Source organism: Eretmochelys imbricata, chromosome 7, assembly GCF_965152235.1.
Source record: "Eretmochelys imbricata isolate rEreImb1 chromosome 7, rEreImb1.hap1, whole genome shotgun sequence".
Taxonomy (NCBI): Eukaryota; Metazoa; Chordata; order Testudines; family Cheloniidae; genus Eretmochelys; species Eretmochelys imbricata.
Genome location: NC_135578.1, coordinates 49,039,831 through 49,110,053, shown reverse-complemented (window position 1 = coordinate 49,110,053; position 70,223 = coordinate 49,039,831). Strand labels below are relative to the sequence as shown.

At 57.3% G+C, this 70,223-nt stretch overlaps 1 protein-coding gene across 1 annotated transcript; it reads left to right on the top strand.

The window, feature by feature from the left end:
* Positions 1-30,565: 30,565 nt before the first annotated feature.
* On the top strand, positions 30,566-67,394 carry SEMA3F (semaphorin 3F). Its single transcript, XM_077821323.1, has 17 exons — positions 30,566-30,649; positions 34,110-34,172; positions 36,050-36,169; positions 39,266-39,355; positions 49,360-49,453; positions 52,287-52,406; positions 57,773-57,912; positions 58,468-58,582; positions 59,308-59,377; positions 60,898-61,042; positions 62,419-62,641; positions 64,550-64,638; positions 65,229-65,270; positions 65,788-65,945; positions 66,298-66,365; positions 66,563-66,696; positions 66,936-67,394. Exons 1-17 carry the CDS (start codon positions 30,581-30,583, stop codon positions 67,392-67,394), a joined length of 2,199 nt encoding a protein of 732 aa, XP_077677449.1. The 5' UTR covers positions 30,566-30,580.
* Positions 67,395-70,223: the final 2,829 nt, after the last annotated feature.

Here is a 70,223-nt window from a genome sequence, read left to right as displayed (position 1 = left end):
CCTCTCCATTTCCCCTCCCCCCATTTGTTTCTTTTGATTGTAAACTCATTGGGATGGAGGCTGTTACTATGTGTCTGTGCAGCAACCAGCACAAGGAGGCCCTGACCTCGCTCCGGTCCTCTCGGTTCTAGTGCAATACAAATATTAAGGAAGTAGGTAGCTCAGGCATGTCGCTGGGCACCAGCCAGCGCTGGTGCAGCACCGCCAAAATGTCCGGCGGACCGCATCTGTGCAGGCACGGCACGTGATCCAGCTCCGCACCCATGTGGCGATGCCACACCAGGCCAGCAGCAGCGTGGGGCCCGGCTCCAGCCCGCCCTGCACGATGCGCAGTGGCAGCAGCTCCCCACCCCAGCGACCCACCCATTGACTGTTCTGCCCTGGGGCCCGGAATTGCTGTCAGTGAGCCTGAGGTAGCTAGAGCCAATGTATTTACTTACTTAGTGGCTAGGCTGGTATCACTAACCAGCTGGCATTAGGGCTTATTCAGCAGCCTAGCAATTTGCTCTTTTGATGATGGTCATTTTCACAGCACCTCGGTCACTTTTCTTGGAGTCCCGACCCCAGGCGAGTTCTTTGGACAGAGGTTTTATGGGGCCTGCTCCCAACTTGAAAGGTATTTCAGACTATGGGTTTCCACTTGAATTAATTAGCTATAACTGTTCAGAAACGGTACCGGCATGCTGTATTATTATGCTGCTTCCATTCTGAAGCGCTGCTCTCACCCCCGGCTGCACATTGTCCTAAATAACCTCTGGCATTCTGGGCAGACTTCCCATGGTGCAGCGCTCTATGGCTCCGGGGATTTCTCTGGCGGTGCATTGTGGGATGCCACTGGCGTACGTGGGTGGTGACGGGCTGCTGTGTCCGGTGGCATCTGTCTCACTGTCAGTAGGGCTTGGTGCCCCACAGCACATTTTTTCCGGGGAGATGTAAAGTGAGACTCTCATTGGAGGATGGGGCGGATGCAGTGTGAGTAGGTTGGCCCTGGGCTCCATGCAGCTGCTGCAGTCCATTCAACCTGAGAAGGAACCCAGGTATCCCTGGAGCAGCTGCTCGCTCCTTCTCTCCATGTTGCCCCCCACTGACATCATATTCTCAGCCCGGGGCTAGTCAATGTCTTTATCAGTGATCTAGAAGATAATATAAAATCATTGCAGGTGAATCAAACGTTGGTGGAGCAGTAAATAGTGACGGGGGGCAACAGGTCAGCTAGACAGAGCGAGCCAGGTCGCTTGGTCAGGTGGACTCAGTCGAACAACAGGGTTTTGAGTGTGTCAAGTGCAATCCCATCCATCTAGGACCAAATAATGCAGGTTGCCCTTACAAGATGGGGGACTGTGCTCTGGAACACAGTGACATTGGAAAGGACTTAGGGGGCATGCTCAGGAAACAATTGAACACGAGCTCCCAGTGGGATGTTGTAGCTAAGAGGCAAACACAGTCCTTGGCTGTATAAGTCACAGAACATCAAGCAGAAGTTGAGAGGTGGTGTTACCTCTGTACATAGCATTAGTGGGTACTGTGTCCAGGTTATACACTTGGAAAAGGACATTGAAGAATTGGGGATGGGTCAGAGAAGAGTCACGAGAATGACTGAAGGGTTGGGAAACCTGCCTAAGAGTGAGACACTTAAAGAGCTCAAGCTGGGTAGTTTATCCAAGAAGTGACTTGAGCATGGTGTACAAAAACCTACATGATATTAGCTGGTGCCATAATCTAGTAGGCAAAGGCATAACAGGATCCAAGGTCTGGCAACTGAAGCGAGACAACTTCAGATTAGAAATAAGGCGCCCATGTGCAACAGTGGAGGTAATTATCCCTGGGAATGCTAGAGCCAGGGGCATGGTGGGTTCTCCCTCTGAATCTTTAAATCAACCCTGGTGGTCTCTTTAAAACCCATGTTCTAGCTCAAGCTGTTGTTAGAAGCTGGAGGAAGGGATCCCTGAGTGAGACCCTCTGGGTTGGGTTGGGTTGGGCAGGTCAGGCTGGATGATCAGAAAGGTCCCTTCTGGCTGTACAATCTGTGAATCCTGCTACTTCAGTGGAACTGCAAAGGAAGACGACTTTCTTTCTTTCTTTCTTTCTTTCTTTCTTTCTTTCTTTCTTTCTTTCTCCCCATCCACCCCCTCTATCTGTCTGTCTGTCTATCTCCTGCCCCGTGCAGTCTCTTTGCTGTCACATTGTATCTGTTTACACAGAGCGCTCCCTGGAGGTTGCAGTCTCTGGAGAAGAGAGTCATTTTGCTGTAACTGTTCTGCACCCAGCCCCATGACTCCCCTTCCCTCCCCGCACAGAGCTGAGCCCGCCTGAGCCTCCTGGGCAGGTTTGGATGTCCTCCGTCTTCCCCTCGCAACCTACTCCACACCAGGGGAAGGATTTTCACAAGGGCTAACTGCCACCAAGAACAAGGGACACTCCTCCCCTCTCCCACCCCATTGAAAACAATGGAGACCCCCACCTTCTCCCTCCCAACAAGAACAACGGACACTCCCCCTTCCCAACGAGAACAATGGAGTCCCCACCACCACATTGAGAACAGTGGAGACCCCCCTCAGGTGTAATGGGAGCTGCTCAGTGCTGAGCTCATGAGAATTGGACCCGGTGTGAGGTGGGCAGCGTGGCATGGAATGGGCTGGCACTTCACAGCCAGTCTGTGGCTGGGTTATCAGTGGGGAGGATGGACCCACCTAGTAAGTTCAGAGCCAGGTATTCGGGGTGGGGGGCACTGAGGAAGGAGGAGTCCCTACCGTGCTCCCTGGGAGGGTGCTGGCAAAGGAGGGGGTCCATGCCCTTGGAAGGAGCAGTGGCTGCTGTCATGGGCCAGCCCCACTGCAAGGGGGTGGCAGGACAGAGGCTGCTGTGCCCCTCTGGCCTGGCGGAGGTAGCTGATGGAGGTTGCTTTCCTTGGTAGAAAGGCTCTGCAGGGCTCCCAGCTGAAAGATGTTGGCATACCAACCGCAGGGGCCGCACTGCTCATGTGGCGACCCCTGGCCCTACGCGGTGGGACTGCGCTGGCTCCATTGGCACAGGCTGGTGCAGGGCGAGCCCCTTGGGGCAGCAAGCTAGACGCAAGGTGGCTCGGTAGGATTTGGATCAGAGTGGAAATATAGACGGAGGAGCCGGGCATGCGATCAGATGCAGAATACATGGCCAGTGCGTTTACTGATTTGTCCAAAGTGGTGCTGCACCCCACACCACTCCAACCTCTCTCTCCCTTCGCCCCATTGCTAGCCCCCTGGCAGGACACTGTTCCGGCCCCACAGATGCTGGTTCCAGGGTGAGCCTTTTGGCTCAGCCAGCTGCTCGGGGGATGAGCCCAGAGATGAGTATGGGGCATGGCTCCCCCTTCCCAGGGCAGCGCAGGGCAGGACTGTCTGAGGCTGGGGGTAGGCAGGGGGACCAAACGCGCAGAGAAGGAGGTTGTTCATGGGAGGGGGGCCATGAGAGAACTGAGGCGATTGGAGCAGTTCGTGGCAGGGTAAGGGGTTCAAATCCAGCCCCAGAGCAGAAGCAACCAGCAGCCTGTGAGCTCAGGTCCATACCCAGGTGGACAGCCATCCACTGGCACCCAGCGCCCATTCGCTGGTGGGCTCAGCTGCTTGGGCAAGTGGCGTAGGTTCCTCTCTGTCTGTGGGGAGAAACATGGTACGCTGGTGCCTATGCTGTGACTGCCCGGAGCATCTTTCATGGAGTCTGCACAGCCGCGGCTGGGCGAGCACACTGGGAAGCAGGGCTGGACATACACTGGCCTGTCTCTCGGACAGGGGCTAGTGGAACGCCCAGCCCTAGGGAGAGAGTGGGGCTGCTTCCCAGCCCCCGCTTGTGGCCCCGGTGGGTGTGCTGCACAGGCGGGAGAGCATTCCCAGCCCAGGCACAGGCTGTGACGTGTTTGGGAAGGGCAAGGAGCCCTCAGCCAGGCAGCGCCGGGTGACATCAGTTTCATTGGTACCCAACCCCCCACGCACTGCGCCCCCAGCACACCGGAGACATGGCCCTTGGCTGGCATCTAGCAAGTGGACTCCTAGCGCTTCCATCTCCGCTCCCACACTGGCATACAGAGCCACTGCCACCCTGGTGCACAGTGACTCCATGGCTGGCAACACCCAGCCTGCCTGACCACCACCCTCCTCCCCCAGATTTACCCCAGCCTGCTGGTCCTCAGAACCTGCATACAGCCCTCCCCCAATCTACCCCAGCCTGCCTGATCTCATACCCCCCTGAAAACTCCTCCCCAATCTACCCCAGCCTGCCTGACCTCATACCCCCCCGTATACCCCTCCCCAATCTACCCCAGCCTGCCTGACCTCAAAGCCCCCATAGAGCCCTCAGCCAATCTACCCCAGCCTGCCTGACCTCAAAGCCCCCATACAGCCCTCCCCTGAGCTACCCCAGCTACCCTGACCTCAGACCCCCCCATACACCCTGTCATGGAGTGTGGGGGAGTCAGGGCCCTGCACCCCCCACTTCCTGCAGTTCACTGTGACTCTCAGCCAGCTAGTAAAACAGAAGGTTTATTAGATGATAGGAACAAAGTCTAAAACAGAGCTTGTAGGTACATCAACCTGCATTAACACCACGCCCAGCCCCATGTCTGAGGTGTCGGTGAACACCATAAAGGGCTTGTCAAAGTCTGAGTTTATCAGAACTGGGTCACTGATCAGAGCCTCATTCAGCGCATAGAGAGCCTTCTGGCACTGCTCAGTCCAGACCACCTTGTCTGGCTTACCCTTCTTGCATAGCTCAGTGATGGAGGCGGCTATAGAGCTAAAGTGTGGCACAAATCTTCGATAATACCCCGCCATCCCAATAAAGGCCTGGACCTGCTTTTTGGTTTGGGGAGTGGGCCAGTCCCTGATCGCCTCCACTTTGGTTGGTTCTGGCTTTAGGCAGCCGCTCCCCACCCAGTGGCCCAGGTAAGATACTTCAGCCATCCCCACCTTGCACTTCTCAGCTTTTATGGTCAGCCCAGCCTCCTGGAGTCGGTCGAGCACTTTTTTAACCTGGGACACATGGTCCTCCCAGGTCTGGCTAAAGACACAGATGTCATCAATGTACGCCACGGCAAAACTCTCCATTCCCCTCAGTAGCTGATCCACCAAGTGCGGGAAGGTAGCAGGTGCCCCCTTGAGGCCGAAAGGCAGGACCAGGAACTCATAGAGCCCCAGAGGGGTGATAAAGGCAGGTTTCAGCCTGGCATCTGCATCCAGCGGCACTTGCCAGTAGCCCTTTGTAAGATCCATAGTGGTAAGGTAGCGAGCTCCTCCCAGCTTGTCTAGGAGCTCGTCAGTCCTGGGCATGGGGTAGGCATCAGACACAGTGATGGCATTAAGCTTCCGATAGTCTACACAGAACCGGATCGACCCATCCTTTTTGGGGACCAACACCACAGGAGAGGCCCAAGGGCTGGAAGATGGCTGGATCACCCCCAAAGCCAGCATGTCACTGACCTCTCTTTCCAGGTCCTGAGCAGTTTCCCCTGTGACTTGGAAGAGGGACCATCTTATAGGAGGATGTGATCCTGTCTCCACCCGGTGGACAGTCAGATTAGTGAGTCCAGGCTGGCTGGAAAACAGCCGTCGGTACAAATGCAGCACCCCTCTGATCTCAGCTTGCTGGGCTGGTGTTAGCTGATCAGAGAGGGGAATTGTTTCCAGGGAGGAGCCAGCCCCTGTCTCAGGGACTAGATCTACTAAAGGGTCATCTCCCTGCTCCTCTCAATGCCTACACATGGCCAACACCACATTCCCCCTGTCATAATCTTGCTTTATCATATTAACATGGTACACCCGGTGGCGGTGTGCCCATTTAAACAGTTCCACCACATAATTTACCTCATTTAGTTGCTTGAGAACCTTGAAAGGACCTTCCCAGGTGGATTGTAGTTTGTTTTTTCTCATGGGGATGAGAACCATCACCTGGTCCCCGGTGGTGTAGGCGCGGGCCCACGCTGTGCGGTCATACCAGACCTTCTGCTTCTTTTGGGCTCTGGCCAGATTCTCCTTGGCCAAGCCCAGGAGCTCAGCAAGTCTTTCTCGGAAGGTGAAGACATATTCCACTGCTGATTCTCCATCGGGAGTGGCCTTCCCCTCCCATTCGTCTCTCATCAGGTCCAGGGGCCCCCTTATCCTTCTTCCATATAACAGTTCAAAAGGCGAAAACCGGGTAGACTCCTTGGGCACTTCCCTGTACGCGAACAGCAGATGAGGTTAATACTTGTCCCAATCCTGCAGGTGCTGCTTCATAAAGGTTTTCAGCATCATCTTTAGGGTTCCATTGAACGTCTCCACCAGCCCACTGGACTGGGGGTGATATGCTGAGGTCCAGATATGCTGGACCCCACATTTCTCCCACAAGCACCGGAGCAGGGCTGACATGAAGTTGGATCCCTAGTCTGTCAAGACTTCCTTGGGGAACCCCACTCGGCTGAAAATGGTCAGCAGCACATCTGCCACTGTGTCTGCTTCGATAGAAGACAAGGCCACTGCCTAGGGGTAACAGGTAGTGAAATCTACCGCCACCAGAATGTATTTCTTCCCCGACCTGGTCATGTTGCTGAGAGGCCCCACTATGTCCACAGCCACCTTCTGAAAAGGCTCCTCTATGATGGGCAAAGGTCTCAAAGCTGCTTTCCCCTTGTCCCAGCCTTCCCCACCCTCTGACAGGGGTCACAGGATCTTCAGTACTGTTGGACAGTATTAAAGACTCCAGGCCAGTAAACATTCTGTAGCAGCCTCTGCCTGGTATGCCGGATTCCCTGGTGTCCTGAGAGAGAGATGTCATGGGCCAGATACAGTAGCTTGAGGCAGTACTTCTGGGGGACCACCAGCTGCCTGTGGATTCCCCATGACTCCACTTCCCCTGGGGGAGCCCATTCTCGGTACAGGAATCCCTTCTCCCACAGGAACCTCTCCTGGCAGCCTTTTCCCATGGTCTGTGCTGCACTGAGGCCAGCCAGGTCCTTAGCTTCTTCAAGGAAGGATCTTTCTGCAACTTGGCTGGAACTCAGTGGTTGGGGAAGGGATGGGGGCCTGCTCCCTCTCGCTGGCTGGGTCTGAAGCCGCAGCCCCTCTGAGCCTTGTCCTTGGGCACTCCCTCCCCACGAGGGTAAGGTCTTGTGCCTCTGGAGTGGTACTCTCCCCGATGTCAGGGCATAGTGCCCCTCGTCGGCTCTGGCTACGGGTCACAAGTAGGGCATTCTGGGGGTTGCCTGGCCAATCCTCTAGGTCACTCCCCATCAACACTTCAGTGGGTAAATGATGGTGCACCCCCATGTCCTTGGCCCCCCATTTCAGATGTATCCTCGCCATGGGCACCTGGAATGGGGTCCCGCTCATGCCCATCAGGGTCAAGTAGGTATCAGGCACCACCCGATCTGGGGCCACCACCTCAGGCCGGGCCAGCGTCACCTTCTCCCAGTATCCATTGACCTTCCTCCCATCCACTTCCAGGGGAACAAGGCAGTCTCTCTACAGGGACAGCCCTGCGCCCACCCGTTAAACTGAGAACCTTGAGTCCAGAGCATCAAGCCCCACAGAGGTGCTGGTCTGGGAAACTCCTCCCTCCTGAGCAGTTGGTAAGCTGCCAGTCCCTCCTGCCTGGGAAGCCTGCCCCTCCTCCGGCTGGGTCCCTACCCAGTTAACCCTGTGAGAGTTTGATTTGCTCAGTTTGTCCTTGAGCATGGGGCAATGGGTCTGTTTGTGGCCTCTCTGCCCAAAATAATAACAATTCACATTCCGTTGGTCGCCTCAAGCTGGTCGGTTGGTCCTGGTGCTGGTTGTTCCCCTGGAGAGGGGGCTCTCCACATTCCCCCTTTTGGGGATCCCAGGGTGACTCTCTCTCTGCACCTTGGTGGGCTTATTCTTCTGGGACTCCTCCGTTCCATCCCCTGACTGGCTGTCCACAAATTCGTCGGCCAGCTGCCCTGCGCTCTGCAGGTCCTCTGGCTTTTTGTCCACCAACCATATCCTCAAGTTGGATGGGCAATGTTCATACAGGTGCTCCAGTACAACCAGTTTAACCATGTCCTCCTTAGTCTGGACCTCATCTGCCCACTTGACATATCCCTCCATTCAGAGGATCAGTTCCAGATATGTGTCCTCAGGGGTTTTACGCTGACTTCAGAACTTTTTCCAGTATGCCTCGGGAGTCATCCCAAACTTGCATAACAGGGCCTTTTTGAACAGTTCATAGTCCCCTGCCTCCACCCCTTCCATTCGGCTGTACATTCCTATGGCTTTGGGGTCCAGTAAGGGGGTGAGAAACCGGAGCCTGTCTGCAGGGTCAACTCTGTGCAGCCCGCAGGTCTTCTCAAAGGCCATCAGGCATTCATCTATGTCCTCCCCTTCCTTAAACTGGGACAGGATGTGCTTATCAAAGTTCCATGTAGTCCTGGGTCTACCCAACTCACCGCAGCAGGGATCAGCTCCTCCAACTGATCCTCCTCCTCCAGCTGGACAATCAGCTGTGCTTTGGTGGCCTTCCCTCTGCGAAGCCCCCTCTCCTTGCACAGCTCTACAAGGTCCCTCTTGAGGAGATGGTTATAGATCTCCCCGCTGTTCCCAAGGTGTTGTGGACTCGCAGGCCTGTGTGCTCTCAGCTCCCCACGGTTTCCAGGAAGAACCCCTACTGTGCCAGCCCTTCTCTATGACAGCACCTCTCACCCAGGGTCAAGCCTCAGACTCCTCTGCCCCTGGAACTGCTCACTGCAGTCCCCAGGGGGACCCTGTTACTGCAACAATCCTTCTCGCTGGTCCCACACTCCCAGGGATTACGTGTAGCTCCTCCATCTCCTGAAACTGCTCCACTCTGAGCCTTCAGCACTCCTGGTTCTCGTTAATCCCACTTCGTTTTACTGCTCCCCAGTCATTTACTTCAGGAAGCGCCATCCATGCAGTGCAGTACATCCCACCGCTGCCAGCAGTTGTCACAGAGTGTGGGGGAGTCAGGGCCCTGCACCCTCCACTTCCTGCAATTCACTGTGACTCTCAGCCAGCCAGTAAAACAGAAGGTTTATTAGACGACAGGAACACAGTCTAAAACAGAGCTTGTAGGTACAGAAAACAGGACCCTTCAGTCAGGTCCCTCTTGGGGGGTCGGGAGCCCAGATCCAGGTTCTGGGCCTCCCCCCGTCTCCCCAGCCAGCTCCAAACTGAAACCTCTTCCTACTGCCTCACCCAGCCACACCCCCGGCCCATCCTCCAGCCTTTGTCCAGTTTCCTGGGCAGGTGGTGTCACCTGGCCCCAACCCCATCCTGGGCTCAGGTTACGAAGGTCAAGTATCATCCCTCAGTGAAGTCCCACCCTTATTTCCCATCACCATCTAGTATTGGTGCAGTACCCCAGGGAAACGGAGGCACGCCCCGCGTTAGCAGAAGACAGTAAACTAGTAAAACTCCCAAGCAACATTACCAGGTTAATACTCCCTACTCCATCACACACCCCTCCCCAATCTACCCCAGCCTGTCTGACCACCACCCTCCTCCCCCTGGTCTACCCCAGCCTGGATGACCTCACACACACCCTATACACCCCTCCCCCTGATCTACCCCAGCCTGCCTGTCCTCAGACCCCCTTACCCGCTCATCACGGCCCCTTCTGTCCTCACCCCACCTGTCTCTGCCCACACACCCCTTCATCCACTTGTTCTCTTCTCCAATCCCAGCCTCCCTGGCCCTCTCCCGCCTCGCAGAGGGTAACTGTGCCCTGCCCCCCCGAGAGTTGCTGAGTTGCCCCTCACTGGCTCTCGGCCCTTGGCTCCAGATGCTGGTTGTGATGCCGGGGATGGTGCTGTCACATGGACAGGCCGTGCATCGGAGGGCACCCATGGACAAGCAGCAGCAGCAGTGCCTGGCTGCAGAACTATGGGGGAGCGGGCGGCCTACTGGGTCCTTGCATGTTCTGCATCTGCAGGCATGGCAAGAGGTGCCAGCGGGCAGAGCTGAGCAGTAGCAGCAGAGACCAGGTTGGCTCAGGGATGGCTGGTCAGTCTAGGCTCTGGGGTGGCCCTGGAGGTTGTGTCCTCACAGCACCATGCTCTTATCCCCATTGCATCAAGGGAAACGGAGGCCCAGCGAGACTGAGGGTCCATCTGCGCTGCAACTGGGAGCCGTGACTGCAGCCTACGTAGCCATGCCTGAGCGAGCTCACATGACAACAGCAGCGAAGGCATGGCAGCACGGGCTAGCCTCCCTCACCCTGGGCCCTGGGCACACACACCAGGGGCCCCCCGCCCAGCTGCAACGGCTTCACTGCTATTGTTACTCAAGAGAGCTTTGATCTCACTAGAGCAGGGCTTGGTTGGGTGTGTCTACCCGGGCTGCAGCCAAACGTCCAGGGCACAGTGCAGGCAGACCTTCAGTCTCACGGGGCCTCAGTTTCCCTCTGAGTTCAAGGATGGGTATTAGCCTGGACTAGCCCATGGTCCTTCAGGAGGCTTCATGCAGCTCCCACAGCTTGGATGGAGGCTCCGCCAGCTCTGTCTAGCCTCCCCTGAGCATCAGAAGCATCTGCCCTATGCTGTGGCATGGTACCCACAAGCACAGAGCGGATGCAGCCGAGCTGCTGACACTTGTCATCCTCTGGGCAGGGCAGTGGGTTGGGGAAAGCAGGGGAGCCCGTGAGTCCATGGAAAGCCGTGGGGGTGTTTGCACCATAGTGCTGTGTGGCTGCGCGGTCTTGTGATGCAGTGCCAGGGCATCTCTTTGTGGCTCCCTGCTAGGGACCCAGGGTTTGCAGTCTTCTGGCTGGACTCCCCCGGTACTGGGATTTGCTGGCTGGTGTGGATGCAAATCTGCAGGGCCAGGTTCAGTGCTCTGGAGTTTACCCACTAGCCAGCATCTTCTCTCTGAAAAGCAAAGCAGTGTGAGAAGCTGCGGCAGAGCCCATCCCGGTCCCTCCTGCCAGCCTCTCTCCTGGCCCAAGGCTGCAGGAAATGCTCAGCTGGCAGCGTCCCCGAGACTGGGAGCACCGTGTTCGCTCACCGCGGGGCCAGGAGGCTAAATTTAGCTCTTGAGGAGAGACCTTGGGCAGGGTGGCCCCGGTTCCCTTTCCTGCCCTGCAGGACGTGGGAGAGAGTGGCCCAGCCATGCCTGGAACAAGAGGGGATTTCGGCCTCATCTGTCCTGGAGCAACCCTACCTCTGCTGGCCTGAGCCAGGGGACGCCCCTCGGCTGCCATCTTGTTTTGCAGGGATGCGATGGGCCCGGCCGGGCCAACAACATTTCCTCCTTTACCAGACTCGGTGGCCACGGACGGGCATTTCCATCCCGGGTGGAGAGAGCAGCCCAGTTTGCATCTGGGGTGCTGTGGCACACAGCGGGCAGGACATTCCACACAGCACTGTTTTGGCACCCAGAGCAGGTCTGTGTTCCGGGGCCATTCAGGGGCCCCTGAGTTGGGGTAGGGGTCCTGGCGCTGGGGGAGCCAGAGTCTGCGGGGGGAGGACTGAGCCCCCACTTTTACAGCCCTGGTGCCTCATGGCAGTCCATAGGTGGGTGTCTGTGCCCACATGAAACCAGCCCCAGAGTGCCCCTGCCAGAGGGGTACGGCCCAGCCTTCATCGGGCTGCTGGATGCCCGTCTGCACAAGCGAGGCTACGGAGGAGAAACGCTCCCTGACAGTTCAGTTGGGTGCGTGCTGCCCCCTGTCACCCACTGGCATCGGGGCTGGTGGTATCCTACAGATGAGCCGTTTGACTTGGGGTATGGGTCTGAGTGTGTGTAGCCCCCAGCTCCTTGGGCCGTCACAGAGCACCACTCAGGGGTGAGAGATCCCCAACAGGCAGGACTGGCACACACATAGCTGGCCCCGCCCCGCCAGCCCCACACACAGAGGGCACACTGTGGACAGAGAGGATCACCCTGAGGGAGAGGAGGGGCAGATGCAAACTCTGATGTTCCTCACACTTCTGCTGCCAAAGGCGAAATGCCAGGGAGCCAGGCCCAGGCCAAAGATTTTAAAATGCCTCTGGTTGGAGTTCAGACTCCAGGCCTTGGGATAGAGGGACCCTGTCCTCTGGTGGCCCCTCCTGCTGGATCCCCCTCTCCAGGCAGTGGGGAACAGCACCTTCCAGAGCCCGAGCACAGCTGCCTTGGGCCCCCTGCTTTTCCCTGCCCTCCCAGGGAGGATCCCGTGAGCTCCAAAACAATGTCAACAAACCTGCCACCCACAAACAATCCATCACCCCAGGGCTGCAGCTTATTGAAAACAGATCCGACAGCCATAAACAATCCAGGCCCCGGCCCTGTCTTTGCTGTGCTTTTGTTTGCTGTCACAGGTTGGGTTTCCTTGGCCAGCTGTATTGAATAAACCCAACTCGAGTTCATCAATTATCCAGACATGCATCTGCGGGTCCCCCGGGGAGCATACCAGCCCCACGAGCCGGCCTGCCAGAGGTCAGGAAAGGCACTCGTCCGCCTGAGCCCTTGGGAAAGCAAACAGGGAAGCCAACCGTCACGGCCAAAGGAGGCTGGTGAGCTCACATCCTGTGCCCGTGTTTCCTGCAGCGGAGGTGACCGTGGCACGGCCCAGAGAGGAAACGGCTGATGACTGCCCGAATCACAAAGGGAAGCGGCCAGCTGCTCCCCTGACTGTTCCTACCCATTTTCCAGCTTGCAGTGACTCACTTGGGCATGCATGTCAGCCAAAGAGGCAAAAATCTGCCACTCCCTGCTTTGGGCGGACTATGGTCCCTGGGCTCCACATCACCCACCCGATCCTGCCTGCCCTTTGCTGGAGGAAGAAGGGATGAGTCATTGGGAAGACGATGGACATGCTGCCAGCTGCTGTGTCTCCCTGGGCTGCACTCGGATGCTGAGCAGTGTCCAGGCTGGGCTGGGAGACGCCCAAGGAAACCCAGGGGCTTCAGGAAGTGGTGTTGGCAGTTCAGTTGGGTGCGTGCTGCCCCCTGCCACCCACTGGCATCCGGGCTGATGGTGTCTTACAGATGAGCCGTTTGACTTGGGGCAGGGGTCTGAGTGTGTGTAGCCCCCAGCTCCTTGGGCTGCTAGGCACTCCGGGAGTAGGCACAAGAAATAATGATTGTTAATTACAAACCGCCTGGCACTTTTCAGCAGTGCCACTGGCTTTCCTGGTAACCACACTCTGACTCCCGAAATTTCCCCCACGATTGCAGCTACATTCGATCCTCTCCCTGCCTTTATGTCCCAAAACGGGTTGCTGGGGTACGTGTGTACCCCTTTGAGTCCAAACCAGACTGGACCGTGCGCGGTCACACCCTCAGAACCTGCTTGGCACCCCCTCGGCATACCCCCGTTGTCTCCCTCAGCATCGGGTCCACTGGAGCACCAGGTGGGGGTTCTTTTACGCCCCTCCCGTGGCAGCATTAGCTCCTGGCCCCACATGCCTAGCTTTAAGGGCAGGGAACTGGACATTGAGAGCTGTAGATTTCCTTCCCAGACCCCACAAAGGCTGAGCTCAGTGGGGAGTGCCTAGAGCAGGTTGCTGCCCCAGCACAGTGCAGCCAGAGAGCAAGGAGGGTAGAATTTGGGCCCCAGGGAGGGCTGGATAGGCTGGTCAGAGGGGCAGGAGAGCTGCCTTGGCCTCCCGCCAAGGGGAGACCTCAACCCCTCATAGTGGTGCGGGTCTTTGGGAACCTCCGCCTGGAGGCCTCGGGGGGAGCCATTTTGAACCCTGGCACTTGGGCATGGACACAGTCTTCTGGCCATGGGGTGCAGGACCCTGGGGGAGCTGTCACTGTTGGCTCCCTCAGTCATCTCCTCCTCATCTCCTGCACCTGTCCTGTGGGGGAGGTCACAGGAACTGGGGGGAGTCTCTGGATTCAGAACCTCTTCCTGTCCTGGCAGCAGGAAGAGCAAAAGGAGCAGGTCTGAGAAGGCGGTGAGGGGCTCTCCAGGGGATTGGTGGAGAGACCAGCAGTAGCTGGAGCATCAGTGGGGATTTAGTGGGTGGTTATGAGTGGGTCAGGCTTGGCCGGCTGAGCAGGTACATCCCCGAGCTGCTCCACGCCAACCCTGACTGCCAGCCCCAGTCGGGGCACCACCAGCTGGACCTACTGCTGGCCCCAGCCACCTGTAATTGGCTCCCAGCAGGACGCTGGAGGGGCTGCAGCCCCGCAGCCCTTCCCCAGGCCCCAGGGAAAACTGCCTCTTGGCTCTGTGGTTGGCGCAAATCCCATGGGCATCTGGAGAGGGGGTGCGCAGGCTGACAGCCCAGGGAGCAGGCCCTGTGTCAGGATGGCATGTTTGTGGGGGCTGAGGGACGTCCGGTGATTCTGTGCGACCTTGGAGGGGTCACCTGAAGCGGCTGGGGCGCAGCTTCCTCCAGACAGGGCTGATAGTCCTGCGCTGCCCCGCCCCGGGGTGTGTGGGGAAAGGGCCTGGCATCACAGTCCCTATGCTGGCTCTGAGGCTCTTGCCTTGGGATCAACAGGCAGCGGGTTTCTATCCCAGTCCCGGGTGGGGACACCATGCCCGGGGCTGGCCCTGCGGGATAGCATGTGGCCAGCTAAGGGGCAGCACTAACCCCAGGCTCCTGGCCAAGGCGCCCCCAGTGGAAGGTCACAGGCTGTGTGTGGGGCGCTGTGAATGCAGATGGCATTGCAGGCTAGCCCAGGAAACCAGACTCCAGCCCGAGCATGAGCAGCGCCGGCACCTGTGTGGGTCAAACAAGCCTGTTCGCGAGGTGTGCTGTGAGTTCTGAGCCCAGCCTAGTCCCCAGCCTGGCACCCCACTGCGGCGTGGGCCCAGTGATGCCGGGTCCGCAGGGGAGAGGCTAAGGAACCTGGGTGCAGTGGGGGGTCACTGGCAGGTCAGCGCCTGTCCCAGGGCAGGGAGGGAGCGAGGGGGGCTGGGCCGGGACAATAGCTTTGGTGGCAGGCGGTTCCCTGCCGGTGTGCAGAACTCTGGCCATCCCGCTTGGCTGAGTGGGCCAGGGACTGGCAGAGCCAGCGGGTCAGGCTCACAGGCCCCATGGCTTGTGTTGGCAGCAACGCACTGGGTGCGCGAGTGCCTTGCAGTGAATCCCCCTGCGATTTGTCCCATTTCTGTTTGGTTTTGTTGTCGAAAGCTTGGAAAGTTGCTGTCTGTTGAATGAACGTAATGATGCAATAATTTCAGCCAGCTCTGGTGTGTGGGTAGGTCCCTGATCGGGGTCGTGGAAAGGGAAGCAGAGAGGGAGGAAGAGCAGGTGCTCAGAGGTGAGGACAGGTCTCCACAAACCACACTAGCGAGGGGCATTTTGCACCCCTCTGACATTGGTGTGGGAAAATTTGCAAGTGCTCACGGAAAAAGGGTCACAAATACTCTTGCGTCTCCCCCATCGGCCAGGAGCCCTGGATCCCGCCCTGTGAGCCAGCACAGATCCATCCCACCCACACGTGGATTATCCCCAGGACCCCGCCATGGGTCTGCCAGCCCGCTGAGAGCCGAAAGCACTGGCTAGCCTGGAAGGCTTGGCGCGGCTTCTGTCTCTGCCTGTTGCTAACCACAGACATGATCGCAGGTGGGACATCTCCACACATTCCTCACCCAGGTCTCCAGAGCTGCCCTGCTCCCTAAGGCGAGCTGTGCCCCTCGTCTGCTGACACAGCACCGTCCTGCCTGCCTGTGCCCAGTTCACACGCATCACCCAGCTGGGACACCCAAGTTAATGAAAACCTGCCGCAGCCTTTGCCTAGGCCATTAGCACAGTGATAGGGGTGGCCCCCCATGCCTGTTACTTTCACGATGGCTTTGCTAATTTAAAGGGACAGTGCCCCTCATTTGAGCTGTCAGCCCCGGTGCCTGGGGAGAGTATCGCCAGGGCTACCCGGATGAGGTGGAACAGGCTAATTCACTCTAATTGGTTCTCGTCTAGAGCTAAGAGGTGGTTGCAGGGCGGGTGCCCCGGCCTCATGGAGTCAAATGGACACTTGAGTATTTCCTTGTAGCTTTGATTATTGTTTATGTGCAAGCTGATTGCACCAGTCTGGTCTCGGTCCAGGACCCCACTGTGCCAGGCGCTGGACAGACACAGAGCAGAGCAGTCCCTGCCCTGGGGCCGGGGGGGGAGGGGGGGTTAAATCAGCTCTTGGAAGGTCCTTTTCTGTTTGACTCACAAACATACACAGTCTCTTTTCCTGCAAACACAAAACCACACATTTTCCCTACACACGCACACTCTGTTCCTACATGCACACTCACAAACACACTGTTCCTATGCGCGCACACACACACATTGTTCTTACACACCCACACCCACACCCCCCCACTGTTTCTATGCGTCTCAAGCTTTGGTGTCAACCGTCTACTGGGAGAAGGACGTCAGCCCGGCTTCCCCTCAGCCCTTCCCCAGGCTGCCCCAGTGTGAGAATCGCCCTTTGCAGACCCAGTGGGAGTTTTGCCCTGTGCCAGAAATGCTGCGGAAAGAGTTAATTGGTAAGCTACGCCCTGTTGCCTGTACTGTCTGAGGCCCAGGGGAGCAGTTCCCAACCTGGCCTGGGGGGCACCACCGAGGTATGGTAGCTGGGAGAGCGGAGCTAGCTGCAGAGAGCACAACAGGCTGGACTCAGCAAAGCTGCTCGTTCTTCACCTTAGTACCCAGTCCCACGGTCAGACCATCCAAGGCATTCTGGTGCCTAGCTGCCCTAGGAATCAGCTCCTTTGCAGACCTGGCCTTAGTACGTTCAGTGGCCCCAGAAGGAGCTGGGTGGCAGCATGGGTCAGGTCCTGCTGTGCCCCGTGTGGCAGAGAAGGGCCAGGCTGCAGAGGGGAAAAGCAGAATTTGTTTTATGGCTGCGGGACACAGACAGACCCTGTGGTTCCCTCTGGTTTTTCAGCTCGCAGACTGGGGGTCCAGGGCTCCCCATGGACTAGCCTGGACTTGGCAGTCACGGAAGGGACAGTGCACTAGGACAGGGCAGAGGGCATGCCTTCTGGGAGCCAAGGGTGGCGGTGAGCGACTGATTGAGGAGTCACTCACTTCCCCTAACCACTGTCATTTGGGAGCACACCGGAGAATTGCTTTGCTTCCTTTCCTGCGGCTGGGGGAAGAGCAAAGTAGACACATCCCTGGGCTGGTTTGACTTCCCGTATGCGTGTGTGTATGTGTGTGCATGTCTGCACATGTGCACATCTTTGCGTGCATTTGTATTTGTGAGTGTTCACGTATGAGCATGCGTGTGCACAGGGACCCTGCTCTCAAACGCTGTACCACAAGAGCAGGTTTCAGACACTCCCTAGGGCAGAAGATCTCGAAACAGAGGGTGTCTGGTCTGTTATGCCCAGCTACGGAGCTGGGCCCCACATCCCGTCTCAGGGGACGGCTAAGCTGAGAGTGTCTTTTATAGGCTGACTTTTCTAGAGTCTTGTACAGTCTGTGTTGTCTGGGCTGTGGAAGGGTGCAGGGTGCTGGGGCTGGCAGAGAGAGGGAGATGGAGGGATGGTACCAGAAAATATGTCCCAACTCCTACGACATTAGTGCACTATGCTTTTAAGAGATCTGGAGGTGGTGCATGCATGCACACATACACACAGACTGGGAACACACACGCGCACGCACTGGGAACATGCACAGGCTGGGAACACACACACGCAGAGGGTGGGAACACACCCACACCCGCACCCACACTGAGGCTGGGAACACACACGCACACACACGCAGAGGGTGGGAACACACCCACACCCGCACCCACACTGAGGCTGGGAACACACACGCACACACACGCAGAGGGTGGGAACACACCCACACCCGCACCCACACTGAGGCTGGGAACACACGCGCACACACACAGAGAGTGGGAACGCACCCACACCCGCACCCACACTGAGGCTGGGAACACACACGCACACACACGCAGAGGGTGGGAACGCACCCACACCCGCACCCACACTGAGGCTGGGAACACACACGCACACACACGCAGAGGGTGGGAACGCACCCACACCCACACCCACACTGAGGCTGGGAACACACACACGCACACACACGCAGAGGGTGGGAACGCACCCACACCCGCACCCACACTGAGGCTGGGAACACACACACGCACACACACGCAGAGGGTGGGAACGCACCCACACCCGCACCCACACTGAGGCTGGGAACACACACGCGCACACACACGCAGAGGGTGGGAACGCACCCACACCCGCACCCACACTGAGGCTGGGAACACACGCGCACACACGCAGAGAGTGGGAACGCACCCACACCCGCACCCACACTGAGGCTGGGAACACACACGCGCAGAGGGTGGGAACGCACCCACACCCGCACCCACACTGAGGCTGGGAACACACACGCGCACACATGCAGAGGGTGGGAACGCACCCACACCCGCACCCACACTGAGGCTGGGAACACACACGCACACACGCAGAGGGTGGGAACGCACCCACACCCACACCCACACTGAGGCTGGGAACACACGCGCGCACACATGCAGAGGGTGGGAACGCACCCACACCCACACCCACACTGAGGCTGGGAACACACACGCACACACACGCAGAGGGTGGGAACGCACCCACACCCGCACCCACACTGAGGCTGGGAACACACACGCACACACGCAGAGGGTGGGAACGCACCCACACCCGCACCCACACTGAGGCTGGGAACACACGCGCACACACGCAGAGGCTGGGAACGCACCCACACCCGCACCCACACTGAGGCTGGGAACACACACGCGCACACACGCAGAGAGTGGGAACGCACCCACACCCACACCCACACTGAGGCTGGGAACACACGCGCGCACACATGCAGAGGGTGGGAACGCACCCACACCCACACCGAGGCTGGGAACACACACGCACACACACGCAGAGGGTGGGAACGCACCCACACCCACACCCACACTGAGGCTGGGAACACACACGCACACACACGCAGAGGGTGGGAACGCACCCACACCCGCACCCACACTGAGGCTGGGAACACACACGCGCACACACAGAGGGTGGGAACGCACCCACACCCGCACCCACACTGAGGCTGGGAACACACACGCACACACACGCAGAGGGTGGGAACGCACCCACACCCGCACCCACACTGAGGCTGGGAACACACACGCGCACACACGCAGAGAGTGGGAACGCACCCACACCCGCACCCACACTGAGGCTGGGAACACACGCGCGCACACACGCAGAGAGTGGGAACGCACCCACACCCGCACCCACACTGAGGCTGGGAACACACGCGCACACACGCAGAGGGTGGGAACGCACCCACACCCGCACCCACACTGAGGCTGGGAACACACGCGCACACACGCAGAGGGTGGGAACGCACCCACACCCGCACCCACACTGAGGCTGGGAACACACACGCGCACACACGCAGAGAGTGGGAACGCACCCACACCCGCACCCACACTGAGGCTGGGAACACACACGCAGAGGGTGGGAACGCACCCACACCCGCACCCACACTGAGGCTGGGAACACACACGCGCACACACGCAGAGGGTGGGAACGCACCCACACCCGCACCCACACTGAGGCTGGGAACACACACGCAGAAGGTGGGAACGCACCCACACCCGCACCCACACTGAGGCTGGGAACACACACGCAGAAGGTGGGAACGCACCCACACCCGCACCCACACTGAGGCTGGGAACACACGCGCACACACGCAGAGGGTGGGAACACACCCACACCCGCACCCACACTGAGGCTGGGAACACACACGCGCACACACACACAGAGTGGGAACGCTCATGCGCGTGCGCACTGAGGCTGGGAACATGCATGTGCACACACGCACGCACACCGAGGGTGGGAACACACAAGCACCCACATGTGGGCACACAGGCTGGGCGGGTGAGAGGCTGCCTGGAAATGGGGTGTGGGCAGAGTGGCTCCGAGAGGCTGCAATGTGCTTTGAACCGTCCTGGTCTCCAGGCCCAGGGATGTTAGTTGTGCTGAAGGCTCTGCTCTGCCCTGCCGCCCAGCCCCAGTGGGTCTCTGGATCCTCATGGGATGTCACTGCTCAGGGCCCCCTTCCAATCCTGTGCCATGCACCTAGTCTGCACCGAATTCTGGGGAGCGGCTCTGACAGTCAGGTGGTGCCGTGCCAGGCTCTGGATATCCCAGGCCCGCCATGAAGCTGCGAGCCGTGGGGCTGTGGCGGAGGGCACTGCTTGGACAATGGGGAACGCAGACAGGGCTGGGAGCAGGGGGCGCTGCAGGAGCGTGCGGGGGCAGCCGGGCCCCGTTCGCCTGTGGGGTAGCAGCAGCTGGGGAGGATGTTGGAGCAGCAAGCGCCATGCAACATAAACAGAGCTGGCCAAGGCCACCGGCCCCCCTTCCCGCGTCTCCTACTTGGGCGATCGCTCAGCCCAGCTGGGAACCAGATGTGGGAGCCACCCACCAGCTCCCCTGCCAGATGTTTGTTTGGGAAGAGTGAGGGCAAAGGCATCTGCTCCCAGCAAGGGACGTGCTGGGATATCGCAGCGGGCAGGGTGCCAGCCCCCTGCCATGGCCCCCCCTGCACCCATCCCACCAGGCATGGCCTGCTGTGGCAGCTGGGCAGGCAGCTCCCTGCAGATCCCAGGTAGTGCACGAGGGCACCAGGGTCAGTGTGGGGAGAGAGCTGGGGTCATAGCACAGGGCTCCCAAGGTGCAGCTAGGCCTGGGGGCTGGGGCTGGGGCTGGGCCTGGAACAGAGATGAACTGGGAGTCTGGTGGGGAGAGCCCCCGATACAGATTTGTTGCTCTCCTTAGGTTCTGCTACCCACCCCAACTCCCCCAGTCCCCTACCCCTCCCAACTCCCCTCAGCCCCCCTGCCCCTCCCAACTCCCCCTCCCAATGCCCCCACCCCTACCTACTGCCCCCAGCCCCACTGCCCCCTCCCAACTCCCCCCTTCCCCCTCCCAACTTCCCCCAGCCCCCCTGCCCCTTCCCAACTCCCCTCTGCCCCCTCCCTATTCACCACAGCTCCCCAACTCTCCCACCCAAGTCCTCCACCCCCTCCCAACTCCTCCTGCCCCCTTTGCCCCCCCCCCACATTAGACAGGGCAGGGATCTATTCTCCCCACCACCACCATTACATGTCTGCCATTCCCAGGGACTCATGCCACTGACTTCCCCCTCAGCCCCCGAAACCTTTGCCACCCCACCAGACCCTCCCCAAATTTCTCCCCCCTTCCCCCCCCCCCCCCCGGTCTGTGTCTAACATCCATTGGCACAGGCCCACCCTGGATTTCCCGAGGGGTCTGGGGTGAATGGCCTTAGGGCTGGTCCGGAGCCCGTTGCCCTCCTACATCCCCCTTGTGCCCTTTCACAGCTCAGCCTGTGTAGCTATATAGGTATAGTCAGTGCATTCATCAACCACTTAAGGATCTCCTGCCCCACTCCCCACAGCGCCTCCTGCTGAGAGAGGCTGGGGCCGGCGTAGCTAGGAGCTGCCCCCCCAACCAGTGCTCCTGTACTACTCCCCACAGCGCCCTCTGCTGGGAGAGGCTGGGACCAGAGTAGAGAAGACATCTGTCAAAAGAGTTTCCCTTTCTGGAGAGGCTTCGGAGGCATCCCTTGCACGTGGACATCCTTGGATGATCTTGAAAGGATTTGTTATTTCAGCCGTATCTGGCAGAGCTGGGATTGCAGCGACGCGGAGGAGAAATCCAAAGGGCGCAGCTGGTCGTAGGCCTGCGACTGTGCTCCTGGATTCAGTGTTTGCAGGGAAGAGGGGACCTGGCTGGGAGGCAGGGGATCGAATCAAAACTCTTGGGATGCCTTTCCCACTTGTGTGAGGCCAGTGCAGGGACCTGGGGGATTTCAGTGAGTGACGCAAAGAGCTGGCTGGGATGGGAGCCGAGCGGGTGCCTGGCAGTGCCGTACGCCATCCCAGAACAGTCCCAGGAGCTGGGTTACTAAGACCTTGCAGAAGATGCACTCTGGTCAGTGCATAAAGGGAACCGAGGTCCAGACCCTGTGCGAGCCCCATGCTATTTTGGGGTATGGGCAGAGCCGGGTTTGTGGTGGAGCGTCAGGGCTGGGACTTGGCAGAACCAAGCAGTGACAGAGCAGAACGAAGCACAAGTGTCCCTGTGACACAGGTTGGGTGTCCAACACTGACTCTGCCCTTCATGCCATGGGCACTGCCAGGGTATGGCTGTGAGGGACCTTGCATGCCCAAATCCTGGCTGGCACTGGAGAGGCACTGCCAGAAGGAATTAGAGTAGCCAGGAGCTCCCACACAGCCAGGGCTCCTGCCCCCTCCCCATAGCACCCCCTGCTGGGCGAGGCTGGGGCTGGAGGGAGGGAGCTCACTCCATTCGCATCTTGGTTAGTGTTGATGAGGCACTGCTGGGAGGAATCCCCCATCTCCTGTGGAGTGTCAGGTGCCCTTGGTGAGTGGAAGCATACGCCTTGTACTGATGAGCCAGCTGCAGTCTGCTCATGCTGCCCGGCTCCTGATGGGCATCCTGGGACATGTCCTGAGAGGTGGCATCACTCTGTGCCCCCAGCCAACGATCCAGGTGGCATCATTTCAGTGCCTGTCTAAGCACACCCCGCATGCAGGTCTTTCCTAGCCCGGTGCTGTTGCTTTTGGCCCATGGATGTAATCTGGCCTGGGACTCTGCCATTCCCAGCTGCTCCCTCCTGGGTGTGCCATGGCAGGAGGGGTGGGCTGGCTGGCTGGAAGGGAAAGAAGATAGGAAAGTCTGAGGGATGGACGAGAGGATGAACGGGCCTGTGGACAGACAGCTGGCTGACCGACTGACTGGATGGATGGACGGAGGGATGGATGGAGGGACAGACGGATGGAGGGACAGATGGATGGAGGGAGGGATGGACAGATGGACAGAAGGAGGGATGGACAGAGGGACAGATAATGTAACCAGACTGAGCCCTGCTGTAGCGCCAGTGACACTGTGTGCTTACAAAAACCTGGCTCTTGCCCAAAGCATCTGTAGCACTCCTGACTTCCATCTGTCTGCCTCATTTAGCACGTGAATATTCATGACCCTCATTATACTCTCCGTCGTTTCTCCCACACTCAGGCTAAAAATAATTTCCCAAGGGGGAATATTTCCTTCCTAGAATATACAGCGCCTGCGCCCCTGGTTCACCGGTTCACAACATTGCATGCGGGGCCCATTAGACGCCAAGAGAAGCTCCCAGAATGAGAGACCACCTACCCCATGGGGACATTACAGACCTACCTAGGTCGGCTCTTTGTCCTTTCAACCACTCACTCTCTTCTCATCCTTCTGGGCTTTCCTTCCCCTGGACCGGTTCCAGGTCCCCCCCGCAGAGCTCAGTGCCAGGTGGATCAAGAGAGTTCGTCAGTTTCAAGAGCCTGTGATTTCAGTGTGTTGGTGCTGATCAGCGATAAAAGGGCATGAGGGTCATTGCTGGGTCCCTCGAGGAAACCATCTCCAGAGAGAGAGGGAAAGAAAGAAAAAGAAAGAACAAATGAACTAGCAAGCAGCATTCAGCCTAAATGGCCAAGGGTTGGAGCCATCTCTGGTGTCACTCCATTGAGGGCAGGAGATCTCAGGTGTGGCCTGGCTTTGGGAAGAGCTCTCTGCCTATGAGGCACCTGAGTAAGGGCCAGATTTCCTCACACACTCCACACCTAGTAGCTCCTGCCGAGGCACCTCAGGGCAGGTTCTCAGGGTGCACCCAGCATGCTGAGCTCTCGGTCAGATCTGGTCAGATCTGGTCCCTCTGTGCAGTTTGGACCCAGTACCTCCTTCCGGGTCACTGCATTCCTGGCATTCGTCCTAGAAGGCCCTGCTCAGGTGGGGGGGAAGTACAGAGGTGTGCACCTGGGAAGCTTCTGAACTATGAGGAGGAAGTGAGAATGGCAGGATGGATGGGCTTTGCCAGCTCAGGCATTGGAGCAATTCTTGGCATGCAGCTTGTGGGACGACTGTGGGGGGGCTCTTCCCAGGGACCCTCCATCCTGAGTGCAGTCAGCCAGCACCCAGGGAGGGGGTCTCCCAGGCACTGATCAGCTGGGAAGGTAGCATCACTGCTGCATTTAGAATTGCCCATCCCCAGCAGCCAGCTGGGTAGGACTGGCACTCGTGCATGGTGCTCAGCCCCTGGAGCGAGGAGTCCAGCTTAGTCCTGGCCAGCACCCATTGGCATGGAGCCATGGTTGCTGGCCCAGCAGGCCTGGGGGGTTGATCTGCTGGCTGACGTATGAGTACACCTTGGCAAGATTCCTGGGGTATGGCCCACTCAGCGTTGTGTGGGTGGCATTGCTGGGGGATGGAGCTCTATGAGGAGTGCCGTGACGGTCAGGAGGCAGAGGAGTGCAAATCCCCTGTTAATATCTGTGCTGGCTCAATACGGGGAAGGGCAGCGCGTGGTGGCCATGTGGGAGCTGGTGCCAGCAGGGCTTGGGGGTAACACGTGGCTCCAGGGTGCAGGCGTCATTAAAGAGCCCATCAAGCCACACCCCATAGGGGGTTTAATGCCTCTGTGGGGAAGGAGGGGGCGGGGGGCTCGGTGCTGCTCGTCCAGGGTGAGCGGAGGTGGCTGCCGTGGTGTGAGGGTTTGCAGCCCTGGTGCCCACATGGAGCAGGCAGGTGGGTGCTCTGGTGTCTGGGCAGTGGGTGTAACCCTGGTGCCAGGCTCTGGGGCTTGTTTCCCTTGCAGGGTAGTTGGGGCAGCTCCTGGCAGAATGCAGAGTCCTGCTGCAGCCAATGGTGCACCTGGGCCTGCCTGGCACGGGAGCCCAGCCGGAGGGGGCCTTGGGTCTGGTCTGACCTGGAAAGTGGGCACAGATCTGCCCTTTGGGGGAATCCTGCACCAGTAGACTGGGCAGGAGCTAGCTGATTCCCTTGCATCCAGCGAGGCAGGTGTTGGGCAACCCTCCCACCCCCCACAGCACGAGCAGCTTGGCTATTAACATGGCAAAAATAGCTGTGTCCTTTGCAGTGCTAGGGCATGGGGGAGGGAGGTGTTCAGCGGCAAACCAGGGGCTCCCAACAGGCCCCAATCCTGCACTCCCTGGGAGACACCTGCTGCTGACAGTGTCCTGAGCTGTGGTTCTTCAATGAGTTTTTGCTGTGCCATCCAGCCCTGCCCCCTTGTGCCACCCAGCCCTATGCCACCCAGCCCTGCCCCTTCGTGCCACCCAGCCCTATGCCACCCAGCCCTGCCTCACTGTGTCACCCAGGCTCTGCCATCACTGGTGGATGGATGGATGGGTGGGTGTGTATGTACAGGGAGGGAGGGATGGATGGATGCATGCATGAGAGGTGGGTGGATGGATGATAATATTCTACATTTCCACGGGGCTGACGAGAGTATTTGACTGCTTTGCTTTCTGGCATGAGGGGCCGGAGCCTTATTCTGAGCCCAGGGCCTCACTGCGCCGGGCGCTACACGTACACATGGCGAGAGAGTCCCTACCCCCACGGGCTGCCAGTCTTAAATACTCACAGGCTGGGAGGCGGCACAGAGGGGGAAGGCAATTGCTGACGGTGCCAGGCACAGTTGGGCATAGACCCTGATTCTCGGTCCGCTCTGCCTTACGACCCAGCTCCCCAGGGGGCACAGAATCCGCTTTCCCTGCATCCCCCCTTCACTGACTGGCAGCTGTGGGCACAGATGCCCGTTGCATGCCCACTTCCTGGCACAGCTCAGCCAGCCTGTCGTGATGGGATCTCCAGTATGACTGGACTCCCAAAGTGATGACGCGACCTGGGCTGGATGGACCTTTGGTCTGACCCAGTATGGTCATTCTTATGACCTGGGTGTCTATAAGCATGACCGAAAGGGCTGTGGGCTGGGATCTCTTGATGTGAAAGGCACCATCAGCGTGTCCAGTGTTAGCCTTCAGGAGAGCGAACAGAGGTGGGGGAAGGGGGGATGGAGGTGCAAAGAGGGATGGGACAGGGAAGGGGTGGGGGTGTCCAGATCTGTCCTATAGGATGGTGGCCAGCCTGAGTTTAAGGATGGTCGGACTGAGGAGCGTGTTAAACACAGGCCACATGGTGCCATGGCCTAGGTCATTGTAATCCCCTGCCAGCCCCATCCCTGCCCAGCCCATGGGTACCTGGGCCTGGGTCATTGTAATCCCCTGCCAGCCCCGTGCCTGCCAGATGCAGGGGTACCCAGGCCTAGGTCATTGTTATCCCCTGCCAGCCCTGTCCCTGCCTGGCCCAGTGATATCTGGGCTTGGGTCATTGTAACCCACTGCCAGCCCTCTCCTTGCCTGACCTAGGGGTGCCCGGGCCTGAGTAGAAGGGCTGCTTCATGCCCCTGGGTTGATTGGTGGAAGATCAGTCCAGGCGTGAGGAGGGAATGCTGGAGGGTCCTGGCGTGTGGGTCAGGTGCTCACAGCCTGGCAGGGCCCTGGCCTGTGGGTCGGGCGCTCACAGCCTGGCAGGGCCCTGGCCTGTGGGTCGGGCGCTCAGAGGCATGTAGATATTAATATTGTCCATAGTATAGAAATCTTGGCATTTAGCCATGAAAGCAATATGGTAGTGTGCCTCAGTCTTCCTTTTTATACAGCACATTATGTTTGGAATGTCTTTTCCCCTGTGAAAAGTTCCAGTATTGTTTACAGGCACTAACTGTGCAACATCCATATAACAAGGCCTTTTAACATAAAGTGTGTTCTCATGTAATCCTTTTAACACGTTCAAGGGTTTTTCCAAAAGATTAGGCACATTGTACATTTTTACAATTCTTGGTAACAGCAACACATTCGTTACAAAAATCACCATTCGCAATAACAACAAATTCATTGCAAGTGTCCATCTACAATCATGTTTGTCATGCCACACCTTTGGCTCAATACCATTGGTGTTTTGGCATTTTTGGGTTAGCCTTTGGCTTTCCTTTGCAAAATTAAGGTCTCTTTTTCCTCCATGTCCTGAAGGATTAAACCCTGATTTTTCTTGCTGAACAGAATTCACTGGCTGATTGGGTGTGCTCTCTGTGCTACCAGCTATTAGCAAGTCTTTCCTCCAGTCAGTCAAGTAATTTGCAACAACACAAACACTAGCTTTTAAATTCTCAGCCATTACCAATTTTAAGGCTGGACTCTGTCTGAAAGAGATACCATCCATTTTTACCAGCAAGTTAGACTCAAAGTTTTGTGGTCCTACCATTACCAACCTCTGCTTCCACAACATGGAATCAGATGTTAAGTCCCCTGAGAGACTACAAGTCATATCCAAAGTGTCTAGAGATGAGAGTATACCTGCCCTCCCCTGCATCCTCCAGAGATTAACTGCACAGCTGTCCTGCTCTGCAGACTCAGCTACCCAGTCTTCCCTCTGAACCCAAGACACAGACTGTTCACTTACAGAATCAGCATGGAGACATTCCTCTCTCAGCAACCTTGACTCCCCAACAAGCTGGCGACTTGGTTATAGGGCTGTTTAAATTCCTTAACAGTTTTACTCCATCTGAGACCTTCTTAAAGCTATCCACACTGGATCTTTCAAAAGGAAAGTCAGTGGATCCATTCACAACAGAAAATGTCTGGCTGTTAGGAACTGAAACTTCCACATTCTTCAGCTACAGCAAACTGCTTGCACACATTACCATGAGGTTTCCTTTCCATAGGAGCTTCTCTAAGCAGCAGTTCACCCCTCACAGAAATTCTGCCCTTACCCTCTTCACCTAGGGCTTGCTCTAAAGCCGTGGTTCCCAAACTGGGGTCCGTGAACCCCTGGGGGTTCATGAAATGTCACGGGGTTCTCGGGAAAAAAATTCACTAATGGCTGTCCCTAGGAACCCCTGGACTTCCAAAAGCTAAGCAGATCAAAGCAAGCATATCTATCACACAGAGGAGATTTAAAGTTCAAGACTCCTTATAAGAAATGGAAAGGGAGGTGGATATCTTTTGCTGTTTTTAAAATTAAATGGGCAGATAGTATTGTTTTTAAAATTATGAAGAATAAGTTTAAGCTTTGTTGTAACGTGTGTTGTTTGCCTGGACTGCTCAAGACCTGAATGCTTGTATAGGAGGAACTCTTTGAGTTGGTTTCTTAAATACCTTCATGCTGTTTCACATCTGATGCTCCTTGATGAAACATAGGAGCCTTGTCTTATAACTGGCTTATTCAAAGTGATACAAGCTACAAAAGTGAGATCTTGGAAGAGTGTTGCGGTTTTCATAATGTAATAAAAATACGGTAATGATAAATCATAATTAATAATAAATAGTGTGTAATAAGCATGTCATAAAAACAAATTTTATATTTCCAAGATCACTGCTTTTATAATTTATACTCAGGTAAAGGAGAAAATCCCTGGAAATATTCATTTTTAGGAGGGGGTTTGCGAGCCTTGACATTTTAGTGAAAGGGGTTTGCAGGTTGTTAAAGTTTGGGAACCACTGCTCTAAAGGAACATGTTCCTGAGCAACAACAGACTCTTTCTGGATCTTACACCCAGGATCACCTCTGGCTCATCAGACGGATTTCTACACAATTCCCTTTCAGGCAAACTGCTAGATTTCATAGTTAAAGGTCAGAAGCATTCTCCTTCCCTTTGCCACACACAAGCTCAGGAATTTTTTCCTTCTTGTTACAAGTTTTCAAACTGTCAGTGTGTAACACAATTAAATCATCTTTATGCTCTCCTTGTGCCCTGGCTAGGATATCACCCTGATTAGACAAGTTGCTACAACCTTTTTCAGCCACACATTAAGCAACAGGCAAAATACAAGCACCAGAATTGTCTGGTCTCTGGGATTTTGCTAAAACACTACTGGCTTGTCTACACTTACATTTTATAGCGCTCTAACTTGCTGGCTCGGGTGTGAAAAATCACCCGCATGAGCGCAGCAAGTCTGAGCACTTTAAAGCGCTAATATAGACAGGCTCCGAGCGCTGGGAGCTAATTCCCTCGTGGATATGGATTACCAGGAGCGCAGGAGCGTTCCCGCAGCAGCGCTTTTAAGTTTCCAGTGTATACATACCCTAACTGGATGCAACCTAGTTACAGTGCCATTCTCCCTAGCAGACACAAACTTAGGACCATTCCCTTCCTGGGCTTTAGTTGAATTCAGAACCAACTCTGAGACAACTGCAGTATTCTCAACCATCACAGGTTGAAAGGCACCTTCTGTCTGCTTCACAGACAAAGAACTGGAGACACATTCTCCTTCACCAGACACACAGCTTGGGATCTTATTTCCCTTGTCCCAGCACACAGGGCTGTTCACAGACAACTGCTTGGAGACCGGGGTAGCTCCACTTCTTATGTGGATTGGAGTCTACCAAGATCTATTGTCAGTTAAGTGTTTCTTGGTTGGGCACTTAACTTGCAAATTCCTTTCTCAAGAAGCTGTCCAAATGCTTTGGCTTGGCTACACTTGCAAGTTAGAGCACATTAAAGCAGCCCCGGGAGCCCTAGCTCCTGAGGTGTCCACACTTGCAAGGCAGGTAGACCACCTGGACTCTGCAGCTGGAGCACTCCTGGTAATCCACCTCCACGAGAAGCATAAAGCTTGCTGCACCCCAGCTGAAATGCCCGGGTGTCAGTGTGGAGGACGTGTTGCATTACTGCACTGTGATTGGCCTCTGGAAATGTCCCATAATCCCCTGAAGTCAAGTGGCCACTCTTCTCATTGTTTTGAAATCGGCTGTAGGAATGCAGATATCCCCTTTCAAAGCTCCGTTTCTGACAGCCGGAATGCTTATCAGCCCCGGGACAAAGCAAACCATTAGTATGGAATGCTGCTGTTGTGAGTGTGTGTGAGAGAGGGGGAGGAGATGGGAGGGGGGTCTGCTGCTGTCTGAATTTACCAGGCAGCATGCTGACATGCTCTCAGCCCCCCAAAACACACTGTCTCTCCCCCCACATACACACAACACACTCCCTGTCACACTCCACTAGCCCACATTTGAAAAGCACCCATTGCAGCCACTTGGACACTGGGATAGCTACCACAATGCACTGCTCTTTGTGGCGTTGCAAGAGCTGCTAATTTGGCCACACCAGTGTGCTTGCAGCTGACAGTGTAAACACACGGCAGCGTTTTCCCTGCTGCAGTCTCCGAAGGCTGGTTTAACTCCCAGCGCTCTTCACCCAAGTGTAGCCAAGCAAGGCTACTTCAGAATTATAACACATTGAGGTACAAGTACATAGCCAATATTCATAACTTCAGGTACAAAAATGATGCATGCATACAGATAGCATAATCATAATCAACAAACCATAATCTTTCCATAGATACCTTACACGACAACCTTTGTACAATATTTGCTGCAAATATATTACCGTGGTTGCAACAATGATTTATATTGTCCCAGGTTATGTCAGCAATGTCACAGGCTGGCAGAGCCCTGGCATGTGAGTTGGGTGCTCAGAGCCTGGCAGGGGAGACCCTGGCACATGTGCCACAGTCCTATTGCACCCCAAAGCTGTGGGGGTTTGAACCTTGCAGCTGCTGAGGCTGTGGTGGACATCGTGGCCCTGTGTTGCAGGCTGGCTGATTCCAAGCTGTGGGGTCATTGCTCTCTTGGGTCCTGCTGCATGCAGAGCCCTGCCAGGAGGAGCCTGACCCCCCTGTCTGTGTTTGCCCGCAGAGCTGAAGGCCACTGGCACTGCTCACTTCTTCAACTTCCTGCTCAACTCCACGGACTACCGCATCCTGCTGAAGGACGAGGACCATGACCGCATGTACGTGGGCAGCAAGGACTACATCCTCTCGCTGGACCTGCACGACATCAACCGGGAGCCCCTCATTGTAAGAGCCCGTCTGACCTGCCTCCGCCTGGGGGGCCCGCTAGGGATGCAGGGCTGGAGAAGTGGGGCAGGAGGGGGAAGAATGCTAGGCCCCTGGGCTGGAGTGAAATGAGTTGGTAGCCACCATCCATCCCCTGCTTTGCCTGGCTCCACCTTGTATTGAGTCATTGCCGGGGGGAGACCAGGGCCCCAGGACGTGAGACCCTTGCTGGGGATTGTTCAGTTCTAGTTTGCACTTCCCCCAGGAACTTGGCAGGCTGGGAAGCCGAGAGCCAGTCAGGGCCCTTTGCTGACCGATTTAGGAAGTTCCAGCTGTTTAATTGATCCCAGAGAAGGTTGATCCTGGGTGATGGGAGCCTGAGCGGGGAGGACAGATCCGGTAGCAGAGGGTCTTGGGCCTAGCAGACAAAGGCAGAACCCGCCCAATGGCTGGGAGTTGAAGCCAGAGAAACACATGCTAGGAATAAGTACAAATTTCTCTAGGTTGGGGTTCAAAGCTGGCCCATGCCAGTGGTGACCGTCTCAATCCTACGGCCCTTCCTGGCTCTTTGGGGACAGGGAAATGGGCTCCTGTCTCAGTCTGGGTCTCCCTAAAGCCCCCTGACCCAGTGCTTTCTGGTGTCTCAGCAGAGAAGCTGAAGGTTAAATGGAGACTTGCCCCGTGGGCTGGCTCTGCAGGAGCTCTCTGAAGATTCCCTGTTGGCGCTAGCGAGAGAGGAAGCACTAGAGCAGACGGGGCTCCGGTGCCTGTGTTTCTGCACTGGCGAATCTTTCTCTGAGAGCAGATGAGCCACCCAGTAAAAACATCAGCCTCCATAGGCAGCCTGAGTACTCCAGTGCGGCGGTGGGACATGGGCAGGAAAACCTCCGAACTGAGGAGGCCCCCATGGGGATGCTCTCACTGGCTGCCAGCCAGACGCCTCTGACCAGCAGCAGCGTCACCCCCAGCACGCCCACGCACAGCCATTAGGGTTGCCAACTTTCTAATTGCACAAAACCGAACACCCTTGCCCCTGCCCCTGCCCCTTCCCCAAGGCCTTCTCTGAGGCCCTGCCCCCACTCATTCCAGCCCCCTTCTTGCCCCCCATCGCTCGCTCTCCTCCATCCTCACTCACTTTCACTGAGCTGAGGCAGGGTACGGGAGGGGGCTCAGGGCTGGGGTAGGTGGTGGGGTGCGGGAGGGGGTGTGGGCTCTGGGAGGGACTTTGGGTGTGAGAGAGAGTTCCAACCTGGGGCAGGAGGTTGGGGTGCAGGTGGGGGTATGGAGTCTGGGAGGAAGTTTGGGTGTGGGAAGGGGTTCTGACCAGGTGCAGTGATTGGGGTGCAGGACGGGGATCACTCCGTCTGGGCAGCGCTTACCTCAGGTGGCTGCCGGTCGGTGGCACAGCGGGACTAAAGCAGGCTCCCTACCTGCCTGCCCGCCCTGGCTCCGTGCGACTGCCAGCATGTCCGGATGCTAGGCAGAGGCATGGCCCGGCAGCTCTGCGTGGTGCACGCTCCCCAGGCCCCTGCAGCTCCCATTGGCTGTGGTTCCCGGCCAATGGGAGCTGTGGAACCAGTGTTGGAGACAGGGGCAGAACTTGGAGCTTCCCTGATCGCTCCTGCACCTAGGGGCCACAGGTACATGGAGACCGCTGCTGGGAGACACGCAGAGCCAGGGTAGGTGGGGAGCCTGCCTTAGATCTGCGGCACCGCTGACTGGACTTTTAATGGCCCAGTCAGCGGTGCTGACTGCAGCCATCAGGGTCCCTTTACAACCAGGCGTTCTGGTCGAAAACCGGATGCCTGGCAACCCTAATGGCCGTGTGGTGATGGAGCTGTGGGGGAGGGGAGCATGAGCTTGCCCAGACCCTGCCTCCTCTCTTCTTAGCTCTTACTACTGCATGTGGGATGTCACGTGGCAAAGCCACCCCCAGAGCATTCCCAGGTCTCTCACAGGTGCCCTGCTGGCCCATCAGACTGGGCTCAGCTGGGCCCTCTCTGGAGGAGCTTTCCCCAGCCCATGGCTCCTGGGGCCTGCCCAATGGGGAGCCATGGAGCAGCAGCAGCAGATCGTGGGTTCATGCCTGAGGCTGGACAGGGGCTAAAGGGCAGGATAAGCTGAGCGGGAAGGGTGCCAGCCCCGCTTGGGCCCTTTATCTGCCCCTGAGCCGCCTCCCCCATCTGGCGCCTGAGCTGCCGGGGAGGAGACCAGGAGCAGATTTACCATGAAACAAACCATGCAGTGGCATGGGGCCCCCAACAGCAGGGGGTTCCCCAAAATGCAGGACAAATATCTGACAATCTGCCCCCGAGTCTCAGCCAGCAGCTCAGCAGAGCTCAGGCAGGCAGGCTGCTTGCATGCCATGGCCAGTGGCCCCACGCCACTCCCAAAAGTGGCCAGCTGCTGGCATGGCTCTGCACGCCCCTGGTGGGGGGAGACAGCGCACGGAGCCCCATTGCTCCTCTCCTCCCAAGGGACACAGAGACGTGCCAGCAGCAGTGCAGCAGGGCTAAGGTGGCTCCCTGCTCGCTCTGCCTCCCTCCCTCCATGCCGCTTTGCTCCTGGAAGCAGCTGGCATGTCCCTGTGGCCCCTGTGTTGCCCCCACCCTGAGCACCGACTCTGCAGCTCCTACTGGCTGCAGTTCCCAGCCAATGGGAGCTATGGAGGCGGTGCCTGCGGGCAGTTGCATGCGGAGACCCCCTGGCCTACCACCCCCACTGCCTAGGAGCCACTGCCGGGGGGGGTGTGCCGGTCACTTTGGGAGCCAGGCCACCCAAGGTATGCGCCCACCCCCGTCTCCCTCCTGCATCCAATCCCCCTGCCCCAGCCCAGAGCCCGCACCCTGCACCCAAACTTCCTCCCAGAGCCTGCACCCCTACCCCTCCTCCTACACCCCAACTCCCTGCCCCACCCCAGAACCCACCCCCAGCACCCAAACTTCCTCCCAGAGCCCACCCCCCGCACCTCCTCCTGCACCCCAACCCCCTGCCCCAATCAAGGTACCTCACTTTATTTTCATTTACTTCCCATTACTTAGAGGAGAAGGAGGAATGAAAACCCGGGGGTGGTGGGAAGATAAGAGAGAATGTTCTTTTTCTTGGCTGGGTTCCAAGTGGAGGGGGGGGGCAAAAATGAGGCTGCGCACAGTGCCCCACTAGCTTTAAATCCGCCACTGTAGGAGATGCCTTCTCCGTGGGCCGAAGTGGAGCCACCCTTGGGGAGAAGGGAATTCAACCTCCCCGTCTGTCAGTCCAAGGCAGCTTCTCCCGGCCCCCGGAGCACGGTGAGATGCAGGGCCCTGGTTCAGTCCCCGTGTGCTGGCCAAGCTGTTGGCTGTTCCTGCCAGGAAGCCAGTAGCAGACCCTGGCGTGGAGCTTTCTGAGGGGCCCAGGCCTCGGCTGCGTGGGTTCAGCCAGATCTAAATTTAGCCCCGGTGGAAAACCCCAGGTGACAATCGAGCGCCTGTTGTTTTGTCAGATTCACTGGCCCGCGTCCCAGCAGCGGATCGAAGAATGCATCTTGTCGGGGAAGAACAACAATGTGAGTCCTTCTGGGGGCGTGTGCCTGGGGGCTGGGCAAAGGAGAGCCGGCCTGAGCACTCCTTCAGGGGTTGGCTCTTTGAGATCCACACTCCCCGGGTCAGCTGACAGACTACCGGCTCTAATGACAACAGGGAATCTCCACCCAGGTGCCTTGCATCCCAGCCGTGTGATACTGGCACGTGGTTCAAGAGGCCGTTGGCTCACCAGGGGAACGTACGTGTGACCTTCCCCGACGTGTTGCTATGGTAACCAATCGACCATGGGGAGAGGATCCAGGTTGCCCGGGCCTGGTGATCGTTCCGTCATTCAACCCACGGGAGGGTCTGAGTTCAGTCCTTGCTGTGCTGGGAGGCTAAGTGATCGCGGCAGGACACTGAGAGCTGGGGACGTCCTCCCGTTCCAATGGACATCTCAGGGCCGGAACTGGAGAGGATGTGGGCGTGGGGGGCAGAGGCACCTCCCAGAAATCTTGCCTATGGGACACACCTGTGGAGCCATTCCCCCTGCAGCTGCTGCCCCCAGCACCTCGCCCCCTCAGCCCATGCTAGGCTCAGGCCCCACCTGCCAGCCTGGCCCACCCAGGTACAGCGTCACTCCCCGTCCCTAAGAGTGGAAGTGGGGCACCTGGGGGGAATGCCTGGTGCAGGAGCCAGCCCCATGGCAGCAGCGATAAGCAGCACTGGCTGCCCCCTGCCCAAGCAGGTTTGGCCCTGTGGCCCCTCTGTCAGGGGTATAGGGCCAGGAGGGGGCGGGGGGGCAGCCAGCACTGCTGCTCCTCACCATGCCCGGCGGTACACACCGTGCGTGCCGTGCGGTCATTGCTGCTTGGGGCACAGCCAGGCTTAGGCTGGGTTCCTGCTGGTACCAGCCAGGCTCCACCCGAAATCCCCAATCCACATGTCCCACAGTTCCCATCTGGCCATCGAGCAACTGTGCCTGGTTCTGAGGAAGCGAGGGGTTGGCGGTCACTGAGATGCCTCCACCGGAGCCAAGCCCCACATGCCTGGCAGTCGCTTGACCCCCAGTCCTTTTCTCCACTGGTCGCTCAGCTGCTGTCGGTACTGTCCTGTTCCCCCGATGACGAACGTGCCTGAGTCCCCACTCGGCCCCCCAGTTTGCCATGGCTCCTTCGCCGGCTTCCCGTGCTGCACTCCCAGGCTCCCTTCCCCCGATGCGGAGGAAACAGGAGCTGCAAACAGGATGCCTGGCCCTGACCCTGGGTCGTTAACTAATAAGCCGGGCCCAGCAGGACACCCAGTTATAATTGCTGTACTGCTGCCTCTCACCCGTTGGTAATACAGCCTGACTGGCCCCGGAACGCAGCCCCAACAAGAACAGTCCAGCATCCCCTGCCTGCCCCCTTGGAGCAGAAAGGGGTGGGGCACCCACTGGCCTCCTGCACCCTGGGGCAGAGGAGGTGCGGTGCCCGCTGGCCTGTGCCCCAGAGCAGAGGGGTTGGGGTGCCCGGAGCAGGGCAGGAAGCGCTGGCTTGGGGGGAGCTCATGGCTACGCCAGCCCCATCCGCTCCCAGTGGGACTCCATGTGGGGAGAAAGTTCCTTCACTGAGTCCTCGGGGCTGGATAAGCTACAGGCCACGCAGCGGGGGTCAGTCCTGGCCGTACCTACTGACCCCCACCATCCCTGGGCTATTTGAATCCCTGTGCTCTGAGGAGCTCCAGGCTTGGGATCAGGCTACACCACCCCTCTGGCACCAGGACACCCTCCTGGCTACATGCCAGTCTCCAGCAGCCCTGACACCTGAGGCCTGAGCATGCACCATGCAAGCAGAACTGGGGTGGGCATAGGGGTGCCGAGGATCCTGCGCATGCTGCCCCAAGCCCCCATAACCCCTCTCATTCTCCTCCTGCTTCACAGGGCGAATGTGGCAACTTCATCCGCCTGATCCAGCCCTGGAACCGGACCCACCTGTACGTCTGTGGCACTGGTGCCTACAACCCCGTCTGCACCTTCGTCAACAGGGGGCGCAAAGCACAGGTGAGGCGTCGGAGGGCCATTGCTCAGCCACACACCCCCAGCCGGAGTGGTGGCATCCTCTCTGCCCCAGGGAGCTGGCCTAGGCATGGCATGTCCTGGCAGGGCTCCCTGGGTGGTGCAATATTTGCTCCAAGAGGCCATCACCCTGGCTCAGCCTGTGGCTTGCAGCCGCTCTCAACCCAATGGACCCTGCTGGAGGCCCGTAAGAGGCCTGGCTAAGGTCTCCAGCACAAGGCCAGGCAGCTGCTCCTCTCAGTCTGGAACCTGGGGCCATTGTAGCCAGCTCAAAAGGGGGCACTCATGGAATAGAGCAGCTGTCTGGCCATCCCGGTGTCTCTGAACTGTGTGTGGGGTTCGCTTTATGGATTTCCTTGCCAGGGGGCAGTTTTCAGCTACTGGGCTGTGAATCCCCTTTTGACAGGATCCTCGGGCAGGGAAGGGCTCCATCTGGAAAGCAGCTGGGGAGCCCCTGCACTGCGCTGAGATATGCCAAGCCCCTGGCTCTTGCTGAAGATCTGCCGGGAGCTTTGCACACTCCTTGAGGTGGGAGAATCTCTGCTTTGGGCCTGGCTGCCTGCAGAGTCGTTGGCGCTGCTCGGTGGCCTAGCTTGGGGTAGCAAGTGATCCCATTGGGGGCTGGAACGTCTCTCTCCCGTTGGAGGCTGATGAGTTTTGGCAGCATGGGGCACATGGGAAATGCAGAAATTTTTGCATGGCAGGTGCTCAGGTAGCTATGGGGAGGGAGGGGTAAATGAGGTTTGGTACATTTAACTTCAGTTTACACTAGTGAATTCTTTGTATCTGTATCTAAGATGGGCTCATGCCCCCAGAGTCAAGGATGGGGACACATATTAAACAGTGAAAAATGAAGTCATCAGGTGCTGCTCCTCAGCTCGGCTCCACCAGGGCTCTGCTAGCGCTCGGCTCTAGGTTATTCTATCATGTGCATACAGTGAGGTGTGGAACAGGGAATCTCTTTTTTTGCGTCGCAGCTGGTTGGGGTTGCCAGCGTCCTGTGTTACTGGAGAGCTGATCCCACCCACAGGTCAGCTCCTCGGTCCCATTACTAAGCCTGCCTGTGTCTGCGAATGGCTTCATTAATACTGCTGCCCCTCTGCCCCTGCAGAGCTCTCTGCAGAGAGCCCTCTGCAGAGCTCGGGGCCTGTAGGCCAGCCTGCCAGTGGAGGAGAAAGCAGTGTATCCACCGGGCCTGGAACTGAGGTGGGCCCAAACCGCCCTTCATCCGAGAATCTCGCCCATGCACCAATGCTCAGTTCTTCAGCAGCAACTCGCCCTCCGGACTTGACTCTAGTTAGAGTGGATGGGGCGGCGAGCAAACTGCCCTGCTGCTTGCCACAGCTCCCTCCTACAGAACGTGCATCACAGCACCCAGCCGCCCCGGCATTTCTTCCAGCTGGCCAACTTGTAAGTCTGGGGAACAGCATCACCCAATGAGGCCCTCTGTGTCGTGGACTGTGCCTGGCTAACACCTGCCTTGTTCTAATTGTGTGATTTGGGTTCATCACTCACAGCCAAACAGGCATGCATTTTTGCGCACTCTGTGCAAGAAATGGACGCACATCTTCCTGGCTTTCTATTGGCTGCTTGCCCTAGAGGATGGGGGCTGGGACAGAGGGGCTCCCCCACATCCATTCCAATCCAGCTGTGATCCCTGACAAGCAGAGGCTGTTCTGTCCCCTCCTTAAGGCTGTTTGGGGGCTCATGGGGATCTCAGTGCATTTCTTCTGGGGCTGCATCCCCTAATCGCCGTGAGCATCAGGGGCCCTAATTGACCTCGGGCCCTTGCTGTCAGTCTCCTCCGAGAGGCCAAGGCAGGAGGGGGTCACCCCCCAGCTGGGGGGGGAATCTAGTCCCACTCTTGCCCATATAGTGGGAGTGGGCTTTTCTTTTGGAGAGGCTCCGCCCACCACCTCCCAGGATTCAAATAGGCTATGGCTGTCACTGGAGGGGGAGGGGCCTGTTGTTTGCCATGGGCTCTGCCCACCGGTCCTGGGGTCCTGGAGGGGTGGTACCTCCTAGCACCGCAGTCCATTGGAAAAAAGCCAGATGGTGAAGCTGTGCATAAAGTGAGTAGAGAGGGAGGAGCTGGCCCCCCACAGCAGCTTTGTGGGATTGGGGTTAATCCTGGAGTTCCTCATTATCCTCATGCTTCAGGGCAAGAGGTGGGGTCAGGAAGGGATTTCCCAGCTGTGTTATGGAACTGTGGGCTCCACACTATTCCCGGCTGAGAATATAAACTTAAGTTTGGGGTTGTTGTTATTTTTTTTTAATTTAAAGTTGATACACCATGACTAGTGAACCATGTGCCTTGAGTCCATCAGCCAGGGTGGCACCTCCTGTATAGCACCCATGGGCACCGCTGGGCAAGCTTGGTTGAGTGTGGGGTAAGGACTGGGAAGCATTGAGGCTCCTCAAACCGCAGGCCGCATCAGGGCATTTGCCACTGTCCTGGCCTCTCAGCAGCCTGGGGTTCTCAGTCTGGGTGTCATGAGGATGCGGCAGGCAGAGCAAAGGGCACGGTTATGAGTACTGTGTGGCAGGCCTGAGCCAGGCATTTGGTCACATGCAGTCCCAGAGCGGGGCCAGGACCCAGCCCTGCTGGAGCCAGGATTCCCTGAGGTTTAACCAAGGGTCTTGGTCCCTTCCTCTGTCCCCGGGCGGGGGGAGGGGGCTTGTCACAATGTTCCACATCTGCTGTCAGTGTCAGTACGGGGCAGGAGGAGGCCCATCCAGTGCGTGCCACACACATACATGTGCCACGCATGCTGGCACACACCATGCCCACACATGCCATCACAAGCATGCCACCACACTAGCACACGGTGGGCACAATTGCATGCGGCACACACAAGAGCCTGGGCATGCTCACAATGCCCTGGGCTCAAGAGCGCTGGCTCTGCCCACGGGGGCGCTCTAGGAACAGGGGCAGGTGTGCTGGCTGGGGGCAGGGGGAGTTTCTAGCCCTTCCAGGTGGGCATGACCCCCTCCCGCTGCCCTAGTGACCATCCCCGCCCACCCCCTGGGTGGCCTCTGTCCCCGCCAGCTCTAACTCTCTGCACTGCTCCTTCTCCTCAGGCCTTTGCGCTGACCCAAAGTGTCCAGCCGGGAGGACGGGGAAGCCGAGCCGCCGACTCCTCCCACAGCCCGACACCAGCAGAACGCAAGGTGGGACTCGCGCTCAGATCCCCCCCAAGGGCAGGAGCCGGCTCCCTTCCCAGGGCATGCCTGGGCTTCCTAACCCTCCTCCCCCATGGCATGCACCTAACCGCTAACCCCCAGCTGGGCACGTCCCTTGCAATGGCTAAGCTGTCTGTGGCACCGCCTGGCACAGGGCAGCTGGTCCTCGCATCTCCTCTCGGACTAACACCTTTTTCCCCCAGGCCTTGCTCCAGACGCTGCGGGGAGGAGGGACACTGTCAGGGGCCCTGTGCCAGGAACGGAGCCACGGGCTCTTGATTCCTTTCAGAACACTGGCCGCTTGCAGGGGTGGGGGAACGGTGGACCTACGAAAACACTCCCCCAGCTGGCTTTTTAAGCACAGCAGTGCCCACCACCCTGGCAGGAAAGTTGACAACACTCCAGCTGGAGACGGATCGTGTTGTTTAATTGGGAACGGGCCAGATCAGGCGAGGGAATGGGATGCACAGCTCTGAGGCCCTGCCCCTGACAGTATCTCTTCGACGAGATCATCTTCCCACCGGGCTAGCGGCCAGGTTGGCTCACTGCATGGAGATAGGTTTAGCCCAGGTTCACGTCGCTGATGCCATAAGCAGCTCAGGGTGCCGGGAGGAATCAGGAGCTCATGGTCTCAGGGGGAAGTTCAGCTTCTTCCAAGATTTGATTTTCCCTGTGCCATGAGCGACACACTCAAGGCTCCTGTTCGAGGGCATCTGCTCTGCCCTCCTGACTCCAGCTGCCTCCAGAGCATGTTCCAGGAGCTCAGAAACCCAGGTCTGGTCCTTACGTCCCCCCACAGGAGCAGCCAGCAGGGGGCTCTGCCAGTCCATGGGCACGTCCCATGCCCCAGCACCTTCTCCACTGGACAGTTTGCTTTGGGGAGGTTATTCGCTGAGAGCCTAGAGACCAAAGCCCCCCACAGAGCTGGTGGGCAGGGCCCAGCGAGATCCAGCAGTGCCCGTTACACACACATGCTCCTCCTGGGCTCAGAGCACCCCAACTGCCCACGCTCAGCTACCGTCTCTCGGCTGTGACCCAATGCCAAGGGTTGTGGATGCCTGTCCCTGTGCAGGTTTCAGACCGGCCACCTCCCCCACCCGCCAGAGGGGTCCAAAGCATGGGGGGCATAGAAAGCTGCCTGGCAGGAGGCACCATCTGCCACCCAGCAAGGGGCCGAGACACTGACATGGGGACTGTTCCCTAAAGCAGCCGTGGGGCGGGAGGGGGGGTGTCATACAGACCTGGGCACCTGCCTCCCACGGCAGCCCTCTGGGGTGGGGCCTGGTGTCCTGCTCTCCTTCTGCCATCCCAGGGCAGGGTGGGGGTGGCAGCTCCCCCATTCCTGGGTCTTCTTAGCCCCTCTCTCTCCCCCCCATGAGTATCTCCTCCCCCAGCCTGGCTGCAGTCCAGCTCTCCTCCCTGGCTCCCATGTGGGAGCTGGCTCCTCATGTGATTGTGCGAGGCCCCCCATGGCACATGGTTCTCCTCCAGGCACCTGCCTGCCGCAGCTCCAGTCCCTCAGCATCGCTGCACCCCACCAGAGAGGAGCTGTGTATCCCCATCAGGACAACAGCATGCTCCCTGCTGGCCCAGGGGCAGCCTGGGCTGGGCTCGGGGCAGGAGCCCCCGTGACAGGCAGACAGCAGTCCCTGGGAGGTGCCCCCTCTGCGCCAGCCCCTCTCGGGCCAGAAAGGAAGAACTCCCTTTGATGTCTCACTACACGCCCGCTGCTGTGCCTGGGTCACCGTCGTCAGAGAATGGAGGAAAAGCCTCAGTGCCCTTCCCCTGGGCTGAGAGGCGAATGTCTCGGGCGGGGGGGGGTGTCACCAGGGCCCTCCTGGACAGGACCCCCCCAGCAAGAGGATGAGGAGTTGCAAGGCAGAGAGAGAACATCATGAGGAAGAAACAGGAGCCTCTGGTCAAGCTCTACTCAGCACGGAACTGGGGCAGGGGGCCACTGAGCTTGCTGGATGCCATATCTGTGCCCCTGGGCTCTTGGGCAGCCCGGAGCTTTAATCTATGCCAGTTTGTAGCAGCCCCAGCGCGCCCACGACTAAGCCAGGAGAACCCTCTCCAGTGGGAGAACCCCGGCCTGCCTGGCCACGAGCAGAGAGACTATCGTTGGGCTGGCCCCTGGATATCTCACGTTACCACATTCCCCACTAGCACCTGGCGAAGCCTGCAAACCAGTGTTTGCCGATGGACCTTGGGATTCCAAATGGCTCAATTCTCGTAAGATTTCAGGAGGGGCGGTTCTCAAAGTGCCAGTACCTGGAGTCGGGTTTATGGGAGGAACTCAGCTTGCATCTTTGGGCAATTTTCTAGCCCTCACTGATGTGCTTGGAAGCATGGAGGCCAAAGGCTCCAAGCCCAGAAGGCAATGAGTTTGAAGCTGGGATTTTTTTTTTTTAACTGCTGGTTATTCATGAGTAGGTTTTACTTGGTTTGAATATTCGGGGGATGGTGCCCTTTATCATGCTCTTCATCACGCAGTCTCCCGCTTAAAAAGTTTAAGTCGTCCAATCAGGGAGCAGAAAAAATATCATGCGGCTTAGGGGACCAATCACGCACTTGAGAAACAGTGGTGGTGAAGTTTTCTGAAGCCATTGTCTGAAAGCGTCTGGCCCAAATGACTGGTCTCACCATTGCAAATAGGCACTCAATTTGGGAAGATCAAAGTCTGCTTCAGAAGGAAAAAGGGTTTAAATTTGCTGGATGAATTATCCACAATAAATGAGTTGCCCAGTGCTGGGTCAGTCTCCAGTAACCTTTAGTGCAGCTCACCTGCACCACTGAATTGCAGCTGCCGTTCATGCTAGGAGAAAGTGCCATAGTGCTGCATTTGCAGATGGGGAGCCATGTGTTTGTATTCAGTGCGGGTGTGGCGATAGCTGTTGGATTGGGATGGTTGGATATACACCAGGGTGGGGGTCATACATACCCAGTTTTACCTCAGTCACATTGATGTGCATGCTCCCAGTGAAGCTAGTCGTTTGCATTACCCATTTTCACTGCGCTAAATGCTCTTTTTCATCCCATCCATTCATCCCAACTAGGGCTGGATTAAGACCTTTAGAGGCCCTAAGCACTGAAAAGATTATGGTGCCCCCCCATATGTAATTCAAAATAAAAACAATACTATACCGTAAAATAAAATTTTATTTTTCAAAATGACACAAAAAACTTACGTTTGCTGAAATTAAAATAGCTTCTTTCTAGATTTTCTGATTGCAAAATTCTGGATAAGTTCATCGAAGCTGACTCGACGAAGCATGTCCGCTTCCATACACAATAGGGAAAATGAATCATGTCTGTCCTGACACATTGTTGTTCTCTGAAGGTTTTTTATTCTTTTCAGCTGAGAAAAAGAGCGTTCTGCGGAGCAGTTAGTAATCATCAATGTTAGAAAAATACGTAGTGCGATCTCTACATTTGGAAATACACATTGTATTCCGTCTTTCAATATTGTGTCATGAAGATCAATGTGACTGAATTTCATTTTTCCTGTTTCATTAAACTTTGCGCACATATAACAGTGGAACTGCTGTACTTTTCCACAGAGATTCATGTTCAAGTCAACAGGGTATGAGTCAACTAGCTTTTGGGAACCTTGGGAATATTGTTCATCAGATAAGTCCATATCATTTAGAAAAGAAAATCTACTTGATACTTCTTTGTACACGTCACCTCTCCTCTTCATATGAGCTTCAAGTGTATCAATTATAGCGTAGTAAGTAGATACGCGAAATTTGTCTCTAGGATTCAATGCTGTTTCTGTTGCACTGGTATCATTTGCTTGTTTTTTCCTGATTTGCTCGTGGGACTGAGCTTCTTTGTAGTTAGTATCAGGGAAGATATCTTTTGATATGCCTTCAAATCTTTCGAAATCATTCCTCAACGTGTGTACGTGGTCTGCTAATGATTGACAGAGGTCTGCACATGTTTTCAAATCCAATTCTTTTTCTTGGAGAGCTTGACTTGTGTAGTAAAAGTGTTGTAAAATTCATTCCACATGGTCAACATGAATACAAACTCTAGTTCTTGCATCTTGTTTGCAATGTTTTTTGCCTCTCTTATAGTTTCTCCCTTTTGTGATTGGTCTTCAGCTATACTTTCTAATGCATCCACAATCTTTGAGTAGGACTCCAGAATTGCACTTGTTGCCACTGCATGTGCTTCCCAGTGAGTATTAGAAAGAGATTTCAACACACGATCATTGCCCAAATATGTTTTAAGAACTGTCCATCGGTGTGTTGAGGCAGAGAAAAATGTATAAAGTAACTGGACTGTTGAGAAAAAACTTACTGCCACCGGACAACAATCAACAGCACTGCGGCCAACAAGACTGAGAGAGTGTGCAGCACATGGTATGAATATGGCATATTTGTTCTGTTCTAAAAGCTTCTTCTGCATTCCTTGATAACGCCCTGACATGTTGGCAGCGTTGTCGTAAGATTGACCTCTGCACTTTGAGAAATCTCTTTTGCAAACTTGGCACAGATAATGCAGTATTTGATTTGCCATTTCTTCACCAGTGTGGCTTTTCAGATTGAGGAATGTTATAAATCGTTGAACTGGTTTTCCATCTGTGGGAGACACATATCTTAGTACAATACTCAATTGATCAATATGTGAAAGATCAGGTGTAGAGTCAACAGATAAACTGAAGTACCCAGCAGTACTTATTTCATCCACAATAGCTGAACACACTTTGTCACGCATTAGATCAATGAGTTCATCACATATTGTCTTGGATAAGTATGATGGGTTACCTTTGCCAGCATTCCCATCTTTTGAGATATGGCTGCTAAAAATGGGTCAAACTGAGCCACAAGCTCCAACAATCCCAAGAAATTTCCATTCTGAAATGATCCAAATGTCCAAATGTCCCATTAGTAGGACGCCCCCCTGGTTTAGGTGGGGATAAGTAGTAAAAAGAGAACAGAAAAATGGCGGGAAGAGTGTGTAGTGGAGTGTAAGGAAGTCTAACAAAGTTCTGATTTTTCCCATGATGACTACTTTGATGCTTTTTTTGAAATATCAAATATCAATTTTTTTTTAATCTCATTTTTTTTTATGCCCCCTGCTTTGCTGGGGCCCTAATCACATGCTTAGTCTGCCTATTGGGTAATCCAGCCCTGAAAATGCCCCTATATGACTCCATGTTATAAGAGCACCTCCTGCCCTGACTCAGCCCATTCCACGGAAAGGACTTGACATGAGCAAGTCCTCAGGTAAAAGAGGGGTCAAGGGAGGGAGATTAATTCTGTCTGATCCAATCCATCTTGAAGACAACTTCAGCACAGCTCAGCAGAGCTCGTTTGTGTGACTCTCTGAGACAGGGATGAGCTCAGCAGTTAGCTATCTGAATCCTGTGTCTTTCACTTCCAGCCCTTCAAATCCAGCCACTTCCAAAACAGTTACCATGCTCTGAAGCCCATAACCGACCCTCCTTTTCATCCCCTTGTTAGACAAGTATTCGCGGAACATTCCAACAATCAACAGCAATTATGTTACCAACAGCTTAGATGCAAGCGGAACATCTGGACTAGATACGGTTGAAATGTTCCAATGGAAAGTTTTTCTATTAAAAAGTAGGATTTTTTCATAAATGCCCCTTTTTTCTTTTGGTCACACACCCCATCACCAGTGTTATTTTTGGTTTCCAGCAAATATTTTTTTATCAGAAAGGTGATCAAAGTGTCAATTGCATTTTTTGTTTCCCAACTTTCAGGCAATGAAAAATTGCAATGACCGTTTGGATAAGGATTTCAATTTAAAAAAAAACAATTGTATAACAATTTGCAAAGAAAGAAAAAAATGGGTCAATTTCAAACCATTCAAAATGAAAACAACTTCAGCGGTTTTCACTCCACTGGTTTTTCAACAGCTTTACGCAGGACTGGCTCTTGGATTTCAGACAAAAAGGCAGAAGACACCTTGTCAGGTTCTAGAAATGGGTGCATGACTTTTCCTCGAAACACCGAAACTGATACCCATGGCTCTCTACTCACAAGTGCTGGAGTGGCACGAAAGCAGCTGGCTTAGGGCAGTTGGGCTGGTATGACTTTTCATTCAAGGATGGTTTGTACCATGCTGCCATACAAAATATCACTAGCCAGGGATGAGATACCTTGGACTGCCCAGATACACGGGAACATGGGCATTGCCAGGCTGTATCAGAACCAAAGTCCATCCAGCCCAGTGTCCCATCTCTGATTGACACTGGCACCAGCTGCTGCAGGGGAAGGTGTAAAAGCCCTGCAGCGGTCGAAGTCGGGTCTTCTCCCCACATAGGTCTCTAGTAGCCAGCAACTGGCTCATGCCCTATGTACAAGATGGAATATCCCTACCAAAAGTTATTGTGGGCATAAGGTGGCAATAGCATTGCTAGGGCGGACAAACAAAGCAAGCCCATTGCTGGTTTAGGGATAATACAAGGTGCTATAGCAGATCGCATGGTGGTAGGCTGGCTGCCATGGAGATTGCCTGGGAACTTGGAGCGAGTTCAAAGGGCCGCCACCCATTTGAAATCTAGCCCGTTTCAATCATGAGTGAAATGTCTCTCCCGGCCCTGCCCCTGTCAGTTCTGTGGTATTACACTCACACTTCCTTCTCTGTGATGCTTTTCTCTGCCGTCACTGTATGGGGACCCACTCAGACTGCAGGAGAAGCTGGCTAATGCCTGGGCTGAATGGAGGATGTCACCCTGGTGTAGCGACCCCTGCTGTACACAAGGGAAACGACAGCTGGCACAGAAGCAGCCAACCCAAATGGCAAGCAGGGGTGGGCTCAATCCGTGCAAATAGCTATTTAGCCCTGCGTACACTAGGAGTTGCACTGGTTCAGCTACAGTGGTGGCTGGCTGGACTCAGGGGAAATCGCTAGTACAGACCAGACCTAATTAAATATGGGCCCCATTCAGCAAAGCACTTAAGCACATACTTGAACTTTATGGTTAAAAGTTAATACTGCTGCCAACTCTCACGGTTTGATTGTGAGTCCGGCAGTTTCTGGAGTATTTGTTTAAAGCTCCGGCTGGTGGCATCAAGAGATCACAGGAGAGTCTCGGCTTTCATTCAAAGTCAAAGGCAGTTTCTAGCCCTCCTGGTTGCAGAGGAAAGCTTGAAAACATGACATACATGTGCCCCAAAAACTTGGAAACTAAAAATCTAAGAAAAACAATCCCACAATTATTATTAGGTTGTTTTTGTTTTCAAATCTCATGGTTTTTAAGACAATCTCATGATTTTGGCAGGCCAGATTAAGGATTGTTCTGCATTTAAAGTTGGCAACACCTGAGTTCAGCAAAGCACTTAAGCATGTGTTTAACAGGGATGGTTTGCTGACTTGGGACCTACTTTATGGGGAAACCAGGGACTATTTCCCAAGTAAGGTCAAATGTACAAAGTAAATAAATTGCCACGCTACCTGGAATGCCATCCTAAGGGGCGGTACTTCCTGGATTGCACTACTGGTGCGTGGAACTTCCTGGAAGGAAATCACCCAGTACTGGTGGTATGATGTAGTGTGAGGGTAGGACGTGTAGCCTGATCTCACCATTTGATCTTCTAACACCCATTTACATAGAGACACTTGCCGTCCCACTTCCTGTGCTTCCTACTCAATGGAGTTTAATTAGCAGACAATAATCGTGGTATCACATGCAAAGGATGAAGGTGGATGGGAACCTGGGAGGCAGTGACCATGATATGATTGAGTTCAGGATCCTGACACAAGGAAGAAAGGAGAGCAGCAGAATACGGACCCCGGACTTCAGAAAAGCAGACTTTGACTCCCTCAGGGAACTGATGGGCAGGATTCCCTGGGAGAATAACATGATGGGGAAAGGAGTCCAGGAGAACTGGCTGTATTTTAAAGAATCCTTTTTGTGGTTGCAGGAACAAACCATCCCAATGTGTAGAAAGAATAGTAAATATGGCAGGTGACCAGCTTGACTTAACAGTGAAATCCTTGCTGATCTTAAACACAAAAAAGAAGCTTACAAGAAGTGGAAGATTGGACAAATGACCAGGGATGAGTATAAAAATATTGCTCAGGCATGCAGGAGTGAAATCAGGAAGGCCAAATCACACTTGGAGTTGCAGCTAGCAAGAGATGTTAAGAGTATCAAGAAGGGTTTCTTCAGGTATGTTAGCAACAAGAAGAAAGTCAAGGGAAGTATGGGCCCCTTACTGAATGAGGGAGGCAACCTAGTGACAGAGGAAGTGGAAAAAGCTAATGTACTCAGTGCTTTTTTTGCCTGTCTTCACGAGCAAGGTCAGCTCCCAGACTACTGCACTGGGCAACACAGCATGGGGAGGAGGTGACCAGCCCTCTGTGAAGAAAGAAGTGGTTCGGGACTATTTAGAAAAGCTGGACGAGCACAAGTCCATGGGGCTGGATGCACTGCATCCGAGAGTGCTAAAGCAGTTGGCGGATGTGATTGCAGAGCCATTAACCCTTATCTTTGAAAACTCATGGCAATTGTGGGAGGTCCCGGATGACTGGAAAAAGGCTAATGTAGTGCCCATCTTTAAAAAAGGGAAGGAGGAGGATTCGGGGAACAACAGGACAGTCAGCCTCACCTCAGCTCCATGAAAAATCATGGAGCAGGGCCTCCGAGATAACTGGCTCTGTGGATGAGGGGAAAGCAGTGGACGTGTTGGATCTAGAATGTTCTCAGTGGTAGCTGATGACAGAACAAGGAGTAATGGTCTCAAGTTACAGTGGGGGAGGTTTAGGTTGGATATTAGGAAAAACTTTTTCACTAGGAGGGTGGTGAAACATTGGAATGCGTTACCTAGGGAGGTGGTGGAATCTCCTTCCTTAGATATTTTTAAGGTCAGGCTTGACAAAGCCCTGGCTGGGATGATTGAGTTGGGGATTGGTCCTGCTTTGAGCAGGGGGTTGGACTAGATGACCTCCTGAGGTCCCTTCAAACCCTGATATTCTATGATTCTGTGACTGTGGAGACTTTAAACTCATTGCTGCTTGTATTGGAAGGTCATTTCCTTAGCAGCCACTCAGACGGGCCCTAGCTGTGGTTGCTTCTGTTTTTGTTCTAACCCAGGCTGCCATCAAAAGGCTTGTGACTGATGACCAGCAGCATTCCTGCAAATCAGTCACTCTGTAGCTGTAATAAAATGCCGGGGCACTGACTGTCTCTGCTCTCACACGCTAAGCAGGGCCAGGCCTGGTTGATATTTGGATGGCAGATTGCCCATTAAAAATGAATGATTAGGCCCTTTTAACTTTGGGTCAGCGCCCCCAGCGTGGCTGAGGTGCCGTTGCTTAGGCGAGATGACAGAGTTGTCAGCTTGTGGCTCTTACTACTGTAATAACCCTGCATGCAATGCTACTCTCCATGGAAAGCCAGGACAAAGGTGTGGCCAGACGGGGGCCGCTCTACCACAGATGCCCAGCCACTGACTCCAGCGAGATTAATGGTAGAGACAGAAGGACAGGTGCTGTGACGGGGCGATCGCTGAGCAACCTGGGGCTTGTGCCATTGAGAGCTTTGTCTAGGCTCAGCTGGGAAGGGAACTGGGCACTCGCAGCAGCACTGGAGTAACAGCCCCTCACCGTTCCACCGTACGAACACATTGTGTTTCAGCTGGTGCTCCCAGGTTGCCTCCGGGATGCGCCCCAGCTGGAGTTTGGTGCCATGACAAAATTCCTCAGAGGAGAAGTGATAACCGCCGTGTCCCACTCAGATTTCTCCTCGGCAATGGGTAATTCCTTTCTGCCTCTTAACTTTGCCTCTGCAGTTCCAGTGGACCCAGCATTCTCCTTCATTGCCTACCATTCGGTATGTGCAGCATGACTGTGGGCTGCTAACAGCTGCCATGCTCCCCAGAGGGGGCTGCATTTCGCTTCTGGGTAAGGTGAGGCTTGTGAGCGCTGTGGAGTTATGAAAGCGCTTTGGGTTCCTCTGTCCTATGGAAATGGAAGGGGCGGGTGTAATGGGCTCCCTCCTATCTCTGTTCCAGGATTATATCTTCTACCTGGAGCCGGAGAAGCTGGAATCAGGGAAAGGGAAGTGTTCCTATGACCCCAAGGTGGACAGCGTCTCAGCCTTGATAAGTGAGTCCTTCTCTCTTGCGACTGCAGCACTGCAAGGTGGCCAAGGGAACCAGGGCTGCTCTGGCTGGGCCCTGCGGTGCTCCAGAGGGACACCCAGCTGGTTCTTGGCACTGATTCCAGGACCATAGATGGTGCTAGACCAAGAGGGGCAAAGGGATATAGTGGTGTCAGCCATTGCCAAGGCACAAGACCAGGAAAGGGCCAGAGCAGCAAAGGGGAAATGCAGACAGGGCTGTTGCCTAGTCTCCATATGGGGAGATGTCTGCAGGGGTGAAGGTGGAGTAGCCAAGGCCCGGGGGGCACCAGAGCCCAAAGATCTAAGCTCGGCTGCTCGCCAGAACAGCCAGGGCAGGAAGGTACCTGAGCCCTCCACCAAGGGACCAGGAGACTGGGAAGGTGCCCAGGCATGTCAGAACCCAGTTGTGGCCTTTAATTCATAAGCTCCGGCCCGGAGCCAGGAGGGACCTGGCTGGTTGGCTCACAGGGAATGCAGCCGCTGCAGATAACGTGTCAGTCTTGTTGAGCTACTCTGTCCTCCCTGCTGCCACCAGTTGAACCCTGGGTCACACTCTCCAGTGGTGCCACGCGACCACTCTCGCTGCCCAGGGAACCTCCAGGGGAACTCAACAGCCACAGAATGCCTGCTGCCTGCTCTGGTCTCGGCTGCTGGCGAGCCCTGCCTTGTGCAGACACTGCTGCACTGCAACCCATTCGAACTTGCCACTCCAGCGAGAAGCAGCCACTTGCAGGTTAAGGGGAGCTGAAACCAGGAAGTGCATGGGCTGGGGTCCAGGTTGAGGAGGAAGCTCCAGAACTCTTGTCCAGGCTTTGCCTGGGACAAGCCAGAGAGCAGAGCCCTGGGGAGCCGGCTGTTCTCTTCCTGGCCCCGGCACACACGGTTCCCCTTGCATGAACCTGGCATGGCACTCACCTGAAACAGATGCTGCTGGCCTAACACAAGGCTCCACCATGACTCCCCATTGCTCAAGGCTGGGGAAGTCTCTCCCCACGAGCTCCCATTTTGTGCCTCCCCTAGGCTGTCCCCCACCCCCTTGAACTAGCCAGCGCCACAACTGCGTGGGGGTGGCTCACAGACCCCTGCTCTCCCTCCCAGCCGCATCAGAGCAGAGCAGTGGGCCTGGGAGGGACCTGCACCAATCTGAGTTGAGTGCCAGGGCTGGTTGCATGCCAGGGAAATATTAGGTGGTTTGAGACCAACGTTAAAATGAGAGGCGATGAGAAGCTGTTTAGGACTGCAGGGCGGGTGGCTGCTGGGGGGCTGCTCCCCCCTCCCCAGAGACATTAGCCTGGCGGTGTTCTGCAGCTCTGCTGAAGGTGGCTGCCCCCAAGAAAGCCAAGCAGGGATCTGAGTCCAGGGCCCAGCGGCTGTGGGGCCAGCAAACCCAGTCCGGGTGTGTGGGAGGGAAGGCAGCAGGTCGAGACACACGCAGACGGGGCACTTTGGCCCGATGTGAGGACTTGGAGGGCTGTGGCATGGCAAGAGGCCCCCGGATGCCACGGTGTTGGGTGTGGGACGAACCTAGGTAGAACAGAGTGGAAATGGGGTAGGAGAGGCTCCGAAAGCCACCGACAGATGATGGAAAAATCCCCAGGGCGTCTCTTTCCTCAACAAGGTCAGATCCAACCCCGGCGTAGGAATGGCCACAGTGAGTCAGCCCCATGTGCTAGGAGCATCTCCACCCCAACTTCCTGTCCTATTTCTGTCCCTATTCTCCCCATTCACTTCCCATTTCCTATTCCCCTCCCCCCCCCCCCCCCCCAGCTGATCAGGAGCAGCCCCGGGCACTGCTGGCGCCCTCCTGAAAGGTGCCAGGCCACAGCGCATGGCAGCCCTGGTGTCCATGGTGCTTTGCCCCTGGGGTGGCGAGGGGCAGGGATGGCTGGGATGGGGTTGCAAAGGGCGGGAGACCGAGTCGGAGCAGTGAAATAATGCGGGTCGGTATCGATGTCCTGCCGTCCCCGGGCCTGTCTGGGCAACAGCTGTGCCGGGCTCCCCCAGGAGCACTAGCCAAAGCTCTCACTTACTGCTAATCCCCCCCCTCCCCCCGCCCCTAGGCCTTGCAGGGCCTCGGCTGCCTTTGATCCTCTCCAGGCACAGGTATTGCCTTACACGCCAGCCCCAGCACTGCTTCGTTCATTGGGGAGCAGCTGTGAAGCAGGGGGATGGCAGCCAGACCTGGGACCGTGCCCCCGCCACAGTGCCAACCAGGCACCATGTGGGAGATGGAGACCTGTCTAGGAGCTGACAAGGAGCTGGGGTCCCTCTCCCCAGAGGGGAGATGGAGTGCTCTCAGGGCTGCCCCAGGCTCTCTCCCCTGGGCTTTCTCCTCACACCCAGGGGCCCCGCGCCAGCCCATACACTCTGGGCTGAAAGGCCATTGCTCCTGGACAGCCTTTGAGACAGCTCATGAGTGGCACAAGTTGGTGACCCCGGTGTTGCAGGAGCAGCAGGTTGTGACTCCCTGTCTTTGTCCCATGGCGTGTGCCGCTCGCAGTGGACGTGGGCAGCGAGGACCTGCCAGCTCCTGGGGTGTTGTGGGCACCAGTCGTCTCCTCACTGGCTCCCATGGTGGTGTCCTGCATTCCACCCCCAGCCCCAGGATGTCCTGGCGGAGAGAGGGCATCAGCCAGCCCCCCATGCCAATCAGCACCACCACCGCCCGCAAGCTCCCCATTTGGGCAGGGCTTGGGGGCAGGACAAAGGGTCTACATGAAGAGGGGCTGGGGGGTCCTCAGGCCCCACACGCTCCCCCTTCAGGAACTGCTCCCCCACACACCCCAGTCTCTGCTGACCTCTGCCTCCCACCTACAGATGAGGAGCTATATGCTGGCGTCTACATTGACTTCATGGGCACGGACGCAGCCATCTTCCGCACCATGGGCAAGCAGACGGCCATGAGGACTGACCAGTACAACTCCCGCTGGCTGAACGGTGAGTCTGGGGGAGCTGCGGGTGGGGACGGGCCGGCATCGTGCGTCTCCAGGACATGGGATGCTGCCCAGGGGCCTCGCGGTCTGTATAAAGCCCAGTGCCTGGCTGCCCTCTGGCCTGCCATTCCTGGAGCTTCTCTGGGGCTCATATAGCATGAGCACTGCATCCAGGATGGGGCCCACATCCCACAAGTGCCCTGGAGATCCCCACCCCCTGCAGCGTTTCAGGAGAATCTCCATGGCTTAGCCCCGGTGGAAGGCAATCGTGGCCTCGTGCCAGCTTGGCAAGGCTGTGCCAGGTACATGGTGTAACGATGCTGGCTTTGGTGGGACACGACTGAGATTACCAATGCAGGACAAATTGCTTAGAGCAGGGCAGTCACAGCCCCAGGCTGGTGGTTCTCCACCTCTAAGGGAAACCAAACCAGCCAGCCAGAGAGGACTTCGGTGTCACCCCACTGGCTAACCATAAGTCACACAAACAATTTCCTTAGACACTACAGTTTCCCAGTATCACCACCAGTGCCACTTCTTATAGGGATGAATGGTGATGAAAACCAATACCCCAGTAAAAGAAAAAAGGTTCTCCCGATCCCAAAGGACCAAGCCCCAGACCCAGGTCAATATACCAGTCAGATCTTAGCCACAAATCACGCTGTTGCCAATCCTTTAGAATCTAAATTCTAAAGGTTTCTTCATAAACGAAAAAATATATAGATGATAGCTAGAATTGGTTGAATGGAATCAATTACATACAGTAATGGCAAAGTTCTTGGTTCAGGCTTGTAGCAGTGATGGAATAAACTGCAGGTTCAAATCAAGTTTCTGGAGTACATCCACAGCTGGGGTGGGTCATTCAGTCCTTTGTTCAGAGCTTGTTCAGAGCAAGGTTCCTCCAGAAGTAATAAGCAGGATTAAAGACAAAATGGAGGGATTTCCAGGGCCTTTTATATACTCTGCCCTGTGGAAGGACACCCCTTTGTTCTTACTGTGGAAAATCACAGCAGCAAGATGGAATTTGGAGTCACATGGGCAAGTCACATGTCCATGCATAACTCCGTTCTTTACAGGCTGATGCCGTTGTTTACATGTTAGTTTGAACATTCCCCAGAAAGCTCAGATGTGGATTGGTGTCTCCCAAAGTCCATTGTCAGTTAAGTGTTTCTTGATTGGGTACTTACTGAGAATAGTCCTTTCTCAAGAAGCTGACCAATTGCTTCACTGAGGCTACTTAGAATTAAAACACATTGAGATACAAGTACATAGCCAATATTCATAACTTCAACTACAAAAATGATACACACATACAGATAGCATAATCATAACCAACAAATCATAACCTATTAATAGACACCTCACATGACAACCTCTGTACAATATTTGCTGCAAATATATAACAGTGGTTGCAACAATGATCTATACGGTTACAGTTTATGTCAATAACGTCACGCATGGGGCAGCCTCGGGGTGCAGTTTTCCCTTTGCCCGTGGTATGCCAGGCAGAGCTGGTGAAGTCACAGCCCTGGGGGCTCAGGGCAGGAGCGGGCGAGGTGCGTTTTAACCAGGGTGAAGTGAACGACAAACTTTCCTCGACTTCCCTCCAAGCCCCCAACTTCCCTTCACCCCCCCTCAGCTTTGTGCCTTCTCCCATGCTGCCCCTGTGCTGGGAGCCATCACTCTCTTCCTTCAGAGCCTGGCGCCAGGGCATTTCCACCCCTCTGAGCTGCTTCCAGGGCCCCCTGAAGCCTGAGGCCTGCACATCTGTCCCCTTCTGATTGCTGTTGGCAGTTCTGCCTCTGCCAGCAGAGCCCGCGACAGTAGGCTCCTGCCGCCAACCCACTCACGGCTGGGGGCATTCATAGGCAGCAATCCCCACTCTGGGTGTGTGTCCAGCAGTAAGAGATCTTTCTGCAAAGACCCATCAATGCATGCTTGGCCCACTCCATCTTCAGCGGGCACCGCAAAGGTGCTGCCTGCCTGCCTCCTTGCCAGTTTCTCAGGCACTCCCACCATGGCAAACCGCTGTGAGGGCCCCAGCAGGAATGCCGAGCCTCCTGGTTCTGGTCACAGCGGGTCTAGACATCCCAAAGGCCTCCCACGCAGCGACCTGCTGTGGAGCTGCGGCGATGCTGGTGCCGGGGGGCAGTTCTAAGGCTGGGCCCGTCTCCTTCCCTCAGCAGTTGTGTAGAACATGGATGAGCACAATCACTGGTCCACTGGGAGCAGAGAGAGATTCCACTGCTGCTCCCCTCTGCGCCGGCCAGAACCAGGCTCTAAGTCCTTGGGTGCCCTGCTTGGGAAGCTTGTGAGCACTGGAAATACCAGAAGAGCAAATGGGATGGCCACCATCTTGGCCTGGGGACCTCCAGAGCTCAAACCAGGAGGTGCTAAAGCTTGAGCTAGAGCCCAGGCTGGGGCTGTGAAAGCCTCACCTCCTGTGGCCCATGCAACCCAGGAGGAAAACAAATCGGAAGGTTGATATCGTCCCAGGACACAGAGCAAAGCAATTGGCATCTGGCTGCATTCTCCCCTCAGAGGCGTTGTCCTCATTGAGCAGGAGAACCTGTCAGACTGGGAAGTGCTACAGACAGGACATGGCTGCCTAAGACCAGCCGTTGCCTAGGACGGGGGTCAAAGTTTCATCCGTGACATAGAAGTGCCCTGCTGAAGGGGGTTTTTACTGAAGGACCAGGCTAGTGCTGGAGCTGAGGAGGAACTCTGAAGCATCCCTGACCTGTTTTGCCAGGGCAGCCCTTCCCTGGTATAGTGATCTGAAAGTGTGAGACCTGCCCCAGGTGCATGACCTGAGACACTTGCAGATGTGCACCCAGACTCACCAAAATTCAGGCCAGTCAACCCAGTAGCTGCCAAGCCCTCATGGCTCCATCCCTGGAAAGTGGACAACCAATCAGCAGCACTATGTCCTCAGCCACCTTCAGACCTGGTAAAACCCAGAAGAAGTGGTGGCCATTTCATCAGGCAAGGGCAAGAATTCCCTCCCAGCATGTGAACCTCAACGAAAGGGTCTTACCAAAGGAACAGGGAGTCCCTTGAAGACCCATGTGGGGTCTGGGGGAAGTGCCCACACAAACTCAAGTATTGCAGAGCCAAGTCCTGGAATAGAAACAGCAAAGGACAGAGAACAAATAAAACTGATAGATAGATAGATAGATAGATAGATAGAGGGGGTGTGGGAATCGATAGATAAATAGATCTGTATGGGAATGGATGGGTGAGGATGGAGGGATATGTGGGTCTGGATCGATGGAAGGGTCTGTATAGAGCAGGGGTGGGCAAACTTTTTGGCCTGAGGGCCACATTGGGTTTCCAAAATTGTATGGAGGGACGGTTAGAGGAGGCTGCGTCTTCCCAACCAGCCAGACGTGGCCAGGCCCCAGCCTCCTATCCGACCCCCCACACCCCGCTTCTCGCCCCCTGACGGCTCCCCTGGGACTTCTATCCCATCCACCACCCCCCGCTCCCTGTCCCCTGACCACCCCCGGACCCCTCACCCCTGACTGCCCCCTGCCGCCCCATCCAACCCCCCCCATTCCTGACTTGCCCCCTGGAACCCCTGCCCCATCCAACCACCCCTTCTCCTTGTCCCCTGACTGCCCCCGGAACCCCTGCCCCTGACTGCCCCCCACCACCCCATCCAACCCTCCCTCTCCTTCCTGACTGCCCCCCCAGGACCCCTGCCCCATCCAACCCCCCTGTTCCCCGCCCTCTGACCGCCCCGTCCCCTATCCACATCCCCACCCCCTGACCACCCCCCCAACTTCCCTGCCCTCTATCCAACCCCCTCTGCTCCCTGCCCCCTTACCGCGCTGCCTGGAGCACCAGTGGCTGGTGGGGCTGCAGCCGCGCCGGCCAGAGCACCAGGTCAGGACGCGGCTTTGCAACTGCGCTGCGCACGCTGAGGCTGTGGGGGAGGGGGAACAGCAGGGGAGGGGCTGGGGGCAAGCCGGGGAGGGGCTCAGGGACCGGGCAGGAGGGTCCTGCGGGTTGGATGTGGCCCACTGGCCTTTGTTTGCCCACCTCTGGTATAGAGGGATAGATGGTTCTGCATGGGAATAGTTGGATGGGTCTGAATGGGAATGGGGTGTCAACCCCATCATCTGCAATAACCAATCCAGAACATTTCTCTCCTGCTCTCCCTCCCTTCTCTGCTGCAGCAGAGGGAGATCCCTGGTGGAAAGTATGCCTGGCCTTCTCCCAGTAGCACCTGCAACTGTGACAAAGCAGCAGTGACAGCTGAGTAAACTGAAGTTGGAGCGATCATATTATACCTCTGGGCACAGTAGCTGCAATTGAGAAGGCAGAGCTGTCACCATGGGCTTGGAGGCATATTGATTGATGATGGACAGAGATTCTAGCAGGAACAGCACAGACTTCCAGCTGCCAAACAGTTTCCATTCAAACTTCCTGCTTCCAGTTGCTCGAAAATTGCTGGAGCTTCGGGGCTGAAATTTCCCAAGCGTGGGCTCCTTCGTGTGAATTGATATCCAAACGTTTGAGCAAAACACTATCAAGCCATTTTGGAGTCCAAGGAGAGTTGGGAGCCGAGGGGGGATACACTTTTCTCATTATTAAGAAAAAAAATCATCGGACTTTTGTACAGCACCTTGAGCACTGGCACAAGTGGGGGTAGGCCACTGACGTATGGTATGAGACATGCCAGTGAGAATGCATGGGCATCAGTCTGCATTATGGCCTCAGTGAAACGTGTGCCAGATGGTTAACCATGGTCACCCTAACCACAGTCAATGCTCCTGTCAGAGTCAGTGGCAAAAGTCCCCCTTGGCTTCCATGGGATTGGTCACAGGATATGTTGTTGCTGCAGTTAGCCTGGGGGCTTGGCAGCTAGGTCTGAGCAGCCAGGTTAGCTTCGTCTGGGTCTGAGCGTCCCCACTGCAAGGCCCAAGCTGTGCTATGGTGTCTTCACTCACCTGTGTGCCCGCAGCAAATCCCACAGTTATTTGTGCTGTGGAGTCCTTCCTGGTCATTTGCAGGAGAACTTGTCTATCCTTTGGGAGGACTTGTGGGAAGGCCCTGGAGGCTTCTGGCTAGGAGTGCATTCCCCCAAAAGACAGGGAGTTCTCTGGATAACTAGTTCCACTTTATGGGCTTTATTGCTAGCTAAAAACTTAGGATATTACATTAAAAACTGTTAAGAGAAAACTCAGGTTGCCTTGCTGAGCATTCCAAAGCCACAGAACCTTAACTGCCCTGTGTGTGGGTATTGCCATAGGGTATTTCTTGACAAATTCACATGTTGTTTTGCCAGCCGGGGGGGCAGCGATGCCACATACTGGCCTCTCAGTAGATTGCAGGGCAGGCTCACAGCACTGGCATTTCTGGTTGCAGACCCGGCGTTTGTTCACGCCCAGCTCATCCCGGACAGCGCCGAAAGGAATGACGACAAGCTTTACTTCTTCTTCCGGGAGAAATCAGCTGATGCCCCACAAAGCCCTGCTGTCTACTCCCGCATCGGGCGCATCTGCTTGGTATGTACCTGGCTCCCCACGGCGCCTCCTGCTGGGAATGGCTGGGAGCTCCCCCCACAGACAGAGTTCCTGCTCCATTCTCTACAGTGCCCCCAGCTGGGCCTGGAATACCAGCAGTGTCCCCCACAGATTGAGCTCCTGCAGGGAAAAGATGGGATTTGAATAGAGTAGCTGGGGACCAGCAGTGTCCCCACACAGCCAGCGCTCCTGCCCCCTCCCCACAGTGCCCCCTGCTGGGAGAGGCTGGGGCTGGAATACGGGGTTGCCCCCCACAGCAAGCATCCCCTGTCCCACTCCCCACAGCGTCCACTCCTGGGAGAGGCTCGGGCTGGAGCAGCTGGGAGCTCCCCGACAACCAATGCCCCCTGTCCCACTCCCCACAGCACCCCCGGCTGGGGGAAGCTGGGGCTGGAGTAGTTGGGGAACCCCCAACAGCCAGCACTCTTGCCCCTCCCCACAGCGCCCCCTGCTGGGAAGCCCAAGCTAGGAGGACGAGCCGAGCTCACATTCTGGTTGCCCGGGTGCCTGAGGATGGTATTTCCCCCCCTGGTTTAGAATGACGACGGAGGTCACTGCTGCCTTGTCAATAAATGGAGCACGTTCCTGAAAGCCCGGCTCATCTGCTCCGTTCCAGGGCCTGATGGGATCGAAACGCACTTCGACGAGCTCCGTAAGGGCCGGTGGGCAGGGGGCACGCTGGGCAACAAGGTGTCTGGGTGGGGCAGCGGCTGACTACAGACCCCAGAGGTGGTAGCAGACAGAACCTCTGTGCTGCCCAAGTAGTCACTGCAGGCTGCAGCGTCTCTGAGCAGGGGCATCGCTTGTGGCAGGGCAGCGCCACATCTAGGTCCCCAGCGCCTCCTGGGGAGCTCACAGGGGCCTTCCTACCCAGCCAGGAGCCTCTCTGGAGGCTCCCAGCGAAGTCGCTCTCGGCAGAGGCTGGGAGGCAGCGCAGTCCCCAGCAGCTTGTCAGCGCCTGCCGTGGCACGTGATGGATGGGCTGCACCCGGGAGCAGGACGCGCCATCCCATTGCCAGCTGGTTCCCTGCGCTTTGCTTGCCTAGATCAGAGGCTCCCCTGGTTCCTGAGGGGCACTGTCCCCAGCCTGCATCTTTCCCACTGGTGCACGCCCTGCAGCCAAAGCATCCCCTATGCGACAGTGCCCTGGGCGAAGCCAGATGTTCCCCCCACAGCCAGCACTCCTGCCCTGGTCCCCACAGCAGCCTCTCCCCTGATGGGAGAGACTGGAGTAGCTGGGAGCCCCCCGACAGGCAGCGCTTCTGCCACGCTCCCTGCAACGCCCCCTGTTCTCTCTCCATCTGCCCTGTGTCCCCCAGTCCCTGCAGAGCTCTGGGGCGTCTCCCCGGCTGTTGATGCTTTCTCTTCTCCCCTCAGAGGACGTGTTCATCCAGCAGACCCAGGACGTGAAGAACCCCATCATCTACGCCGTGTTCGCTGCCTCTGGGTAAGTCCACTGGGAGGGGTTGGGGATGGGTCTCCGTGGGGACCAAGCTGGGTGCAGCCCCTGCTGAGTGAGTGCATCCCCATGGGAGCGGAGGGGGGAGCACTGCAGCAGGCCCTGAAGCCCAAGGATGACATGCAGGGGTTTCTGGGGGGAGGGGAGTAGATATCGGAGGTATCACACTCGGGGGCAAACCCTCCTGGTGCAGGGCACGCTGGTCAGACTTGTCCCACCACAGGCAGAGGGTTCTGGTTCAGGCCTGTCCTAGCACAAGCAGAGAGGGTTCGGGGTCAGGCCTGTTCCAGCACGGGGCAAAGAGGTTTCTGAGTCAGTCCTGGCACGGGCAGAGAGGGTTTGGGGTCAGGCCCATGCCAGCACTGGCAGAGAGGGTTCTGGCTCAGGCCTGTCCCAGCGTGGGCAGAAAGGGTTCAGAGTCAGGCCCGTCCCAACGCTGGCAGGGAGGATTCAGGGTCAGGTCCCCCCAGGTGAGAGCAGTGCCCCGTTGGGCCCTGTTCCCCACTCCCCCTGGCAACCCCCACCTCCCTACCAGCATGGCCTCCTGTTGCACCATCTTAGCTCAGGCAGGAGGGGCTCCATGGCCTGAGACTCCCTCTTTTCTGCCTGCACCAGGCCCAGGAGTGGGGATCCCTCTCGGCTTCCCTCCCCAACCTTGGGAACCCCACAGGGCCGGGTGCTGGCCTGGGCAACGTTGGGCTCTGCCCCATCTTGGCATGGGCCTGGGGCTGGCACTCCCTATCTAGCCACATGCTCCCCGGGGCTTCGTGGGCGCAAAGGGGTCTCTTTCCTCCCACAGAAGCCTACCCCACCCATCCAGCTGATCACTGAAGGGGGGCAGGGGTGTCGGGGGGGTCTTGCACTACCCCAGAGGAGGGGATCCCAGCCCGACTGGGGATTCACCCAATGTCACCCAGAGCCCCGGAAAGGATCACTCCCACCCTCGGCAGGGAGGCACGCACTAGTTCACAGATGGGGAAACTGAGGTACAGAGAGGCTAGCGACTGGCTCAGGGTCACACCGCAGTCCTGCGGCAGAGCCTGGCATGTAACCCAGGAATCATGGCGCCCAGGCTGGTGCAGTAAGCATGCGGACAGCCTTGCGGTGTGCCAGCTGGCGTCACTGAGTCAGTCCTAGCTGGAGAGGTCATGCCGGGCAGCCACTGAGGACCTTGATCCCTCCGGATCTGCCTCTGCAGAGATCCAGGATCACAGGCATCTGGGTGGCGCTGTTTGCTGGACAAGTCCGGGCATCACTGTGCCATCACCTTCACAGCCAGTGGTGCCCGGACACCCCCGTGCCAGGCTAGGATCCTGGCACCCTGGGAACAGGCCCCTCACATATGTTGGGGATGAGCGTTTCTGGATCCCACATGAGCAGAGCTCGTGGTGCTGTCCCAGTCCAACTGGGCAGGGTCCCTGCCAGGCAGGGCAGGGCGGGGCATGGGTTCAGGGTGGGTCTGACAGAGGTGCCCCCTGGGGATAACGTGATGCTCCCCCGCACCTCAGGTCCGTGTTCAAAGGCTCCGCCGTGTGCGTGTACTCCATGGCTGACATACGCATGGTCTTCAATGGGCCCTTCGCCCACAAGGAGGGACCCAACTACCAGTGGATGCCATACACAGGCAAGATGCCCTATCCGCGCCCAGGCACCGTAAGTACAATCAGGGCCTCCTGCCAGAGCACCCAGCCAGGGCAGGCAGTAGGGGAGCGGGGATCCTCTGGGGATGGCTGCAGTGATGGGCACCGGAGGTGTGGGGCCAGGGGCACAATCACTGAGTGCCTGCCAGTTTGTGTGTCTGGGCATGGACCGCCCCTGTGCAGAGACTCTGATGCTTCCTCACCAGGAGTTCTGGGACCTGCCTCACTAAAGGGCCTAGAGCGACTCCCCCTGGTGTCTCCCAGGAGAGCCAGGGGGTGGCAGACAGGCTGTGGCCATGAAGGGATGCACCTTGCCAGGGCTGGGGGGCTGGGCAGGGGGATGAGGGAAGGGCCACGAGATAGTGCACTCAGTGCCAAGGGAGTGGGGCTGGCACTGCCCAGCCCTGTGGGGAGCTGGCTGGCTCCAGGCCTGGCCATGGCCTGTAGAGCCTTTCACCACTGCCTGGGCTCCACCTAGCCTAGCCTGGCTTGGGATCAGCCCCCATCAGCCTAGCGCTGGGTGGGCTGGGGTCCCCTGCCGGGACCCCCCCACTCTGAACACCCTCAAGCCCCTCTTCCCAGCAGAGAGGCCAGGGACTGAGAGGGGCCCAGGGAATTGGGCAAAGGGCACTTTGGCCCTGTGGCTGCCTGGCCACCTGCTGCGAGGAGAGGGCATCCATGTGTGGGGTGCTCAGCCCAGTGCTGGCCCCATGCTGGCCTTGTGCCAGGGCTCTGCCAGCCCCTGCACCAATGGCACGCAGCCTGCTCTGCCAGGGCAGAGGCTCCCCCTGTACCACAACCTCCGGCCTGGGCAGAGGCAGGGGCAGGGCACAGGGGCAGCACGGTGGGGAACGAAGGAGTCAGAGGCCCCCCACAAAGGGGGCACACATGAGATGGTTGCTTTGGGTCGGGGTCTCATGGCACCTGATGCTGGCTGCAGGATGGGTGCGCCGATGCCTTCAGGAAGGGAGAGGTGGGCAGAACAATGCCCAGGGGCATGAGCTGTCATGCAGGATGGGTGGGGTGGGGGCCATGCCCTGGGGGATAGGGGGGCCGTGCCATGTGGTGGGGTGGGGGGGCTGTGCATAGGGAGGCAGGCCATGCTTTGGGGTGGGGGGCTGTACATTGGGAGGCAGGCCATGCTTTGGGGTGGGGGGGCTGTGCATCGGGAGGCGGGCCTTGCAGTGCGGCGGAGGGACCATGCCTCAAGGGACTGGGCGGAGGCGGTGTCATGGGGTGGGGCGGGGGGAAGCCGGGCCATGGGGTGGGGCTTGGGGAAGCCAGGCCACTGGGTGTGGGGAGCGGGGGACAGGTCGTGGGGTGGGGAGCCGGGGGAGGCCGGGCCGTGGTTGAGAGGAGGGAGGTCAGCCTGCCCGCTTTGTGTTTCAGTGCCCGGGAGGCACCTTCACCCCTTCCATGAAGTCAACCAAGGATTACCCAGACGAGGTGATCAACTTCATGCGCACGCACCCGCTGATGTACCATGCCGTGTACCCCGTGCACCGCCAGCCGCTGGTCGTGCGCAGCAACGTGCACTACAAGTTCACCACCGTGGCCGTGGACCAGGTGGACGCAGCCGACGGGCGCTATGAGGTGCTTTTCCTGGGCACAGGTACCCGCAGACGTGCGCTGGAGACACACACACCGTGGACCCACACAAGCCATGTGGGAGGGCACACTGCCTGGCACTGGGCATGGCAGGGAGCTTAGTCCTGCTCTGGGCCGACTCGCCAGGTCAGCGTTGCCAGGGCTGCCCTGCCGCGCTCTCCCCGTCAGACGTGCCTGGCCACTGCGAGAGCTGACGATCAGCTCGTTGACAGAGGAGCCTGGCAGAGAATTCCATCTGGAGTCCCCCCACCCAGGGGCTGCCCCAGAGCCTGTTCCGGGGGTGCAGCAATCCAGGCCAGGCTGTGTATTCAGGATGAATGGAGTGGGTGCCCAGTGGTGACTCCAGCCTGGCACAGAGCCGGGGAGGGTGTGGGGATCTGGAGGTGAGTGTTTGGCCCCCCCAGGCTCCTGGCGTGAACAATGCCCAGGGGCATAAGCTGTCCTGCAGGATGCATGGGGAACGTGGTGCCCTCAGCAGGGACTCAGCCACCAGAACTGGGCCGCACCAAGCGGGGCTGTAGGTGGGGCAGGGTCTGCACTGGCTGTTGGTTCCTCATCCCTCATGGAGGGATTGCGCCAGGCTGACGCCCTGGGCAGATCTCAGCCCACCCTGTGCTGGGCAGCTTGGCGCTTGCTGGACCACGTGGGTCTGGGTCATCTGGGGCCGTGGGGGCAGGGTCTGTGCCAGGCCCCCAGGGAGCAAGCCTAGGAGGCAGAGGGGCTTGTTTAACTGGGGGGCTCGTGACAGAGCGGCCAGCGCTGCCTCGGCCCCTCTCAGGGAGCCGTGCCCTTGGCTGCCAGCCGACCCGGGGATCCCAGCCGGCGCCACCACACAGGTGGCAGGGAATGCTAACGACCCAGAAAGATCCCATTTGCTAACGAATGCGCTGCCTCCTGGCCAGCTGTTCACTCAGCCGCCCCTGCACACGGCAGCCTGGCCAAATCCTCCCAACACCTGTCCCGCCCATCAGGGAATTTCCTCCCTGCCCCAGCATCAGTGTAACGAATCGCCAGAGCTCAGCTGTTCCTTCCCCCGGGGGTAGGGGCTGCAGCAGCCTGTGGGATGGCGTGGGGGGTTCGGGCTGGTTCCCGGATGGAGACGACTGCGCCAACGGCACTTGATGGTAGTGAGGAGCTCCCACACCTGTGCCCCTGCCCTGCCAAGGGTGGGGTGCCCAGCAGGATGTGGGGGAGGGGACAGGGCTTCCCCATCGCTGCCTGGGCAGCCCTGCCTGCAAGCCAGCTCTCCCCAGGCCCAGGATCAGAGTCCCAGACCAGCCTCGCTCTGCGTTGCGCAGCTATGTTCTGTTCATCCGCCGCTGCACTGCCCCCCAGAGGCAACTGGTTTGAGTGACGGGAGTTGGCCTGTCCCACCCCCAGTCAGTGGCATGTGCTGTGAAGTGCTGGGCGGCCCGCGGGTGAGGGGCCAGCCGGTGCCATGTGCGTGTGTTCGTTGGAGCAGCATGTTCTGCAGCGCCCCATGTGCACGGGGCCCATCGCGGGGCCCACACCGAAATCAGAGCAGACGCCGGCAGCTTTGTGAGTTCCTCCTGCTGGTGCTGCCTGCAGGGCCCCCCGCCTCTCCCTGGCACTCCAGCGGAGGCTTCGCCTCAGAGATCCCCAGCCAGGCGCAGCGGCTGCTGGAGAGATCCAAGCACCTGAGGCGGCACTGGGCAGCTGGATCCCCCTGAGGAAGATGAAGCCGTGACTCTGGGGTTCAGTCCAGGCCCCGGAGTCCTGTGCTGGCTAAAAGCCTCGTGCTGATCCAGCCTCGGCGTGTTTATAAAGCTGTGATGGCGGGGTGGCCTCTCCCTTCCCACGCCATCCCCATCAGCATGGCCCCGCGCCCCAGGCTGTAGCAGGGCAGAAGGGTCCATCCCGCATGGCACTGAGTGCTGGCTGTGCCTTGCAGATCGCGGCACAGTCCAAAAGGTGATCGTCCTCCCCAAGGACGACTTGGAGACCGAGGAGCTGATGCTGGAGGAGGTGGAAGTGTTCAAGGTAACGTCTCCTGGTTCTGCGTGCATTGCACTCTCAGGCCTTGCTGTGCCCCCCCCGCCCCCCTGCCATGGCCTGGGACAGTTCTCCCTCCCTCACCCCCAGCATCAGGGAACCTCCCTTTCTCCTGCTGCTGTAGCAGCAATGTGCAGCAGGCTGCCACTGCAGCTTCATCTGCGGCTTCCCAGCAGGCACCTGGGCCCTGATCCAGCACTTGCTGGTGTCAGTAGGGGGTGTCACGGGGCCCCGTCGGCTGCTATGAGGTGCCCAGTCCCATGAGCTCTGACCTCCGGCATGGTCAGTGGCAGGAGGTGAGCATGCCATTCGGCGGGCTCCACAGAAAGTATGAGAGCCCTGCTACTGCAGCTTGCTGAGGGAGCGCTCCAGTAGATGATGTGCCAGCAGCCTGTTCCCGGCGCTAAGGGGCCGGGGTTGGAGCCCTGGCTCCCTGGGGCATGTGTGACTGCTCCAGGGAGAGGGTTTGGTGCCAATGAATTTGTTTCTGACTCTGTCTCAGCCCTTTGCTCCCTGTGATCAGGAGCAGCTCCGAGGGGGCTGAGTGACCCAGACTAACCGCCGTGCTCTCATTCCAGGTTCCAGCCCCCATCAAGACCATGACCATCTCCTCCAAGAGGGTAAGCCGGTGGTGTGCTGCAGGGAATGGGGTCCTCACGGGTGTCGCCCACCTGATGCAGATGCCAGCCCAGCCACGGCACTCCCGCCTGCTGAGTAGGGATGGAGATTCCACGTGTTCCTAGCTGGACAGGGACTCTCCGAGCATCCCCAGGGGCTTCCACCTTCATTCGCGTAGTGCGGCCCGTGGGCTCAGACGGGCTCTGTCGTTAACTCGCAGGGGCGGGCGTGGAAAGGGTCACTCAGAGATCTGAATGCCCAGCCCCGCTTGCGGAAGCACCAGGGGGCCGGCTCGGCGGGCGATGCGCAGGGCGTACCAGAAACCCGCTTGCTCTGCCTCAGCCAGCCCCGGGGAGAGGGGATCTGCTGGGAGGGTGCAGTTCCCGGCCATTTCCAGACAAGCACCGCGCTCTCAGAGAGGCAGCCCCTCCTCGTTCCCAGCTGGTGGGTTTGGCACCTGGGACAGTGCAGGGTCTGCCGCAAGGGGGCATCTCACCACATCCCCTTTGCCCCCCACAGCAACAGCTGTACGTGGCCTCGGCCATAGGCGTGACCCACCTGGCCCTGCACCGCTGTGACGTGTACGGGGAGGCCTGTGCCGACTGCTGCCTGGCCAGGGACCCCTACTGCGCGTGGGACGGCAAGGCCTGCTCCCGCTACTCAGCATCCTCCAAGAGGTAGGGGCCAGCCGCACTGCAGGGGCGGTTGTACCAGGGCCCAGCACAGGGCCAAGCAGTGCTAGAGGGAGGGGCTTTTATACGGGGGGACCCTGAGCCCTGCATGGGTTCTCGTACTCACTGGCTGGGTTTGCCAACAGGGCGCTGGGAGACAGCGTGGGGGGGCAGGGGACTCTGTATCTTCGATGAGAGGCAGGATTGGGGCTTAGCCCCAATCCCCGCGGTACGTGGAGGGGGGTGACCGAGCCCCGCACACTGCAGCCGAACTCCACCCACGGGGCTGCCCCAGGTGGTTGGGGACACCCTGAGACTGTGAGCAATTTTCCATCTGTGCCTTCTCCCCCTCCCACAGGCGGAGCAGGCGCCAGGATGTCCGACACGGCAACCCCATCCGCCAGTGCCGGGGCTACAACTCCAATGGTGAGTAGGGCCAGCTGGCCACCCTGCCCCTCCTCACACACACGGCGGGTACGTCTGGGACACGAGGGATGGAGAAAGACGGCGAGATGTGGAATATGTAGATTAGATGTCCTCTCCTAACTCTCTGGGTTGGGTCGGGTTCGCAGCGTTGTGCTTATTCCATTGTCCGACCCCCCGTCTCCTCTGCCCCACTCCAGCCAACAAGAACACGGTGGAGGCTGTCCAGTACGGGGTGGAGGGCAGCACAGCCTTCCTGGAGTGCCAGCCCCGCTCCCCGCAGGCCACCGTCAAGTGGCTGCTCCAGAAGGACAACAGTGACCGGCGGAAAGAGGTAGGAGGATGCGGCGCTGGGGGTGCCTGGAGGGAAAGGCCCTGCAGCCCACTGCCTGCTGTCTGGGGTGGAGGGCCAGGCTGGCATAGCGGGGGGCTGCAGGTTGGGACTGAGGCAGTGGGGGAGGCTTGCATGGAGCCTGTCTCTAATCTCCCCTCCCGCCCTCTGATGATCCCTGCCATGCCCGACTGTATCTCGCCCGTTCTAATGCTCTGGCCCTTGGCCTCTCTCCCGTCCAGCTGCGCACAGAGGGCCGGGTGCTGCGGACGGAGCAGGGGCTGCTCCTACGCTCCCTGCAGCTCTCAGACAGCGGTCTCTACTCCTGCACGGCCACTGAGAACAACTTCAAGCACACGGTGGCCAAGGTGCAGCTGCACGTGCTGAGCAGCGAGACGGTGCACAGCGTGCTCTTCCAGTCGGAGGCGCCCGCCCTGCAGGCCGACGGCGACGTCTCCACCTCTGCGCTGGGCATGCGGGCTGGCCTCCCTGGTGCCCCCGGGCCCCATTACCAGGACCTGGTGCAGCTCCTCACCCAGCCTGAAATGGGACTCATCAACCAGTACTGCCAGGGCTACTGGCGGCATGCAGCCTCCAGCCACAAGGAGGCGCTGGCCAGCCTCAAAGCCAAGGAGCTGCAGGAAGAAAAGAAGCCTCGAAACCGCCGGAATCACCAGCCAGACGTGGACCAGCTCACATGAAACTGCCACCAGGGACTTTGTAATAACAGTGCTATATTCCCCCCCCCTTTTAATATTAAAAATATCTATAAATATATATATAAATATATATATATACACACACACTCCCCCACTCCCTTTCAAGACAGTATTTATTTGTAGGTTGTACATAGTCCATGGGAGATGCAGTCCCACCCTATTGCCCCATGGCCTTTGGGCAAGATAGCCAGGTTCCCAGAGGCACCCTGGCCAGCAGCTTGTCCTTTTCTCTTCCTAATGTCTACGGTACTGTAAAATAAAAGGCAGGCACCAAGTATGGGGGTGGGGCTATGGTAAGATCCCCTCCCCCAGTTCCTCATCAAACCAGAAGCTCTTGATGCTAACGTAGGTATGAGCCAGCGCAGGACCCTCTGCCCACTCTCTTGATCCCAAGCCAGAGTGCTGGCACCTGGAGGGGCCACTCTCTCTCTCTAGCTGGGAGGGGGTGTCTCTGAGCTGGGGTGCCATTGGCAGAGCTGCCATGTTCCCTTTCCCCCTGACATGGGACCCGTTGGGGAGCCTGGGTTTGGTCTGTTTCCCACCAGTGCCCTGGGCATTGATGTGTGGTGGGCCCGAGCTGGGGGGATGTCTGACTTAGGAATGGGAAGTCCATGCTGGGGGTGGAACTTCTTGGCCACTGACAATATCCTTCCCCTATTGGCACTGGACTAGGAAGGGACTGGCAGGGAGAGAGGGAAGTGGTCCCCTCAAGGGGACTGGGTCCCCAGGAGCCTGGCACCCATCGTGCATGCACGCCCAGTTGCACGTCACTCCTGGGTGCCTCTTGAATTCCCAGGGAGGCACCATCGTTGGGCTAAACCCCTTGGGGGTTGAGGGCACAAGGCCAGGCTCTTCCACCCACTGCTGGCCACGTGTCACTCCTGCAAGGGGTATGCTGGGAATGATATCACAGGCTCAGCCTGGGCTGATTGGTGGATGATGTGATGCCCTCAAGGAGGTGGAGCTGCAGTGGTATAAAAAGCTGGCTCTGCAGCCGGGTTAAATCAGGGATTCAGGAAGCAGGAGGGGTGAGGATGTCAGCTGCAGCTGCGCTCCTCTGGTGCCAGCTGCACCTAGCAAGCATGCCCCTTCCCGGGCTCTGCTGCGGTGGCACCTTGGAGGGTACTAGGGAGACTGGGCATAGGGGCCAAAGCTGCTCTCTGGTGGAATGGATGGGGCAGACACTCCTCCTCCCTCCCCCTCGCACCCCCCCACCCTCGGAGGTGGGAAGTATTCCTTTTGGCAGGTGGGGTGAAGTGAGGAAAGGACAGAGCAAGTAGGGGGATGGAGCGAGGTAAGGCGGAGAGCAGGCAAGATGGGGAGCAGAGGCAGGCAATGGGTACCTGGACAGCCGGGTCCCCCCTACTGAGTGACCTTGGGCAAGTCACTCCCCTATCTGTGCCTCAGTTTCCCCATCTGATTACTTCTCATTATTTATTTAGCCATGGCCCCACTGCCACTGGACCTGGCAACACCAGCCTCTCTGCTGTGCGGCTTCATGATGGGGGGGGCAGGGGGAGAGAGAAGGGTCAGTATTGAGTTGTGAGGCATTGTGGGTAGTGAAGTCCTGGGGCGCCCGGTTGCTACCCTGGCCCGTGTGTGGGAGCTGAGTAGTGGGTCTTCTGGCAGCTACACTGATTGGGAGCTAGAGCAGAGTGTATGTGGGGAGGGGGCCAGTGGGATGGGGGGGTGAAAAAAGGGGTTGTGGGAAGGGGCTGACTGGCTGACAGCGCTGCCTGCATTCAATCCCTAGGCCTAGTGGCCACAGCCACACTCACCCTGGCAGACCCCAGAGTGCTTTGCAAACTGGACTGACAGGGGCACTTCACCCACTGCTGAAATGCAGCTACCTCTGGGGAGGGGCAGGTTACAACAGAGCCTCTGCCCCACAGCTTAAGTCAGGACTCCGAAACTGACCCGGGAGCTGGGGGAGGAGGCAAATTGGGCTCCAGGTGCCTGGGGCAGGCATTGGCTGCTGCTGCTGCCGTGGGAGTTTTAAGGCCTGTGCTCAAAGCACCTGCCCAAAAGGGCTGTTAATTGGTGGGGAGAGACCGAGCCTGGGGTTTAACCTGGCTCCCTTGCTCCCAGCCTGTGCTGCCCGGGGTCACCACTAGGGGCCAACCTCAGCCCTGGGTTCAGCAGGGGGCCCAGCTCCTGGGCTCACAGAGCTGCTGGCATGTTGCCCACACCACCCCAATAGTTCAGGCCAAGTCCGTGGCTGGTGCAAAGTAGCGTGGCGTCATGGCCTGCCGTGGGTATTGGTGGGGCTTCGCCCCTTCCCACCAGCTGAGGATCCGGCCCTGGCCCCTCCGGAGTCAGGTGCCCGTCCTCCCACTAGCCTGGCATGGTCCTCTTGCACATGGGCACTCCATGGCCACTAGTGGCTGTAGCGCTGCCCGCTGGGGAAATCCAGGCCGGCTGGAGCAGTGGAGCCAAGCAGGGCAGGAAATGCTACCCAGACAGCACACAGGGACACTCCCGGCCAGGGAGGTTACTCAGGCTCAGGGCAAGGGGGCTGGCCCAAGGGTTGGGGACACAAAGAGGACTGGGTACCAGTCTGGGAGAAGGCACCATTAGCCACCAGGGTCACTGCCCCATCCGAGCCACGATGTGTGGCTGCACACTAAGGAAGCCAGGGCAGTACTCACTGCACTAAGAGCTGATTCTCCCTGGGCAGGGGAGACTATAGCACGGAGATCAGCTCTCCCCAAGCAACTCCTGGCTTTCTGGGGCTGGAACCAGCTGCCTTAGGTGGCAAGTATATGGGGCTATAGAAATTAGTGGCTAGCCCCATGGAGGTCTGGCAATACT

What these genes read in the sequence shown, in the direction of transcription:
- SEMA3F (XM_077821323.1), top strand. Translation starts at nt 30,581, where the DNA reads ATGTACGTGGGCAGCAAGGACTACATCCTCTCGCTGGACCTGCACGAC. An exon ending in GCATCGGGCGCATCTGCTTG is followed by an intron (nt 57,913 to 58,467) that starts GTATGTACCTGG and finishes CCCCTGGTTTAG; the next exon opens with AATGACGACGGAGGTCACTG. An exon ending in GGTGCTTTTCCTGGGCACAG is followed by an intron (nt 62,642 to 64,549) that starts GTACCCGCAGAC and finishes TGTGCCTTGCAG; the next exon opens with ATCGCGGCACAGTCCAAAAG.